The sequence below is a fragment of the Callospermophilus lateralis genome, chromosome 17 (genome assembly GCF_048772815.1).
Source record: "Callospermophilus lateralis isolate mCalLat2 chromosome 17, mCalLat2.hap1, whole genome shotgun sequence".
In the NCBI taxonomy this organism is placed as follows: Eukaryota; Metazoa; Chordata; class Mammalia; order Rodentia; family Sciuridae; genus Callospermophilus; species Callospermophilus lateralis.
The window spans coordinates 5683354-5755442 of record NC_135321.1 but is presented as its reverse complement, the minus strand read 5'-3'; the positions used below and the strand labels follow the sequence as shown (position 1 = coordinate 5755442).

General features: G+C 38.2%; 1 pseudogene; it reads right to left on the bottom strand.

Moving 5' to 3' along the window:
• Positions 1-42655: 42655 nt before the first annotated feature.
• Positions 42656-63119, bottom strand: LOC143382976 (putative PDZ domain-containing protein PDZK1P1 pseudogene; annotated as a pseudogene).
• Between the last annotated feature and the right edge of the window lie 8970 nt (positions 63120-72089).

The window sequence follows — 72089 nt, the reverse complement described above, 5'->3', positions numbered from 1 at the left end:
CAAAATATTTTCCATAATTACAAAATGTGATTTTTTTATATATATTGAGTAGTCATAAATTTTATCACAAGTATGATATTCTATATTTCCTTGCAGGTGCTTATGGATATTCTTTATCATTCTCTAAGAGATAAATCTTAAGAAACACAATCCACGTGGAATATGTAAACGTTTGTCATTTGATTTGAAGATGAACTCTGTGTTTCCTATACAACAGCTCTCAGGTCTTTTCTCCACCTCTGTCCCTAGATATACCCAGCCACTTTCCCATTCTCCGTCGAAACACAGAAATGTAGGCAGAGGGCTCTGGTCCCTAAATCCCAGGGAAGTCAGTTCAGTGGCTGGGAGAGGGTCAGTGGCAGGGGGAGGAGACACACAGCTGAGGCTGCAGGCCTCCTGCTCTGCACCTTAAAGACCCGAAGCAACAATCAGAGCGAGTGTCGCTGGGACTTGGGTGACTGGGTTCTTGTTGCCCCACTCTGTGTTCAGGCAGCTCCAGGAACACATGCACCACTCCCCTGGGGTCCCCGGGTGGGGACAGGGAGCTGATGTCTGCTGGAGCTGCTTTCCACCCAATTCACTCAAGTCAGCTTTCCAAGCTTCCCCTGGAGGTCCCCGGACTCCAGTGCCTTCCAGAACTCCAACCTGGGCACAAGGGAAACTTTCTGTTACTTGGACTGTCTGGGTGGAGAGACAGCTCCTTGGTCTTCCTGCACTGTGGTTCTCCCAGATATCTCCATCATCAGTTCAGATATTTTTGGAGCCCTTGAACATGTTGGGGTTGCTTAAAATTACACATTTGTGAATTATTTTCTCAAGTTGTGGGTCTTCTAATTTCCGCCTCTCCTTAGTCAGAAGTTGTAAAATGAACTCTTCTGTCTTTCCTAGCAAAAATTGAGCTCTTCAGAGTTTCTTTAGACTTTCTTTAGGACACGTTTTATATAAGGAGTTTCTGTCAGAAATTCTGCAGATGAAAGACAAGTGACTATGTATCCGCAGCAGAAACGAAGCCCAACAGGGAGACAGGCCATGTCTGCCTGTGGGTCCACTCCATCCAAATCATTATGTAAGTGGCCAACTTCCTACCGGTCACAGCTCTCAAAGGACATGGGTTTTTCAAAGTAACATTTATTTAGCAAAAGGATCTTGAAGGTCATGGTGTTCAGTACTTTTACTAAATACGCCTTGGACTCCATCACTGCGGACTTTATTAATGGAACAAATTCTAAGAGCATCTTTATATTGTGTAGAGAAACAACAAAAACGGAAGCTCCTGAGTTTCTCTTCCTTGCGTGTACCTTCCGCTGTTGTCTTCATTGCTGTGCTCAGGGCACTGGTCTGAGAGAGACTGTATCTGTGAGAAGTAAAGAAGGTGACCCTGAGCGGTAACCCTGACACGTGTGTGAAGTCTGTCAATCACTTTCCTCTCACCTGCCCTCCCCTTCCTCTCTCCCCCACCTAGTCACACAACACTTCCTTTCTCAGCTTTTCATTAATCTTAATAATGTTGATGTATCAAATGTTTTTATTCAATAAGACCTCATTTTAATTTTTGATACAATGTATATAATTGATTGAATGATTTTACACCAATATCAAAACCTGTGCATGTAACTTATTGGCTGCACGCTTTTGAGGGTCACTGACGTGTCACAGACTGCATGATGATACCAGGGTTTAGAGAAACCACTTGTGCATTGACATCCCTGATCTTCCACTAATGAACAACCTGGAGAACTTTGTAACTAAATCCAATTATGGAAACTCAATAATATAAAGCGTTATGTGTAGTATTGGGTTCAGAAGGGCTAGAGGCTCATTTGGGGGGTGTCTTGTGCCAGGGAGCATGGACAGACAAGAACGAAGACCGGGGTGATGGCAAGGCCACTGCTACCCAGAGCTGACCATGGTGGGCACCTACAGCTTCAGGCCCCCTCATTTCCATAAAGTCAGGGCACAACTCCAATGGCAAATCAAATGCACCCTGTTCTCTTGTCTTCCACCTGTAAATCTGCCCCATACTGCAACCTCAGCCATTCTTTTCTTTTTTTCATGTGTAACTTCTAAGGCGAGTGTGCAGGTGAAATCTAGAGAAGAGGTGCTGTGTTGAGTGGAGTGGCCTTTTCACCCAGAGTTCCTCCTAAGGACATTCGAGCCAGAGCTGAACGTGGCCACTAGATGTAGCAGGTCGTCCTGGGACAGACGCAGACTTGGAGGTGCTCAGCTGCACCCCTATTTGCTGGGACACTGTTCATCCATGGACCCCACCATAATGGTACACAGAGGGTGTATTAAACCCAACCTGTAGCTAACAGTCTCTGCTCCTCCCAGGAATCCTCTGCAGCAGCAACACAGATTAGCTCCTCCCTTTTCATTTAGGAGGAAACAAAGGCACAAAAGTTGAATTACTTACTCAAGGTAAATCAGGGACTCCCCGGCAAAACAGGCTTCAGAGACCTCAGGTTTAAGCCTCGTGCTCCAGTGACTAGTCATGGAAATGATCACGTAAATCAAAGTGTGGGAGAAGAATTGGAGAAAGTGATATATGCAACAAACTATGATGGAAGAAGAAAAGTGATTTAATTGACTTTTTAATACAAATCCAGAGTGATAATGAAAGCAAATCCAGAGGCACAATCCGTGTGATAATTTAGGCATTAAGGCAGAGGTGTCAGGAAAGTTAAATCCTAAGTGTAAAACCAGGCCACACTTCATTGTGCATTATGATCCACAGGCATCCAATGCCCCATGACAGCAGGAAGTAACAATTATTTAAAAGTAAATGAGGCATTAATGTCAAGTATTAGAAACAGTATTCATGGATATTTTAAAAAGCTGCACTCTTTCTCTTATGCAGCAACTGATGAATTTTGGACCCTCACAAGCATTAATTTAACTTCTCACTTGCTAAATGCTGTGTCAGGAAAGATGAGCACCAGTCTTGTGAGCCATCAAAGAAACAGGTCATCCAAAAGGAGATTAATAATTGACTCACCTGAAAAATATCCTGCCAACACCTGGTTGAATTTCATGGCAGCCCGAGTCCCTTGACTACTCTCCTGAATCAGTCCTCCAGAGAGGACCATAAAAGCAGAAGCTGGCCGAGGAAGCTGGCTGGACTGGATGGGAGTCTGACCTTGGAGAATTGGAAGCCTTGGCATCTTGGGGGAAATTAATGATCTATCAATGAAGCAGTTAAAGCAAAACAAACAAACAAAGAAAAAAAAAAAACTAGACTTAGATGTTTCCCCTACTTTCTACACCTCAGTCCCCAAATTAAAAGGCTATATCACAAAAATGCACCCCATGGAGTGTGGAATAGGGAGAAGGCGTGAAGCTAAGAGAGGAAACACAGATCTCCGTCTCTGCTCAAGAATTTTCTTTGAAATGAGGAACTAGAGCAGCAGCCAGCTGATTCTCATACTGGAATGCTTATGAGGATCCTCTGGTATTTTGAGGTTCAAAGGTCTACATAAATTCTATTTCTTTCTTTCTTTCTTTATTTTTCTTTATTTTTATCCTTAACCAAAACCAAATGGTATCTCTATTTTATACAAATTGCACTGAATATCATGCACTTTCTAAACAAAACAAACAGTAGTAACTTCCAGATAGCAGGATTCTTCTGATCAACTCTGAAAACACTGACGTTGTGTAACATGTCTCCTGGAAATAAAGGAAAGTTGAGATGTTTGGTTAAGATCACATTTCCCCTGCAGGGCGAGCACAGGTCTGATGCTGGACCTGTGGGATGCTGTGGGCCCTTCCACAACCACCTCTGTGAGCTAACAAGGGGGTCAAGATGACAGAAGCCCATTGCATTCCTGGCTTCCTGAAGGTCACTTTGTGTAAACTCTGTGCTCATCCTGAAAAGCCAGTGGCTTTGAAGAGCCATCCCCACCCATGTGTATAGAACATAGAGTCGGGAAAGTACCACACCAAGTTCACCCTGAAACATTCCCATCCCACTCAAACCTTCCTTCATGCCAATTGGCAGTACTCACTGCTCCTGCTGCAGCACTGAGCAGTGGCTACCTGCTTTCTATGTTTATAAATTTCATTTTTCTGGAGACTCCATCTAAGTGGAATCCTGTCGTGCGCATCTGTTTGGGCCCCTGTTCCCAGCACAATGCTTCTGAGCTGCGTCATGGACATGCCAGTAATTTGTTACCATTTATTGCATAAAATTCTTTGACTTCACTATGCTATATTTTGTTTATCCATTTTATTGTAGATGTGATATTTTATTTATTCTAGTTTGGAGGTATTTCAAATAAAATTGACATGAACTAAATATTCCTATGAACAAATGTGATATAATCCCTGGAAGAGTTTTTCAAGAATGTATAGCTTGATTTCATGAAAGTCCAGCTTACCATGTTTTTCCTCTTACTCAATTACTTTGCACATATTCTTGAATCAGTTTTAGTAATTTATATATCATAAAATTTCAATAATTTTACTCAAAATTATTTTAATTTTTCTAGAGTCAATAGGAATGTACAATTTCCCTGTTTTACTGTGACAACTTGTTTTTCCTTTTCTTCTATTATTTTTATTATTTATTTGTTTCTTGAAGACTCTATTATGTTTCTTTTTCCATAACTCATTTTTTATATCAGTGACTGTTTGGTTATCAGTTTTCTCTTTCTACACAAATTTTTGCTATTTATTAAGTCTTATCCTGTTGACAAGCTGAACATTATTCATAGATTGAAGAATTCTGTGCTGCATGTAATATACACAGGATATAGTATATGCAACCAAATCAGAATTCAAATTTTAATAGGAAGTCAAACTAAAAGATACCAAAAGTTTAATGAAATATGTACGACATTTACAAAATGATAAGAATACAACCTTAAAAAGTTTTGTAAAAAGTCACAAATCGAGGTAGCATTCGTGGATAGAAAGACTAAACACAGTGGGACACTACACACTGGTGTGCAAATTCATGACCATTTCAGCCATAGCCTTATAAGGATTGTCGTTCAGCTTGAGAAATTCACTTCAAATTCACCTGTAAATATAAATGGCAAAGAATACTCAAAAAGAAAAAAATGATGTGAGATCCAAGCAGTGATGAAAAGTTGGTCTAAGAAAACTAGCAATTAGGGCTTATAAAGCAAAAAGAATCACGATCTATTCAGCTGTGCATTGAAACCACTGTACATAAAGCCAGAGAAAACAGCTGGAAGGAGTCTCATCCTGAGCAAAGGGAGAGCAGCAGGAGGAGAGTCCAGGGTGAGAAGATTCAAGGGCTTCCTAACTATGTTGGTACGACTGGTAATCCGTATTCTCAAAAATTGAAATCCCCCCCCATCCCTTATTTTTCACTGTCATAAATTCTGAGTGGCTTCAAAACTTTAATATAAAAAAGCAAATATATATACACACACATACATCTTAATAAACTATTAGTGAATATATTTAAGTGCAGGAGGAAGAAAAGCCTTTGACTCACAGAACACAAAAATGCACAAGGTGGGCTAGGAGTGGGACCCAGGGTAGAGTGCTCACCTGGTGTGCATGGTCTCTGGAGTCCATCCCAGGACTACATGAATGAATAAAGAATGAATAGATGAGTCAATAAATAAATAGATGCACCAGAGTAGGCAGTAGCTACATCATTGGATGGCCTTTCTTTCCAATTTCCTACTTTTGAATATCTCTACAAAGCCAGAATCAACTGGAGAGAGTTTTGTGCTGCAATATAAAATACATGGATGCTCAAAAATGCATCTATACTGCATCCACTATTAAGCGTTTAATGTTCATGTTTTACAGGCTGCGAAACTTTAAAAATGGTGTATTCATTTTCTCGATGTCTCAAAATGAGTCGTGGTAGTGAGAACTAATGAACGTTTCCTTTCCTTCGGAGCTGTCTATGTACTCATCATTTTCCTGAGTATTTCAGTAGTTCCTCCAATTGATAATGTACGTGATGATGGAAATGACAGGAAATGCCTATGTGTGTGTAGATATTCTAGGTATAAATACTACCAAAAAAAGTCAGAAAACACACTGGTTTGTGAGTAATGATTCAACAATTGATAATAAAAATTTCCAAACAGGATTAGGTGTAGAAGATATTTTTAAAAAGTGTATCAAAGGAGATATCCAACCAAGAATTATCTTAGGCATAGCATACATATGATAGAAAGTTTATTCAAGTAATCTTTTCAGTCACATTCAGACTTAAATGTCTATAAATAATGCTAGAAAAGTATTTAGTAGTTAGCAAAAAGACACAAATTACTTCAATGTTTCTAAAATTTCTTGTAACTGGTAGCAAACACATATCATCTTTTTGAATATTTAGTTTATACCTATTCTCAAAGTTCTCATTATTTTTTCCTTACCCTCTTTGGTAGCAACTGTGTTGGCTAATCTATCATAACTAGAACTACTGCAGAGAACTATATGAGAATGTTTCTAGCTTTGGAAAGTACAACTATGTATAATTATGGCCTTCTCACTGAACAACCTCATGATACCATCCTGTTTATTTTCAAACTGAGAAATGTATGCAATGGAGTTTTTTGATAAATGCAACCATGTCCCTTGGGTATTTGCTTTGGGGAAATTATTAAAACAATTCAAGAATGGGTGAAGGGCTTCAAATTCTATGGAAACTTTGACAGAACAGACACATTTATTTCTATAGACATCATAAGATATGAGCCTAGATGAAGACTAACATTCAAACCAAATTTTACTCCATACTGCATCAAGGTACAGGTACAGTTTCTGTGCCTCTAGTAGGCTTCTAGCAGGCTCCTGAAATATGCATTAATATTACAATACCGATGCCAGTCTTGACATTTTTTTCTTACAGATGCAATTCTGCACTAAAGGAGAAAATTCTTCCAAAGAACCTATTCCTAATTCTAGAGTACAGGGCAAAATAAGGGAAGGACCTTTCTACCTGTTCATTTTGAGTCAATCAATAGGCTGCAAATAGAAACTCTGCTGCACAGAGAAGGAACAGAGACACATCTGCAGTTTTGTAAGATTTTGAGAATGTGGTTCCTGGTTCAGTGAAAACAATGGTAAGTTTTGGTTTGCTTGTTGGCTTATTTTCAATCTGACACTAACTTTGGTTAAAACTACTTTATCTTCAGCACTGAGATGTTTACAATCACTGTACAGTGACATTTTTCCAGAGGGTTCACTGAATTTTGCTGCATTCCGGCTGCAGCAAAATAACCAGGTGGGGTTGGGGGAGTGATGAACAATTTATGTACATTGAGTGGGAGCCGTTTATCATAGGACAGGATGGGTATATATACATTCCACACAGCTTATCTTAATTAACATAAACTAGACACAGCAGTCAACCAATAAGGAATCTCCACACTTAATGGCTCGCTGGCATTACTTCACAAACCACTTCCTCTGGCAAAATGCCAGGTGCCATCCTGACTTGTTTACAGACCCTAACATTTCCCCCTTTTGTTTAATTTAAATAATAATCATAGTGGTTTTTACAGAAACAACAAAAATAACCTGCTACAAGCAGAAGGGGAGGATATAAAATGCCACAATACCAAGCCAATTGATGGTTCCATTCAAGAAGCCCTTGGAAAAATTATACCAGCCATGACACCGTTAAAAAAGATACCGAGTTACAATTTGTTGTAGATTACAGTTTGTTGTTTCAGTCCAGGTAAAGCAGTGTCTCAATAGATTAACTTACAGTCCAGGTAAATCACAGTCCAGGTAAGTTCTGCAGGCAGCTAACTTGATCTGAAGTTTTGTCCGGTTCTCAGCAACACTGGAAATTCTTCCACCCTCATCCTCACCAGCACTGGGACGAAGGTAGGAACTCCGGAAATGCTGGCTAAAGAAAATCCTATAGCATTCCACTAAGAAAACAACCTTCTGAACAATTTAGTACATTATCTCAAGGTCTTTTTTTCATTTGAAATAAGCCTTAATAGTGTTCATTACTCATTAGCTTCCAGGTGTGGGAGAACCATTGTAGTTACTGGCCTTGGAAATGATCAAACTTCAGGGACACTTTCTTCCGCCTGTAGCATCCCGGGCAGCCCCAGATGGCCCCAGGGAGAGTCCGGGGAGTGTTTTGAACTCAAACTGCCATTGAGCACAGGGAGCAAGAGCCTGCGAGACTGTGCCTCCGGGTCAGGTATGGAATTTGGGTTCTCGCAGTGCTGTCCCGCTCCGGGGGGCGGGGGGGACCAGCTTGGAAAGTCCTTGCTGCATCATGACCGGCTCTCGAACGTGGCAGCCGCTGCTGCATTGATTTCTGCACCATCCAGTAACGAAAAGTATTCAGTAATAGCCTTTTGCTGCAACTTTTTTCCTGATATTCCTTCCTCCTCTGAACTTTCTTCTTTCTGACTAGAGTTTCTGGGCTTCCATTAACACATGCCCTAATTGCTCTTGGTTTCACCGGGGTGCCTCTTTCCCTTATCAATTTATTTAATACCCCTTTCATATTTTCATCACAAAGACAATACAATACACTGAGACAAAACAAGACACAAACATACTGCATTAATCCTCTCCATTTTCTCATTCATGACTCGTAAGGAGGCCTTAAATCCAATAAAATGTATTCTAGTGTGAGACTGAAGGAGACTAGAACCACGGAGGAGACAAGGTAAGGATGAGCCAGAGACTGGAGCAAGTTGGCCCTAGACCAAAGAAACCAGCAGCCACCAGAAGGTGCAAGAGACGAGGCCCAGATTCTGTCCTAGAACTCTTACAGGAAAAACGTCTCTGTGGACGCCTGCCCTTTAGACTTCCAGTTTCCATAATTACAAGATAATGAATTTCCATTAGGTTGAACCACATTTGTGGTGCTTTCATACAGCAGTCCAGGAAACGCAAGAGGAAAAGTAATGCGTTTCCCATTCCACCAAACTCAGCAGCTGCAGGTGACCAAGTGTTCAGATACCTTGCAAACACACACTCCCAAACCTGGTTTCAACTGTAAACACAAAGAGTAGGATTCACCAAGACAGAATTCTGCTCCCTCAGCCTGGCAGACAGCAAATATATCAGTCAAGCTGTGTACTTTACCAGTCTCATATCCATGTTCAGATTTGGGACTTGTGATCTGTGATCACTTACACTTATTCCCATAGAACAAAATATTTCCTTCAGACTTGCACAGAATTCTTGGTAGAGTTAGTTGTCAATGTTTTCACAGTTTGTGAAATAATGAATGCACTGGTGGAGAAGCATTCTCCACAAACCATGAGGGAGCACCTGTCCATACTGACTTCAGTCCTTATGTTCAAGGAGTGAAAACCTTATGTTCAAGTTCCTTTGTCATATTGCAGAGGTCTACTGAGCTCAACCATCCTTATTTGTTATTCTATATAAGGCTAGAAGTATGTATTTTTTCCTAAAAGAAGGCATAGAAAGCATTAAACAAAGATCATTGTATAAGAAAAATAATACTTTCTCAGAGCATCTAAGATAATAAAAATGTATGGCAATTTGTAATTCCCCTAAACAATAAAATTATTTGATATATATTTAGAATATAGCTTCTTGTCACTTTTGCCATTTATTTTTTTAATATGTAAATCTTTCATACAATATTCATTGCTGAAGGGAAGATAATATCCATCTAATCTATTTTATATTTTTCTGGAAAAGTATTACAACTTGTCATTTTAATATAATACATTGTTTACTTTTAATTTTTGGATGTTTTCTGACACTATGATATATAGGTATAAATATCTTTACATGTGTTTTTTTTACATTCTGATTTATTTTTCTTAGTAATGTAACTCAAATACCTTTGAACTTTGCCTGGCTTAATAGTATTTGCAAAATTTATAAATAAATAGTGAACTTGACAGGACCCTGTATAATTGATCTTCCTATCACAATTTTATCAGTATTTAATGTAACTCATTGCAGATGTCTGCATTGTTAGGTGCCATTGGATATAAATGCCCTAAGCATACATATTTTTGAATGTTAACAACTAGAAATACATAACATCTGATGCATGATGTTATCATAGTTAATACAATTTTGTCTAATGCTTAGCCGAATAAAATCTGTTCTATAATGAAGTGCGAAGTGTAGTACAATCCACTATGAATATGAGAATATATTCATTTAATATTGAAAAGAAAGTTATATTATTTATTTGTATTTACAAGAAAATTTTAAGGATTTTTTGAGAAACACAAGGATAACACAACATACAATGGATATAGCAAGACTATTGGTCTTGAACTTTCTGTAAAATATATATTCTGATTTCTGCATGGAATAGAGCTATTTTTCCCACAGTAGTAATCAGACAGGAGGGTGCGTTATTTCTTGTCAACCTCTAGCATAGATTGGAAGATTTACAGTGTTCATAATTGCCTGAGATATATGGGTTAAGTTCATTTGATTTTTACAGAAATGTATTTCCAGCGTATTAACTGATCTTTGAAACTTTCTTAAAAATTGTGTCAGTGGAGAACTCATCATTAAAACATCATTATAAAACATGTTAGCACCAAATATAACCACACAAATTAAACCCAATTCTTGAATTACTTTTACTTGTTTTTGGTTATTAAATTTTAGGGAAAACAACTTCTATTTTGGCAACTGATTTAAGTACAAATTGTAATGCTAATTGGATACTAGCAAACAAGCCATGGAAAGATAGTAAGTAGAATGTGTTCCTTCTTTTAACTGTACTTGTATTAAATGATTGGGAAGACTTGTACTGCATTTTATATGCTTTCTTAAAAATTTGTCAGAGCAATAATTATGTAGAATTTTAAATGTGCTCATCTAGTACCACACTGGTTTCAAACACTGGGACACATGCTCAGAGACACAGTGTAAACAGTATGAACACCCTCCCAGCTTCAAGGACTTTCTATCCTAGTAGAAAAAAAATAAATAAATTCAAATACTTGCAACAACATAAAGAAGACGCACTAGCAGTGCAAGGGCTCAAATGATAAAAGTCCTTTGTTCCCATGAACTGGATGAAGCAAGGGTTGATGAACACTTTGCACTTGAGATTGACCTTCCTGGGAATGGTAACATCTGAAGGGTCTGAGAGGATTCTTGAGGCAACTGGAACTACAGACAGGGCAGGGTTTATAAATTAGAAGGGAAGAGTATGGATTTCAGCATAATTTTCAATATGCATGAGAATCAACTGACCTTGCTTCTGGTTGATATTCATGTGGCATTTTCTCAATTTTTTCTTCCCAGAATTCCTACAAAGCAACTAGTTATTTCAGCCCTCCCTCTCCACACCCCCCCCCCCAAGAGAAAATTGGATCTGAAAGAGTTTCAGTAGTTTCCCAGCCTCATAAATGCACAGACTGGGATGTGGTCAATGGTGTTTCCCTCCAGCATCCAGGGGCTCCTGTGTGTTTTGGGAAAAGTCCATTGGGACCCTGCAGGCCCCCAGAAGTGCTTGTGCTCATATCCAGATAATGGAGTTCCCAGGTTTGAAGAGGGAAGTGGAAAGTTGAGGACCTGCTTTAGTGATGATTCTGGCAGTGGTATGTAAGATGGACTGAACTGAGGGAAGTTGGCATCGCTGCCCCAGGACATGGATACCAAGGTGATCTTATAAAAATTGTGGACAGTGGGAAGTTAGGAAAGTTAGATGGTGTTAGGAAATGGTGGCTGGAGTGTCAGGGAAATCTGAGTTAAGTGGGAACCATTTTGTGAGGGAGAATTCAGGGAACATGGGTTTAAATGTTTCATAAAATTTGAACTGACGTCAAAATTTGGTATATATAAGTCTCATTAATACTGTATGGCTCCCACCAGTTCTGTTATTTCTACTGGATGGAAGATAAAAGATACTAACACATACTTTCACAGTTGTGTTGCTCTTTCTGAGACCTAATTTTCTATAAGGCACATAAAATTAATTTATTTGCTAATGATCTGTAATAGTGTGTTTTCCTAAAACCTAATACTCTTCAATATTGTGCTGTGCCTTGCGCTGTTTTTTTTTTTTTTTTATCAAACCAATGTATGTAGAGAAATCAGCAATAAAATTCATAATTACAGGATCTTAACAGATGGGACATGCTCCTGATAGCATCAAAGATAATTTTATAATAAACACTATCATAGGGAATTACATTTGTGATGAGAGATTAATTATCCTGTTAGGCACATGAATTATCTCACAACTTTGATATCATGAGTATGTAATAGATTCTAAGTACTGTAATTGTAACTGTAAACCAAAATTGAGAATAGCTAAAAATATCAGCCCAGAGAGATGCAACATTAACTTCACTGATTTTGCTTCATATTGATTTCCTCCTGGAATCTTCAAGGTAAACTTATTTTATTGAAAGTAGCCTTTTACTGGAAGTAACCAGTGCCAGGAGATTTTCATTGGAAATTACTTAGGCCATTAACAAAATTGTAGATGAGGACTCACCTATGTAAATGTAGATGGTAGTCTCATAACAGACATGCATCGTAGGAGGATCAGGAGAGGACAGATGTCACTCCATGCTCTGCCATTAGTATTTTACTATCTTAACCTTTCACATGCACATTTGTAAGAATGAAATCAAACATTTCTATGGCATAAACATACAAAATTTTAGAAAGGATATTTTTATGCTTTAGATCTCAAATATCCCCTCAAGTCTCATGTGTCCCCAGAGCGGTGATGCTCAGAAATTGGGTTTTGGGGAACTAATTATATCATGAGGGCTTTGCTGTCTTCAGATGATTGATCTGTTGAGGGTTGAATAGATGACTCGGGGGTAGGACATAATCGGAGAACCTAGGTCAACTGGGGGTGTGCAATGGAAGGCTTTCTTCTCCCTAGTTTCTCTCTCTCCCTCCTTACCTGCTGCCTGGCTTCCATTAGTGACCAGCCTCTTCTGCCACACATTCCCACTTGCATGTTCTGCCTCCTCTTAGGCTCAAAGCAATGGAGAAAGCCAACCATGCCTGAAACCTCTGTGACTACAAGTGACGACATCTTCCCACCCCCAGGTTGTTTGTATCAGGTGTTTTAGTCACAGAGATCAAAGACGACTAACAGAGAAAATAAGAATTAACTCAGTGTGAGGAAAAGCACAGTGATTCAAATGTAAATATGTAGGACCTAGTATTGTCACAACAACAGACTGGGATGAAATATCGATTAAATCAAGACCAAATTAATAAGAGTTATTTTAATACTTAGTTTATATTTTAATTGTGATTAGTCTACTCATCAGTCAAAAGGTGGTGAATTTATGAAACAGAAATTCTGTGAATTGAGTTTTCTCAAAGATATGAAAGGATATTTTAAACAAGACATGGCATGGGCAAAGGCATGAACTCAAATAGCACTTTCAGTTAATGGTGAGAATTTAGAGCACTTACAGAGAGGAATATACAGTATTCTAGGAGGTCTTCAGACAGATCATGCATTTCTTGATTCCGAAAATTTGTGCATGGTATCCACTCTTTCAATTATTGGTAAAGTACATCCAAATAAATCATAGCTACAGATAACGAGGGGGCAATATATGACATTGTACATCTCTAATTGTCACAAACAAAAGTGGATCAACACGCAGAAACCGATCAAAAATGGTAAGCACTGCAATGGCAGTGTTGATAGAAGTTCTGTGATGCACAGAGAGAGGAGGTGAATTCCTTCACCTTAGCAGATTTCCATGCAGGCACTTATCTACATACCGGGGATGCTAACATATTTTTCCAGGCATATGGTTATATTCAAAGGCAGAATTGTGTCCCTTTGGTGTCTAGATGTTGACTTCCTGACCTTTAGAATTAACAAAGAGTTCAGGAATTTACTAATTTATGGAACTTTATATTATTATCATTTTTTAAATTCAAAGGTACTTAATCTGAATTGATATGAGACATGCACTTCAAGAGGCCATGGGGGGGTCAAATAGGTAGGGTATCTAAAACCTTCCGTCCAGTCCTGTTTTCACACAGCTTACAGACACTTCCTCGGATCTCCAGATGCAAGGAGAAAACATCTCATTCCAAGAGCAAAATGGGATTCAATCCTTGTTTCAGGGAGAGCCCTCCTCCCTGAGAGACTGCATAAAATCAAGTGCAGCCAGGATCCATGGACAAGTTAATGTGTTCAGCTGTGACTCAGGGCGTCCTCCGGCAGTTATCCCAACCTCAAGTTCGCCACGCAGACAGATCTTGGCAGCTTTCTGGGTCTCTTCCAGCAGCTGGAGAGAACTAAGCCTTCGCTGCCCACAGCAGCAGACCAAATAATGCCTCCTTATTCTGTCTTTATGCCTCTCTGCTCCCCGCCAACTCAGAAGTCCTCTCAGATACACTCTATGCACACATCCCTCATCTCAGATGTCTTGGGGAAACCTAAAGAAAGTGCTGACATGTTAAAGGTTCTCAGATGGCAGATTCCTTTTTGCTTGTTCTAAGGCCCCTAAACTCTCTCCATTGCTTACCAAAGTTATGTGCAATCTTCTTTTTCTGGAAATTAAGGTCATCCACAAAATAGCTACCAATTTTTCTGCATGTCGTATCGAGACCACTCTTTCTCTACAGGAGCATTACTTAGCTGCTGACCGCTGCTTTAATGCATTCCATGTTCCACCCAGTTGTGCTTTTGGACAGGATCTTTCAACTTCTTAAAATGGTCTTTATCCCATTTTAGCACATCAAAATTGTATAACCTTCAAGATTCTCATCAAATATGATCATCTCCATGAAGCCTTTCCAAATAATTTTCTATAAAATGCACCATTTCTGTTGGAGTATCTGAATCTCAAGAGTGCTTTATTTGTGGTCCTCAATTAGCTTTAATTTAATGATAAACTAGATTGCCAGGTTCCCTAAACTCTACTTAACTTTAAACTATGCAAGTACGAGGAGAATTAATCTCAAAGTTTTTATGTCTCTACTTCTGATACTCTAACCCATTGTGTAGATGTATTTATCTGTGTGTATCCTCTGTACATCTAATATATTAAGTGGAAATAATTTTACATGTGCTAACTGAAGAAAATCTTTAAAATAAACACAAGGACAAATATTTCCTCTGGTCTTACTGGCCAGAGGAAACTCCTATTAATATTTTGCTATTCAGTGTTTTCAATTGTTTAATTAATAAAAATGCTATTTTATCATCTGATATTAAAATTAATATCCTCATTATTTATAGTCATTTCTTTTTAGGAATGTACAGGAAGTAAACTGTAATAATAAACTCATTAGTATTGAATAGATTCCAGATGCAAAAATGCAAGGGAAAAAATATCTCTTCCTAAAACACATTGATAACCTTTCCATAATGACTGCACTTGGGATAGGTGTTCTTGCTTTTGTATGAAATTCACTTTTTATTGCAATCAACCTTGCTATTTTTTCATCCTTCTTTTTAAATGTGGATGCTTCTCATCAGTTTACATTTGTGAGTTTTTAGGTCTCCTATAGATAAAGCCAGCTTTAGGCTAGTCTCAAGTTCTCTCTGCACGCAACTTAAGTTCACTGTAGAGCTGAGTGAAGGCGCTGAGAAGCCCCCAGACCCCACCCTGCCTTCTCTAGAACCTCCTCATTCATCCACCTAACCTGTGATTGGTAGTTGTAGATTTTTATTCTTAGATGTTCTGTATGAATATTTTCCTTCAATTTCTATCTTGCTCAGTGTTTTTAATTAGAAGTAGATGTCAATTTTTCTCCAAATCTCCTAAGGTAGTCACTAAAATGAGTGTGTGACTTTTTACTTTTGATTTTTCAATATAATGAATTACTTTCTTTGATTCAAAGACAAGGAAAAAATCCTATGTGATCATGATGTATTATTCATTTCATGAATTGTTAGGTTATATTTGCTTAAACCACATTTACAATGTTTGCATTTATATATATAGGTTGTTATTATTTATTTTAGCAGATTTTTTTTTACTATTTTTATGTGTTTTCCAAAATGTGTGTGTGCATGTGTGTGCAATTTGGATAATGTTGGATTCCCAGAAACTTGGGAAACATTCAGTCTCTCTTTTAGTATATGTGTAGAATTGGTATTGTTTGTTTTTAAATATTAATCAAATATTTAATTGCTAAAACCTGTAAAATATTAAGTACTTGGTAAAATTATCCTATAGCTCATTAGTACTGGAATGTTTTTTACAAGTCTTGCCTAGTTACAAAAAGTCCAGGGTTCAATCCCCCAGCATAACACACACACACACACACACACACACACACACACACACAATTTGCAACTATATTTTAAAAGAAGATGCAGATTTTTTCAGATTTTCACTTTTTTCTTGGTTGAACATTGATCCATTTTGCTTTGAGAAAATTGTGTAGTTTATCCAAAATGTCAAGTTCATTGTTATAAATTATTATTAACCTACTTCTTATCTTTTTAAAATTTAGGATGTATAGCAATATACTTTGATCATTCACTTTATTGTTACTTTATTTATTTTACTTTCTATTCATCTATCTGCTATAAGATTTACCAAACTAATTGATGTTCTCTAAAGACTTCTGGTGCAACTATTTTTACATTTTATTTCCTCTGGTTTTCTTTTCTTTTCTTTCTTTTTTTTTTTTTTTTTTTGTTCTTTCTTCACTGTTCATTTTCTTTAAACAAAAATTTAAACAATGAATTTAAGAAATTTTTGCACGTTCTTACATAGCCATCCATTGCTTTACATTTTTTCCTGTATTCATTTACATTGTGTTCAACATAAGTGATTATTCAACTTTTGATATTTTCTTTGACATATGTGTTTAGATGTATATTGAGTTTCTAAAGATTTGCATGTTTTCCTAGTGCATTTCTCTTATTGATTCACAGTCTAAATCCACTGTGGTTAGAACATGTGGATCACTCGAATGTGCTGTTACTTATCTTGGTCCTGCATGAGATCTGTCTTCACAAACCCCACGCACACTTCAAATGAATGTGTATCTTAGCTGCTGTTTGGCGTTTATGTTTTAATTGAGTCAAGCTGATTGAGTTCTCAAGATTTCTGTGTCCTTTGTAACTCTATCTGTGCTCTCAGATATGCAGACTCGGTGAGTGCAGCCTCAGGAGAGCTAGCCAGTTCTGGCCATTCTTACCTCAAGTGTTCTCAGGCTCTCTCATGAGATTGTGCTCAAAGTTGTTCAGGATTTGTTCCCTTTGATACAGTGAAGTGCCTTTATTTATATCTGGTGATATTTATTATTCTGAAACATGTTTGTTCTACTTTAACATAACCACTAGAGTTTTCTATATCCTTAAAAAAAATCTTCAAATCATTTTATATTTAGAGAAAAATTACAAACAAAATCCCCAACATTTCTATATAAAGTCATTCAGTTATTTAATGTACAGCGACTCATACACAAATAGTTACCAGTACTTCCTATTTACTGGAATTCCTATTCCAGGCAAGGTGCATTTTCACCTCCTCCACCACCATTGCTAGTTCTAAATTTCCCTGTCTGGTAAAAAGCCAGACTTACTGTTTCACCATTTACATATTTTGAGAGGTGGACACAGAATACACACAAAGCAGTTTTGAAATTGCTATGAATTGTATATTTAAAAATTGATAAAAGAATAATTTTTAATCCTCTCCCCACAAAAAACTAAAAGATATGTTGGTACGGTGATGTATATGTTAATTAAATGTATTAACTCATTCTATACCATATACATTAAGCATAGCATTATGTCCCATAAATATACAGATATTGATCAATAAGAAATAAATTAATATTCTTTTAAGAAGGGAGAAAAGTTTGCTTATGTTCATGAAAAACAATAAACTGGCATATTTTGATCTTTTTATAATTTTGGTTCATATTATAGATTTTCCATCAAGTTACTTTTAATGGATTTGTGTCTTGGTGAATTGATCACTACTCTCATTACATTTGACCCCTTTTTCATTGTGTAATGTGATATTTTACCTACCTATACCTTCATATTTAAAGTTCATTTCCTATAGACAGCATATAATTGAGTCTTCCTTTATTCTAACACATTCCAATAACTCCAATTTTTATTCAGAGCATTTAAACCATTACCATTGCACACATTACTAATTCTAAGGATAAATTTTTGGTATAAACCCATGTTATTTAAGTTTATAAGTATTGGTTTATAAGTTAATAGTAAGTCAATCAGCTTTTTATGTGTTCTCAGTCTAATTCATTTGGTGTTTACTCCACTTTTCTCTGTCTTTTGTCTTCTGTAGATTAGTGGATTATTCACTTGAATCCTTTCTATTTTCATTTCTGGCTCTTAGATATAGTTCTTTTCTGTGCAGTTTTACAGGTGGCTCTGCCCTGTGAGCTACCCATCACCTTAGTTCAGAGAAAGGCACCTACAGGGGATGCTGTGAGTTCTGCTCCCAACCTCTGTGTCCTGTGTTCCTATGCATTTGACTCCCACCTATGCTACAAACTCCATGTTCTCTGCCACTATTTTTGTTCAGACTTTAATGTTTCCTTCAAGGTATCAAAATGGTTTGGAAGCATGTATTTATGTGTTCCTGTAGTCTCTTGAGTGCCCTCCTCCCTTGGAGCTGTTGTATTTACACCTGGTATTGCTTCCTTCTGCCAGTAGACATTTCTTTAATGGTTTTTACAGTACATGCGCGCCATTGCTCAAACTTCAGCCTTTGTGTGTCTATGGAGTTTCCACTTCACCCTCATTATGACACGTATTATTTATGAGCAGAGAATTCCATGTTGACATTTTTTTATTCTATTTTAATGATGTTTCTCACATTTTCACATTTTTTGACCAAACAAATCTGCTGTCATCTTTGTTCTTTTTGGCATATTCTACCTATCTTTTTCTTTGGCTGTTTTCATATTATTTTTAACACAGATTTTGAGCAATGTGATTATGCTATGACTTAACTTTAATTTTCCTTTTTTTTTATGCACAGATTTCTTGATCTTATTAAAAGTATTGGTTCATAGTTTCATTGAATTTGCCAAAATGTTAACTATCAATCTTCAAATATCTATCTGAAAACCCAGGGAGGATTCCAATTAAATGTCTATTGGGCCAGTAGTAGTTCGCCACAGGTTCTAAATGCTCTGTTCAATTTTTCTCCATATATTTTATATAAATGACATTTCTTCAATTTCTCTAACTTTTCTTGCAACTTTACATCTCTTATAAATGTATTCAATGTGACTTATTCATTTATTTATTTTTGTTTCATGTTTATGGCACATATTTGGTGTCATGAATGTAGAACCAGCACATACTTTCCTAAATTTCTTTAATAAGCAGTGTGAGTTGTGGAAGCTGTATAAACAAAGGCAACATGATTATTGCCTCAGTAAGAATCTCTACCCCATGTGTGCAGGTTCTTAGATAGACTAAGCAAGTCCCAACACATTCTGTAATAGTAAAATAAATGGATAAATTAATAAAATAGACTTGAATAAACACATTTCCTCGCAAATAAGCATCATAAGTCAAATTAGCACATAAAGCCAGCTCTTCATTCCAATCATTTCTGCACCTGCCAATTCAACCAACTCTGGATCAAAAAATACATTTTAAAAATTACATCCATACTAAACATGTAAAAATTTTTTCTTGCCAGTGTTTGCTAAATGATGCAAGGACATTATTATCATAAAAACCAATTTTATAGCATTTATATTATATTAGGGATTTTAAGTAATCTAGAAATGATTTAAAGTATTTGTGAAAACTGTGTAGGTTATACGCAAATGCTACACCATTTCACCTACGGGGCTTGAGAATCTGCAGAATTTGGTACCATGGAGGGGGTTTCCTAGAACCAGACCCCACTGAGCCTAAGGGACAGATGTGTTGGAATGCATGAAGGGAGTCCTCACCTCCACTACTGTGTGACTGGTTTCTGAACTTCCTCTCGCTGTGTCTGCTTCCTCCACCTTGCTCTTTTGGGAAAGCCTCTGTTGGGCTCTATCTTTAAAATGTCTTGAGGTAGAAATGCATGCAGTTACTGTCCATTGCTGATGGAATCTGTCATGTGATGAGTTGAATAAGCTCCACAGGTCGCTCCACCATGTTCCATAGTTCTAGCATTTTTCCCCTAATAAGCTTGCTTCTTTCTTCTCTGCAGGGCAGAGGCAATTCACCCCATCCTCCATATACCCTCTGCTCTCCCAGGCCACTGCCTCTGTCATGTTTTCAACTGTCAGCTTCCTACTAGAATCCCAGCAGAATTTTTAAGAATGCAATTTAGAAATGAAACTAAGCTTACATGTTCCTTCTGTTCTCACCACATGCACACATTCTTCTTATGACCGCGTACCAAGGCAAAGTTGAGGGCACTGCTGGGAGAACTTCCTCTACTGCGGTGTGGTTTTCCACGCAAATCACTGGCGTGCACCCACTGTTGTGTTGCTCTGCTCCTGCAAACACCAACGGCTGCCACAGCTCAATCCTTAACTCCTTAACGACTATGAAATATTAGGCACAGATTTTCATTTCTTCCAATTAAAGAAGTGTTCTTACAGCAAAAATCAGTCCTGACAGATACCTCGATCAAGTTCTTCTGGTTAGGGAACCCCACAAAAGTTGTTTGTTTGTTTGTTTGTAAGTTGAGTATGTCCCACAGGTGTTTTGTTATTCTGCATGTTTATCTTTTAAAATTGAAACTGAGATTATTTAGTGGTAGCCTCTGATTGATGAGTACCACTGGTTTGTCACATACAAACAAAGGTAGATAGAATGAAAGGAATTGGAGGTATTAAAGCTAACAGCTGTCAGGCATTAAGGCTTCAGATAATGACAAGAAGATGACAAAAGCATTTTGTGAAGGCTCATGGACACATATTCATTTTCTGGTTGACACAAAAGTGCAGTCCAGTGGGATTTCTTGGCTATAGATATTTTTCTTCTGTTTTCGCACATTTCTACTAAAATTAAGCTGATACTTGTGAAATAAATTGCATTTGGAAATTACTCAGGGATACTTTAAGAGTTTTGATAACTGTAAAATATTTGATAACTGTAAAAATTCGTATAAATTACAGTAGCAAAATGTTGACCTCATAGGATATGGTATATAAATTTTATTTTGATTACTCTAGGTAAGTTGGGAAAGAACATCGCCCCTGCTATTTCCCAAATACACGCATAAATCAGAATCAGGATTGGAATGATACTGCTAAACATAAGTGTGCTCTGCAGAAAACTTGACAGGGTTACCTGGTCATTCTCCTAATCCAATCATTTTAAGATGAATATCAATGGCAGATATGTGGAACCAAATGTATGCGATCACCAACCCGCCCAGTGATTTAATGCAACATGTTCACCTGAGATCTTTCACAGAGTTCAGTAATGACTTCCGTGGAAGTTCCAGGGGAAGTTCCAGAGGGAAGTGACTTCCCCTTTGCTATTAAGTGGGTAAGCACCTGTTGTACTCAATCAAAGAACGAGATTTGGAGCAAGCACAGAGAGAGGGCTCTCAGGTTACTCACAAGGACCTCTGCAGAGGTCCCAACCACACAGGCATCAGTCAGTGTCTCTCTGTGGCTACAGCACAGTTGGCAAATGTGTCCAGAGCCTCGAGACATCTCCGAGTTTGACCAGGCTCAAGCAGGTGTAAAATTGCCTCCTCCTCCTCCTCCTCCTGCCTCCTCTTCCTCTTCCAGGGGGCACAGCTGACTGCCTTGCTAGCGCTGTTGAGGATGCACTTGGTTTGGGGAGGGCTGCCCTGACCTCTCCCTTTCTATAGCGTCCTCTTCCTGATGTCTTTAATGAAAAAGACAAATTCTCTGGATCTGGTTCTCAACAATTCACAACCTCATAGCTTTGGGTGTAGTGATTACTCCATGAATATTAAATTAGAACATGATGTGGATGAGTTTTACATACATCAGTTTTGACATATTTAGAAAAAATAAAATGTTGTAAACTTGAGAAATTTTTCGAGTTAAAATGAGAGTGACTCTATAAGATTGTAGGTGAAATACTTTATGAAAACAAGTGTAAGACAGTTTGACAAGTTAAATGCCTTTGGTAGAGGCCTCAGTTAAAAGATAGCAGCATTCACAAGTTAATAAGAGTTAATAAAGGGAAGTACATCAAGCAGATTATCTTTACTATGTGAGTTGTTCAACATTTCATTTTGCCTTGAGGTATATTAAACAGAAAATTTTCAAAATTATAGGGAAAATTACATGTTGAAGGAGAATATTGCTTGGAGAAATATTTAAATATTTGTAGAAATAATGCTTAACTACCAGATTTTAAGGTCTCTAAAAACACACAAGAGTACACTTATGTAGACCTCACACAATCAAGAATGTTTAAAGTATCACACAAGAAGTGTGCAAGACACTGTTTAGAAAATAATTGTATATTTAATTTGTTAATTAAAATGCCACAAGACAAATAAGTCTGAGAAAGAGAGAGAGAGAGAGAAAGGAAGGAAGGAAGGAAGGAAGGAAGGAAGGAAGGAAGGAAACGCTCTGAAGTCACCAGGAAATGCTTTAGTCTGCTTGAAGGTCAAGGGGGTCTGGGGCAGCAGAAGGTCCCTGTGCTGCATCCCTGGAGGTGCAGCAGAGCCCAGCCTTTTGTGCCACTAGGGGTCCTGTTGTCAAGGGCAGTGGTAAGGGGCTTGCACAGGCAGCATCTGGAAGCAGCTTGGTATTGTCCAGACTTGTGAGCAATAAGACCCAAGGTCAGGTCCAGTGGAGAAGAGGCAAAAAACGTGTCAACTCTAACGACCACCTGTGACTCCAAGACACGTAGTGGGAACAGGAGCGGAGAGAAAGACAGATTGGACTCTTTATCCGTCTGACACGTGGAGTTCAAGTGCTGAATATCTCCATGGGTGGGAACCAGCACAGCATTGACTGCAATCTCCATGCCATGTGTTTAGCATTCTAAACCCCCAGTGCACACTGGGCTGCAGCTGAGCCAGGTGAGCTGGGTATGCAAAGATGAACCTCCCCGCTTGGGTTAGTGAACACAAGTGGGAGAAGCAGAAGGTGTAGTTGGGTTCTGTCAGCTGCTGAGCTGCCAAGCACGGCGCCCTGACAGCTTTCAGTTCTAGAATGTGGAGCTTTGGGTGGGACCCAGCTCAAGGGTCCTGTTACCTTTACTCCCTGAAACCCACAGCAACAGCTTTCAAGGGAGGGATGCCCTTGTGGAGGGAAAGGGGTAATGAAGAGGCAGCAGCCCTGGATGTGATCAGGACCCTGGACAGAGCACAGGAGCAGAGAGGGACCTTCAGTGGAAAGCAGCCCAAGGGAGCAGTGTGCTGGGCAGATACAAGTCCTCAGCCACAGGCCTCGTTTTCCAGACATGAGCTGGTGTTCTGGGGAACTCAGAAGAGGATGACATTCATTAATTCAAATGGACACTTAAATCCATACCTCAAGAAAGACGACCGAGAAGAAGAACGCAGGTATACTGGGAGGCATTGAAGACGGGAGCCTCATAAGACAATAGTCCTTGCGCAGAGGGAATCCTATATTTTTATCTTACAGATGATCAACATATGTTCACAAAAGTTCAATGATGCTCCCCGGGGGCTGCAGGCCAGGTCTGTACGGCCCTCCTTCACTATCATTGTTGTTGAAGCACACTCTCTCAGCCAGGTACTTAGAAGGGTTCTCACCATTTCAATCTTGGTTTCCTTAAGCACACGCATACATAATTATAACTGGTATGCAGGTATTATTAACCTGTATGTAATTAGGGTATTTTGATTGGTAGTCGTCATTTGTCCATATTTTGATGCTACTAGTTTAAAAATTCTAATTCAGCATCATACAATAAATGAAATGGATGAATTTAGAAGTTTTACAACTTACTCTTGACAAAGAGAAATGGACTTTTTCAATTATCATGGTTTCAGTCTACAGACGACAAAATTAGAAATAAGTTTTATTTCTTATATAAAGATGTGGTCCTAGACCTATAAAGATATTTATTTTTATCACATCTCCTATAAAAGAATATAACAACATAACAAATAAATGAAGCCAAGGCATATACTTTGTGAATAAGTGCACCTCCACATGGGTGACATGACTTGAGACTCCAAGGACAACTTGAGATAAGAAGGAAAAGCTGCAGAAAACAAGTCAAGGTTGTGAAGCAGCATCTTGAAATACCTGCCGGATATATTGGGATTAAGGAAGCATCCCTTGAAGATGGGAAGCACACAATTAAAAAATGGAAGTGTGTAAGTAATAAAAAATGATCTTCAGCACATACTTAATTAGGTAGGTATCAAACAAAATCTAATGTGGAAACAAACTAAAACCCTCATGAGTTTAAAAAGAGCCGTACATTAGTATGTTTTCTGAAGTAGATTGTCTTGGAATTAAAAGAATTAAAATACACATGTTTTAATTATACATAGTTTAAATACACACACACACATATTCCAAAATAATATTTTAATTGATTTAATAATTAAGGAAAATGTATTGCCTTTACTGTCATAAATTAAACTAAATTCAATACTGGTATGTCCAGGAGTGCACACTCAAAATTTCAACCCCCTTTTAAATGTCTCCCATAGAGAATGTGCCTGGCTGTATCTGAACTTGCTTACAAGTTTCAAGGTATAATATATTATCGACAAAGAAATGTTGCTACTGTCTTTAATTTTCAGGCTTTGTTCTCACTTGGCTACCCTAACAGAATCAAAGATAAAATTTTCTTTAATTAACTATAAATTCGTTTGTTTCTCATGTAGAACTGGGAGTTACATGTCAGTTGTAAAGTTGAGAACCCAGTCTCCTTTGATGTTGATGTCCTGAAACGCTGAGGCCGTTTAAGAACTGCAGATTCTCCCCTGGGCCGCCATCTCTCTATCATCTCTGTCCAGCTTCGGTGGAAAGACCTGTTGCTCAGTGCAGGCACACTCTCCTCAAAGGACCGGACAAGACATTTACACAGTGGCCACTTTGCATATTCTTAAATTCATCATCAGAAGGCCAACTGGGCTTCAAGGCAGACAGCTAGATAGCATCTCTCCTACAATAAGGAGAAGAAATGTTGAAGGCGCAGCTTTCAGGGAACTAGCCGTCTCGCCAAGCTGTGACAAACTTAAGCACATAAATGGTTATGCTGTCTTTTGCAGAACTTGGGTAGATAACAGTAATAGTACTAGAGCTCAAACAAATGTCTGAAACAGAACACACAAGAAATGTAAATTTGAGCAATAACAATTTAAGCTTCCTCCAGACATTATTTATTGCCAAAGTCAAATGGAACATCACCAAAGATAAGCTGAGCCCATATGAGAATAATTTCCACTCTAATTAAAGCTGACTAGACCAACATTTTTCCCTGTGAATGTGCATTATTTACTTTTTCATGCATTAGGATGTGCAGATGTTCATGTCCCTACAGTTTAAAAACTGTCATGTGTTCAATAAAACATGTGTGTTAAGACAAAGTAAGTAGGAGGTCATTAGCCTGTGGTCGTTTCTGTATCCCAAGCTCTTATTTAAGCAAATTGGAATTTGGAAACATTGCTAACTGATGATTAAACAAAAGCAAACAAACAAAACCCTCAACCAATCACCCCCAGCCAACCAGTCCCTTTTGAATATAACTATGAACATTTCCTCTGCCCATATCTAAATAAAGCAAGTGCCTCATCAATCCTTGCCCAAATGAGGCAGATATCTGGCTTTAGCCAATCAGACAATTATATATATATCACATACACATATCTGTGTATGTGTATGTGATGGAGTCATTGAATCCAGGGGCATTCTACCACTGAATGACATTCTGGTCCCTTTTTATTTTTTCTTTTGAGACAGTATCTTGCTAAATTGCTTAGATTATTCTCAAACATGTGATCTTCCGGCCTCAGTCTTCTGCGTGGCTGGGGTCAGAGGCCTGGACCACGGCACTGGACTAGCCAATTTCTCTGCCTCCATCTTTGGCCTATGACAGCCAGCTGCTCTGGATGCTAGAACTGAGCTCTTGGAACCGCCTTCTGTTTTGAGTCCTGCCTGATCCATGAGTTATTTGCTCAAATCAATTTGTCTTGAACTTTTCTTTCAACATTTGAGGTACTTAGATGGCTTTTAACCATTTCTGGCATATTTGAAATGGAGTGATTTAATGAATTGGAATCATGCTAATTATGCTACAGGAAGGAAATCCTCTCAATTCAAATGCTTTAATAAGCATCTCAGTATGAATATGGGTATTTATATAAACATATAAATACATCATTTATTTTATGTCACTCATAAATTGATATTCTCTGTCCATTCCAAGCATAGTTGCCTTGATCAGCAAAGTAATTCCAAATGATGCAATAACCTTTAAGAAGGTGAGAATTTGTCTGTAAATATAGTAAGTTGTGATTACTTTAATCATCACAAAACTTTTGTTAACAACCTTCTCCACCTGTCAGCCTTTGTAAGAATGTTTTTTGGGGGGATTGAAAATTATTTTCTTTTTTTGCCAGCGTTGTGGTGCACAACGCTCAGACTTAAGCTGCTGAGGACTGAGGCAGCATTGCATATTCAAAGAGAGAAGCAGTTTAGTGAGATTCCATCTCAAAATTTAAAAAAAGAAAAGGTCAGAGAATATAGCTTTTGGCTCAGTGATAGAGTACCTCTGAGTTTACTCTACAGGGGAAATAAAAGAAATGAAATATATTATAGATTATAAAATAATGTTTTCTAAAAAGAAATCTATGTATAGTATTTTTCCATTCATATAACAATCAAAACCTTTGAACTAATACTCTAATATTTCTTGTATCATAATGAAAAAATGTATCTGGTGATTACAAATACAAAACATAGATTAGCCTTTACTTCTGTTGAGTTTGGGAATGAGATGAGGTATTAAGTGGTTCAAATGGATTGTAATATCATCCCTAAAATTTGATTATGGTAGGGGATATGCATACTATATCCCTATCATTTGCCATAGGACATCTTTACCTTCTGTCTTCACATTTAGAACACAATTTGGATCAGTTTTGAAAATCTGGGTCATGCTGTTTCTGGACACTGCAGAAACACTTTACACCACTGTACCTGGCACTGAGGTCTTGTGTGAGTGTTTGAGATATCCTCCAAGTCAGAGAAGATGGATTTTTCTGTAAAGAACCAGATGGTACCTTCGATTTGAAGGACAGTCTGACATCCACTCTGGTTTAGACCTCAGAATTTCTAGATATTTTGGTATACATTTAATCAGTCCCCACCCCCCGCTGCAAAATCTTATTTTCTCCTGTTAGCCCAGTTATTAGATTGTATCTTTGTATCTAACACTTTACTCCATTTATTCATTTTTTCCCAAAACTCTTTATTAAACAATCTATTTTTGTCATATTTTTTGTCACCGTAACCAAAATACCAAATAGAACAGTTAGAGGAAGGCAGGTTTCTAGAGGTGGCTCATGGCTTCAGAGGCCTTGGTAGTGGTCAGCTGGCTCCAAGTCAGAAGCACATAGCAGAAGGGCATGGGGGAGACTTGTTTGTAGCCAGAGAGCCGAGGGAGACAGGACCAGAGACCAGGGACAGATACAGTTCAAGGACATCTTCCAGTGACCCACCTCCTCCAGCGACACCCTCCCACCCATGGTTACCACCCAGGCGTTCATTCAGATTATTGATCCATCAGGTGGACTGATCTGTCAATGAGGTTGGCTCTCATTACCTGATCTTTTCACCTCTGAGGATCACTGCATTGCCAACACATGAGCTCTCTGAGGGCAAGAAAGATGCAAACCAAGAAATCACCAGCTGCAGACACAGCAAGGCCCTGGGGCCAGGAGCACAGTGCCACTTCACTGATTCTCCCACTCACCTGTGGGCAGGGGAGATGTCGACGGACAAGTTTACACTGTGCTCCAGACAGCAAGTGCTACTTTAAGTAGGACCCTTGGAAAGATCATCTCTGAATTGTCTATAAGAGATGAAACTTTGGCACAAGTCCCCTGTCATGTTTCTAACTTCATCTGCTGATTGATCCTCCATTCTCATTGCATTCTGCATTCCTTTCCTTGCTGACAACTGTTACAGATATTAAAGAGGGCATTCATTCATATTCTGCATGAATTATAAAGACTTTGTGTTGTTGTAAATTATAGTGATATGGTCACATTAGTTCACTCTTGCTGATTACAGCATAACTAAGCATTTATCTTCTTATTTTATTTTCAGAAAATTGATTGAAGAAAGCATGTCTTAATGACTTATTGAAACTCTTTCTGCATATCTCACTGAGATCTTCATATCATCTGCTTCTTGAAAATTGTTCATCCTTTTGGGGAAAAGTAAGTATTCTCTTTGTACTGGGAGCTGTCAGTGCAAGAATAGATACTTCAACTGTAAGCTTGAGCATAAGAGAACCAAGTCACAGCTATGAATGAAAAATGTGATATTTCCTATTACTTTTACAACATATTAATTGAGCACATGATACTTAAAAGTTGCTCTCAGCTTGTGAAAATAAAGCATTAAATGCAATACACATATGATTTATCTTTTGGTGAAGTGAAAAATCTACATTATGCAAAACATTTACTTAATTGATATTTGATACTACAACCAAAGATATGATAACAATGCTGAATTTCAGAAGGGTGTTGAATAACGTATTACAATTCTTTTAGGTTAAAATTACTATATGAAGTGGCACTTTAAATTTTGGGGGGGTACAGTTGAAGTAGCTAGCCACTCAAGATAATACATCTCAGTAGAGATTTAAGTACAAATCATAATTAAGATAGAGGTGTGGAAAAACAGTCACAAAATTACCTACCTTAAAATAAGTGCCAGATACAGTGGGTATGAAATGGTCAGTTTCCAGAACCCGCCTGGCCCCAGATTTTCAAAACTGGTCCGAGTTATATTCTAAATGTGAGGACAGAAGGCAAAAGATTTCCTATGGGGAATATTAGGATTTCAAATAGTGAAAAAGTGAAGCAAAATGTGGCAATCAGTAATGAAACAAAATATTAGGGATGGCATTACAACCCTTATTGGACCACTTAACACCTCATCTCAACAGAAGTAAAAGCTAATCTAAATTTGGTGTTTATCATCAGGAGGCATAATTTTATACCACGAGTGTATGTATCCATAAGAAATGTTAGCATGTTGGCTTACAGATTTTAGATTGATATATGAACAGAACAATAAATACTATGCAGAAATTTTTGTATCTCTTCTGTTTTGAAACATTATATTTTGTTATTTTTTATTATATTGATATATGCAATCTAGCACATTCCTCTCAAAGAGCTGTTTGTTATTCTAATGAATGAACTGGGCAAGAAAGATGCAAACCCAAAAAATACACCAAACTGCAAATGGCTCTGTGTGCAGAGCCTCCATCTTCACTAAGTACATTCGTTTATTACCAATGTGGCATAAACATTCCCGTGTGTGAGCATGAGGTATCCTCCACATCGGCACTGACACATTTCTGAAAAGAACTAGATAGTGGCTTAGGTTTGAAGGAGAGTCTGACATCCACTCCCTGGTATCAGCCTTAGAATTTTTGGGTATTATGTTAGGCACTTAATCAGCCTTCCCAGAGAGTATCAACTTGATTTTGAAACTGCTTTGGAAAATTAGAAATCCCATAAGCAAGGTCAGAACTCTCCTAGCTTTACATACTGGCTAACACTAGATATTGACAATATTTCTGAATTTTTGTTACTCCAGTATTCAAGGTTTCTCTGCTGGTTCTGCCTATACCTAGCCTTTTTTAGATTTCCTGTATGACATAAAGGACTTTGATTTTTGAGTGAATGAAACTGAAATATTCTCATATTCAAATATAGTACATTACTTGAATATGCACTTTACTTACAGAAGAGACAAAACATGTATAAGGTCAATAGTTTTTCAGGTATAGTTTAGAATTTTACAGCCTGTATATCTGTATTTATATCTATCTATCTATCTATCTACACATATATATTATTATTAAAAATATTGGATTTATACAGGTAATTTTTTAATTATGATTTTCAATTTCTCTTTATTTGCCTATAGAATATGAGAAAAATCTAGTGATAATAATGCAGAATTAGAGATGAAGTCCACATATGGCACAAATTATAAATCCTTGTGGTGTGTGTGTGTGTGTGTGTGTGTGTGTGTGTGTATCACTTTTGACTACTGGAAATACAATTATCAAAAGCTCTATAAAATTTTAAAAAAGGTAACCATAGAACAAGACTCCCAAAACAATTCCATTTCTCATTTATTTTTTGTATTTTTTCTGTTGCACAAAAAGAAAATAATTACCTGAAAACACTTAGACCATTTTAATCGATTTTCTGGTTGAGTCAAAATCAAAAGTGAATACATAGATCTATGCTGAGCAAAGATCAAAATTAGTCCAAAAAAATCCAGCAATCATTCTTCTCATTACGTCCTCAAATGAAATGAAAACCCCTCTCCTTATAAGTTCATGCACACCGAAGTTTATGAAAGATTTATTTATAATTGTCAAAGCATGTAAGAAATGAGGATGTCTTTTGTAGGTGAATGGATAAATAAACCATGTATCACAAATAATGGAGTATTATTTAACACTAAAAGAACTGAGCTATCAAATCATGAGAGTATATAGAGGAAACTTAAATGTACATGACTGTGTGAAAGAAGATACTCTGAAAAAGCTACCTTCTGTTTAATTCTAACAGATTTACACTTTGGAAAGGCAAAGCCATGAAGATGGCAGAATTTCCTGGCTTCTTTCTCAAGGTCTAGTGTGTGTGTGTGGCGGGGGAGAATCCAACAGACTGAGCAAGGGAATTTTTGGACACTGGAACCACTCTTCATCATGCTAAATTGGTGGGACACATCACTATACTTTTGTCAAAACACATAAAACGCTCACATCAAGAGTGAACCCCACCTGAAAAGATGGACCTGGGTTGACAATGTGTCATGTGGGTAAGTGAATTCTACCAAATTCACAGCTGCCTCCTGAGATGTTGACAGGGGAGAGGCTGCCTGTGTCCAAGGCTTAAATGACAACTGTGTAGTTTCTGCTCAGTTTGGCTGGGCGTCTAAAATTGCCCAATCAAGGTCAGTTTTAAAAATTGAATTCACAATTATAAAAGTTTACTCAGAGGGACCAACAAGCCTGGCTCCTGAGGTTTGATTTTCATTTTCATGCAACAATAAAAGCAGAGAGATATGAATATAGTGAATTATCTTTTGTGTAAACATCTGTGTCGTCTGTGATTAAATACAACTTATTTCCTCTTCTCCCAACTTAATGCCACTCCCATATTTCCTGTCTTGGACTGCCGCACACCAGCAGTCCAGTGCTGACCTGGAATGGCAAAGGCAGGTATCCTTTATTTGCCTGTGATCATAGGGAACACGTCAAAGGCCCTTATTGAAAGGAAACTTCTTTCTCTTCCAAGTTTTTTGCAAGTTCCTATTCATAAATAAGTGCTGAATTTAGTAAAATCTTTTGGGGCTTCTATCGAAAGAAATCTAGATTGACTCCTTTATTCTAATGATATGGTGATGGACTAATATCTGGATGTTGAAAAAGCTTGCATTCCTGGATGACCTCACCCTCTCAGCATCATGAGGCATCTTCTCTAGGCATATAAAGTTGGACTGGATTTGATGACACTTGTTAAGGAATTTCCCATGATGGACATTGGTCTCTATGTTATTTTTCTTACAAGGCATTTCCAGGCTTCGAAAGACAAGTTGTACTTTATTCCTTCCTGCTCTATCTTCTGAAGCAGTTGGGTGCTCCGCCCAGGTCCTCCTTGTCTCTCACAGGCCTGAGGCCCTCCTTTGCCCAGCACTGAAAGTGCAGGTGGCTGGCTGCTCTCAGCTGAGTGAGTCCCTCGCCAGCAACTTTCTTAGCTTGAAAAAGCTGCCTTTCCCAAGGCGTTCCGTGACTACAATGAAACAGGCATTTGAAAGGTACAGGAGTTATGCCTGCTGGGGACAACCCATGCAGGCGGAGGGACACACTTTGAACATCTGAAAGGCGTAATCATGTAAAGACTACTCTTAAATCCAGCAGTCCACTTGTTATGATATTGCAAGTCTAGCATCCCCTCTGAGCTGAAGGGCAGTGAATCTGATGATTAGGTGCAGAGGTCAATTACAGCAGCAGAAAGGTCCAGAAATAGTTCAGTTCTTAACAAAGGATCTTCCTAGAATCTATAAAATGTCATCACCTTCAGTAATCCCCTATTGTTTGACTTTGAAGCAATCTACCTCTATGATCAAACCCAAATTTTGTACTAGGAATAGCTTTAAGGGAAAAACCTTGAAAATGGATATTCGAATGTAGATTTCTGGAATTTATTAACCAATTTGATTAGATTAAATGTATTTAAAAACCTGTTTCAACTGATGAAAGGTATACTAGGTACACATCTTACAATGGCAGAACACTTACTTAAATTCCGCACCTATACATACACCTATACATATACATACATGGGATGACTAAGAAGAACATCTTTGGGCAACAAAGTATCTGCTGTCGGAGAACACCCTAATAAAATAAAGAGTGTACCCTAGCCCCCTACTTAGTTCTTTGTGTAGTGGAGAAGATGATGGAAAGAGACCATCCAAGCACTTGTGGTCACTGAGTCAGGGTCCAGGTCAAGAACCAGCAGCTTCTTTTCTTACCCCAAGAACTGTCTCCTCCAGCTCCAAGTTGAAGATTAGGGAACCAGAGATGCAAACTGTCGGTGGGTCAAATTCCACCCAACTTTTACCCACAGTCTCAGGGCCTGTCATGTTGAAGCCAGGACATGGGCTGGGAAGGAGTGAGATCCTCACACAGAGAGGGGGACAACAGGCGGATTGCCTTGGAGTTGGGGATCGGGCAGCTGCCAATGCTGTCAAGCCCCCTTTCTCCCAGAGGAGCCCTCTCTGTCTCTGGCTGAAGAGGTCATCACCTCCTGCCTGAAGGAGCTGCAGCTGCCCCACACAGCGGCTGTCTTCCAGGTGTAACCAGTCTTCCCCAGGGAAGTCCTCAGGGTGCCCTCTTGCTCCCAGACCTGCAACTGATTCACCTCCCAGCACAAGCTAGAAGGACAGCAAGGGAAGCGTGTCCCTGTTCTGTTGATAGGACTGAGAGCAACGTTGGTGGAAGTGGCTGCCACAGCCGTCAGATCAGGGTTACAGGAATGCAGAGTTGCATTGAGTGGAACGTGTTCAAAAACAAGCTCGTCACATAGGGATTCTGGGCCAAGGCTTTAGGTGAAGGTTCTGAGAAGGGCTTCAATACACTGTTTGTTCAGTTGACTGAAACTTGAAACTAAAACTGGTGCATTCTAAATTAAGTTAAAATTCATCTTGGGGATGTCATGGAGGAAGGAGGATGAAGACCCAGGGAGATTGGAATGAGGGAGGTTCCTCAGGGAAGACTCACTTACCAGGACCTGTGTGTGTCCTTCAGGGTCCCTCTAGGAGGACAGAGAGAGAAACCCACTCTTGGAAAGGAGCCAAGAATCCCTGGAGGACTCTAGGAGGACTCTTATCTGTCGACAGGAAAAGGCAGTGGGAACTGCTGCCATCAAAGCAGGTCCTTTGAACTCTGTCGAAATGATGGTACCCAGGGCTGCGCGGCAGGTGGTACCACTTTCCCACTCCTGGCCAGATTGGTCTGGTAAGTCCAGTGGAACCCGTTCTGCAGCCACGGAAGCTGCTCCCTGGTTGGCTGGAGCTCCCAGGTCCTTCAGTTAGATGTGATCTCTGGGTACTGTCCTGGGTGGAGCAACCTGGTAATTACTCACCTGTTCTGCAGAACTTCACATTTCACATCCATGGCTTCCCATCCAGCCAAATGATAACTGAGGTGGTCTGTGCAGGTTTCTGCATCACTTTTCAAATGCCAGCTTCTGTGGAGCCCTGAACTCTGTCTCTTCCCAGGGAAGAGAACATGCTCTCTGTCCTTGGGACCACTGTCCCCAAAACAAGACCCAGAACAACAGCCCAAGCACAGGCCAGGTGAACTGCGATGCACCTCCCTTGAATCCCTTCTCTCAGGGGGTCACCACTGTGAGCTGAGATCACTGGGTGTCCTACAGGGGCTCATGCAGTTTGCACAACAGCTGGTCATCCGCAGTGGGAGGCTCTGCCTAATTGGACCATGGTCAGAACTGGTCCTTCCTCTCCCTGTCCTCCCCTCTACTAAGAATTATTTAGTGCTTTCTTTACTAAGGTCACATTGTATCAAACTATCTCAACCCACCTTTCTTTAATTCTTTGGATTCTTGTTAAATATCTTAGTCTCTTAACTCCAACATCTACACCAGTTTCTGTCAACTGCTTTTAGTTTGTTTACTAGATAGAAATCATTTTTTTGTTTTATTTAGTGTTTTTATTTCTTTAATCAGATACATGTATCAGTGCTTGGTACAAATTAGAGTACCTGTATGTCCTTACCTTTCTTAGAGGAGTGTGGATTCATTTCTCAATAGGTTTGCAGATTATCAGATAAACTGCAGCAGTTACTACAGCAGTTCTTATCTCAGTTCCTCTGGATGTAACACATCTTTAATGGTGTACACATGTATCTTTAAATACTCTGTATTTTGTAATAGCTTTGTTTCCTTTTTAATTTTTTATATTTTATGCATGATAAATAATAACATTTAATGCCTTATTTAATTGTTGATAGGCACTATTTTATAAATCTTATCACAGTAAAAGTTAATTTAAATCTGTATTTACTATACTCATCTGAGTAATGATATTTTAAATGTACAAAATTAAAAACTTCCTTGGATAGGGAATTATTATTTCTAAATATTGATGTGACAAGCAGCACACTCTGTTTCTAAATATTCTATCAGTTTTAATCATTACTGCTGAGTTGAGGACATATAGAAAATAGAGAGAACCTGGGAAGGTGGACATATTTATTTCCAACCTGAACTTTGGTTCTATTTTTCATTGTCTTTTCTTTGAACTTTAATTCCTAAGTTTAATTACATTGGTTAGATTAAAACAGGTAGGGAAACTTCCTTCTGGCTCTGTATTATATCAGTATATTTTTTTCTCCAAACTTGAGAGGAGGCATGCAAAAATAAGCCCATGTTTTCTGTAAGTCCTAAATCAGACTTTCCCTGAATAGCTTGCTTCATGCTTTGTGTACTCTTGTCTTCAGAGGCTTGAGGAGTAGACATAGCCCCAGGCCCTTTTATAAATATCACCCATGTGGAAATCAGGAGAATTAAGAAGCTACAGAACAGCACTACCTTGAAGAGAGAGATGTTACTTCTTTACAATGAAAGTATTTCCTTTCTCTGTTGGCAAAACCACTGTATCTTATAACTCTGCCTCCAGCCTGCATCAAGACTGAATGGGGTGGGGGCAATCTTGAGTTCGCTCTGGCTGTTTGAATGTGTGCAGCTCTGGAAGTTCAATAACAGTCTTCAGAAAAAGCATTTAGTACGTGGTTGGAGTCCTGAATTATGAGTGCAAACTTCAGCTGTGTCTCCTTTGTTCCCTCATGTCTTCTTAGACTTAGACGAAGTTTTTAGACTCAAGAATTTGCATAGACTAAATGAAGTTTATGGATCTATGCTGTGCAATAAGCAAAACAAGATTTATTATTACCAAACGTAAACAAAGCCTGTACTTATTGATTTGCATTAGAACTTCTGTGTTGTATCCATGGTAAGATTCCACCGTAGCTGAATTGATTCCTCACACAGTAGGTGATCACTGCATGCTTATTGTAGGGTTTGAGAAAATTGCATTGTTGCTACTAGAAAACAGATTCAAATTTCAATTACTAAAGAGAGTAAATATTCTATATAAACTGATAGCTTCCTATAATTTTCATTGAGCTGAAGTAAATTAAAATAATACAGAGAAGGAGATTGAATTGGTAGTTTAAATGGATACCCAGAGGAAATAGTATTATTCTTTCAAAGTCTGTCTTGGGAAACTTAAATAGAAATAAATTCTGAATAATATAAGTAAAGGTTTATAACTTTTTATGTCCAAGTTTTATACTAATAGATGCAAACTCATAGTCAAAGAACCCACTTTATCTCAACCTGAAATCTGAAATCATGAAACGTACTGTCCCAGATTGGCTTAAGTTTTCCATTTTGCTTTGAAATCCAACTTCTAGAATATCACTTTTAACTAGCTTATCTTTAGGTCGTGCACCTCTAAGAACCAATAGTGGGACAATGGAAGATCTCTCCTCCTCCCTGTAACCACATTCCTAAGACTTTGTTTCTTTTTTCTTTTTTTTTTTTTTTTTTGAGTCATCTGAATACATGTAACACATAAAACTTCTGCTAATTTTCTGACTAACTCTGCTTCTAGTAGAGGATAAAGACTTTATCTTTGTAGCTCTCCTTTTGTGAGATTTATTTTAGGTCAATTCTCTCCTGTCTACATCCTGAACTGATTCCACTTTGCCCAGAGTAGATTGTGGCAGAGCTGGCTGGGCACACATGCTGTGAAGCCTTCCTTCCCAGCCTCCCTCCTGCCTTCCGCAATTACTCAATATTGGGCCATCAGCAAACAGTTTAAACTGAGCCCCAAGCTGTTCGTCAGTGAAGTAGTACTTACATTATAAAGATGCCAAACAATAAGATAAGAATATAACTCAATTACATTCATATGCTGGACACAGTGATCACTCAAATACCATTAGCATTTACAATCATTATGACAGGAGCATGATTCTTTATAGGGATTGTGCAAAGGAAGTGAATTTTCTAATGTTAAATTATTACCTATGAGATCTCTGGACATTTTTTAAAATTGTGGGAGCCCTACATTATAAACCATTTCCATTTTATATCACTACTTAGAGGACTCAAACGCATACTTATGAAGATTTGACATAGGCATCATGTAAAAAAGAAGAAAATGATAGCTATTGTGTCTTCTTTAGTATTGAATTACCCCAAAGGCACTTTCTGAGTTGTCATAAGATAAAGATTTTAAATATGTTAAGTGCTATTTATTTTTTTTACCTCTCATAGTGCACAAATTGTATAAGAGCACATATTCACTAATGACTAAAGTTTCTTTACATCAACATGTAAGTCTGCTTCATTCTTCAAATGTTTTGTATACATATGTATAACACACACACACACACACACACACTATAACATATTTATGTTTTAGAGGCACTATAACATTAAACTGAAATGAGAAGTATTAGGAAATATCTGCTATCCACTATTTGCAAACAAAGCACCATATGTAATTAGTTCACACAAACATTGACTAATCTTTGAAAACTGATTATGCCAAACAAAACTGAATTTTATGTTTAGCTTGAACTTCTCCCCTGAGCTCCAGCCTAACGTATCTGGTTTCACATTCACCATCTTCACTTAGCTGCTTGTTGGGGCAGAGAACCATGACCTCCCTCGTCTCACCACTACCTCTGACTCTAGTGCACACTATCAGTCTTGACATCATGTCGCACTCCTGTCACTTTTTCATACACTGCAGCCCCTTCAGACCATGCCTGAAAATCCTCTCATTTTCACTAAAAGCAAAAGCCTAGCTTCATGCAATGGTCCCTAAGTTCCCATAGGATCTGTGCACTCCTCCAAACATCTCTAACTCTTCCTTTTCTACCCACATACTGCAGACATCCCATGCATCCTGATCTATGTAATGAGTCTTTCTTGGTTATATGATTAAAATTTCAACCCCTATGTGAAATTCTCTATTGCCTTCTGTATTTTATTTCCCTGACATCACTTAGCAACATCTGATTTAATTTACAAATGATTCGCGTATTGTCTATCTCTCCATTAGCATGTAAATATTTTTAAAAAACAGGAAAATTTTATTTGATGGGGAAAAAAACTGCAGCTCAAGGATTATGGGATAAATGAAGAAATACCAATCATTTGCAGAAACAGGACACAGAAACATCAACTGGAAGAGAGTATCTTCTTTTGAATCCAGAAAGAAAAGGTCATTGGAGAGGTTAGCACTTTTGAGTCAGAGAGACAGAGAAGTATTTTGTACAAGAGTAAAAGTTCTTCTCTCTCTATTTCTCTGTCCATAGTTTTAGCATGGCCAGTTCTACATCAGTGTGTTAGTCAGCTTTTCATAGCTGTGAACAAAAGAATATCTAACAAGAACAACTTAGAAGAGGACAAGTTTGTCTTGAGTTCAAAAGGGTTGAGAGGGTTCAATTTATGGCTGGCCACTTTCATTGCTCTGCACCTGTGGGGAGGCATCGCGTCATGGTGGAACAGCACTGCAGAGCATAGCTGTCAGCTCATGGCAGCAGGAAACAGAGACAGAGGAACCAAGGACAAGCATGACCCCAAGGGCATGCCTGCAGTGACTTCCTTCCTCCAGCCATGCCCTACTTCCCACAGTTACCTCCCTATTATTCATTCAGATTATTAATCCATCATATGGATTAATCTACTGAATTAGTTACAGGACTCATTATCTGATCATTTCACCTGTGGACATTGCTATATTTTTCTCATGAGATTTTGAGAGACAAAATATCCAAACATAACAAGCAGTGTCACATACATAGGTAAGATCAGTTTGGGAGGAGAGCTAGCATTTATTTTAATGGAAGAATTTTTAAATTATTAACTGTACATTGCCAGTATACAAATCAACTATGAATATTTTGGCATACTTATTCACATAATGCTTCTTAAGGTTATCATATTGGTAGAGAATCAGTGAATCACATCAAACAGTTCCAGGAACTTTAACTGATGCATATTTAATCTCCAACTCTTCTCTCCCTCTCTCTCTCCCTCCCCTCCCTCCCCCTTTCTGTCTCTCTCTCTTTTTGTATGCTTGTGCAGTGCTGGGGATCCAACCCAGGGCCTCCTGCTTACTAGGCAACTACTCTACCACTAAGTCCAATCCTCTGTTTTTATCTTGAACAGATAACTGGAAAATTACCTCCTTCCTTCTTTTCTCCCCCTTCTCTCCCTCTATTCTTTCCTATCCCCCTACTTTCCTCCCTCACTCCATTTCTTCTTTCCTTTTCTCTTTCTCCTGACTCTGGTCTAATAGTACTCTTTAAAAAACTACTGATCTTCCTGCAAATTGAGTAGAAAGGATAGAACAATGCAGCCTTGATGTTCACCACCCACTCTCTTCCAAGGGTTTCGCTGAAGGTGAGATACTCTGGCCTAAGGACTAGGTTTGGATTCTCTCTCCACGACTAATCCAAGCCTAACTTAGATTGAATAAAGAAATAAGTGTGGTATTTATTCACCATGACTCAAGCAACAATCTAATCTTATGTGGAAGGATGATCTGCATGAAGCTCGACACTCATGTGACAGGAGCAGGCAGCACCATCATGTCCAGCACTCAGAGAAGGGCTTCCCAAAGAAGTCCCTGAGAACAGAGGAGAACCCATGACTGATTGGCTAACTTATTTTCACTACTTCAATGTTTGCACCAAAATATAAATATTTTAGGGTTTGCTATGGTAAAGAGAACGTAAAGCAATTGCTAATCTAGTAAGTGACTTTGGAGTACGTGCTGTGCTTATGTTTTATTTCATACCACACTTGTTCAGGACTTTACTTTAAATCCTAAGTTAGACCCTAGAGACAAAAAGAATATGAATTTATGTCTAAATCTTTGTAATTCTATCCTTAAATAACATGTTAATAGTCAATACAACTATACTGTCTAAGGTTTATGTGAGGTAACCAGAAAAACAAATAACTAAAGAGTAATCAAAGAAAGGTATAGATAGATGTTTTGCTCAGTGTTACAGCACTTGCCTAGCATGCCTACGGTCCTAGGTTCCATCCCCAGCATGACAGATGAATAAGTAAATACACATAAATACATAAATAGATAAAAATAACAATTATTATGGGCTGGCGGAAGTTCTGCCTATCATGTGCGGACCCCTGGGTTTCATCCCTTGCACTATATATAAAAAAAAAAAAAAAACATTAGTATGGTAAAATAGCACCTTTTCCTTTAAGGACAACAGCACCACATATAATCCACTTATAAATAAATTTCTTTTTTCATAAATATGAAACTCTTCAGGTCTCCGCTGACTTGTTAGAAGTAAAAGAATTTTGTTTTCCTACTGAAGAGAAATAATAATGAATTTCAGAATAACATATCATAAAACTAAGGTAATAAAATTACTACATATAGCACTAATAAAGTAAAGCAATATAAACTGTGAATGGTTGGTTTACTTTCCCAAAAGAAATTATTATATCCACATGGACTTACATAAAATTTAAAACATTTTCCTTGCAGAACTGAATATATATATATATATATATATATATATATATATATATATATATGTGTGTGTGTGTGTGTGTATGTGTGTGTGTATGAATTTTGGGGATATAATTATAAAATCAACTCTGAAAGCATTTTATCTGGTGTCTCACCTGCCATACCACAAGCTTTATCAGTGAGCCAAAAATAAATAACCTAACCCTTCTATAATAGCTGTCACTAGAAAGCTAAACAAAGTCACCATTCATCTTGCTCACAGTCATTTTACCCTTTAGCAGATGTGCTCTTTGAACAAATTTATTGGCCTTATGAATAAAGATTAGCACTCCTCTGTTCTACTCTGTTGGGAAGAACATTATTCTACTGTAAATGGACATAAAATTCAACTAAATGAATGCTTTAAAAGTAAAAAAAATAAAAAAATTCTTTGAACTAAGCTTTCTGAATACACTGCAGTACTGGTTTTCTCACATATATTTAATGAATATTTTAAATAGATTGAACCCACATCTGGAAATATATATATAAAATAGGGTTAACACACTGTATCCTCTAAGTATATAAAATTATTATGTGTCAATAAAAAAATTAAAAAGCTATGTGAATTTTCTGTTTAATTTTGTTATGTGATTGGTAATTTAATGCAATTACATCCATAGTTACAATATTGCATATCAATATTGTTTGTTTTCATCTTTAAATTTCATTTATCGTAGTTTCTGAATATTGATATGTATTTAAATGTGTATGACTCATGATGGTTTATGTACAGTTCCCCTTCATCTAATTCATAGAATGAATTTATATGTTGAACTATAATTGTTTTCAGATTGCTAAGTATGTTCTGTGCTCTTATGCATGTTATATGTAATGTAACATAGTTATGTCTAATTTTGCTATAAGTGTTCATGAAGATTCACTGAGACATATATATGTGTACATCATGAAATATACAATAACAAAAAATTAGATGAACATATTTTTATGTTTTTATATGTGACAATGGAACTCATTTTATGAAAGCATGCCACTAACATCAAAAGTATGACCTGGGTATTTTATTGTACATAGTTACCCACCAAGTGCCACTCAGAAAGCTAAATTAAACCTAGTTCTTGACCACCAGATGTGTTTAATCTCCAAGAATGAGAGTTTGATTGAAATTGAAGACTCATTAAATATCCCTGCATCTAAATTAATTTTGCAAGTCACTTAAAAGTTCACATTTTAACCTGTCTTTCTTCAGCTACTCTTATGGATTGCTTGTAACTCAGAAAACCAGTAGACCTGTAATCTCTGTTGTTTAACCCCCTCTTTTATGTAGACGTTCAATGGTGCAATAAAGAAGTGAATTCATGTGAGGATATGTGTAACATTTTAAATTAAATATGACTATAAACAATTAAATATATTTAGTACATGATCACTCAACTATGCTATGGGCAACCATCCGTGAAATTCACACACAAAGTGTTAAAGCATAAGTTTAGTATTAAATTTATAAAATACAAACTCTTAAGTGTCTTACTATGAACATGCTGTGAATAAACTTTCAGACTCATCTTTTAGTTTAAAAGCTAGAAACAACTGAGAGAAAAAAAAAGGAAAATAATCATTAGGTTTCTGTGGCTGTAAGGATTAGAGAATGTAACAAAAATAGAGGGCATTTGGTCTTGCAAAACCTACTTTATTCATTGATGATGGGCCGGTATGATTTGGTGGGTGCTTTGAGCTGCAAAGGACGTGTAGCATATTATAATCTGATGCTCATGTGCAGAAAAGTGAGCTGAACTGAGCAGATCCACAGCTACTGTCCTGCATGGGATTTAGAAGATGGCAAATTGGAATCCTCTGGCAGTTCTCTTCTCAGTGCCAACAAGTCTGGACTGGAGGTGCATAGCCGGACACCACAGCAATATTTCTAAGGCTTTCTGCTGCACTTGTACTCCAACAAAGGAAATGCTAGGGGAAGTTTTCCTTGGCTTCCTGGAACAGGTCTATCAGTTGGCCAAAAAAAAAAAAAAAAAAGAAGAGACCTTTTTTATTTTTTTCACTTTGGCAACACGTTATTCAATCAAACATTTTTCCCCCCCTTGGCAGTTTCAAGCATACTCAAAAGGCATATTAATGACATTTATTCCGGCAACACAGCATTGCTATAAATTTTAATAGGATCGCTCAGATATTTTAATTAGCAACTCTCACATATATAGATTTATGAATTATTTTTGGTGTTCACAGTAACTATAAAAGCAAGAGAATCATTAGAGAAATGAAGTTAAGTTGAAGCTTAGAGATCACAAAAACAATCTGGCTCCTGCCTTAGATCTTCCTAAGTTGACCATAAAAAAGCCATCTGCAATAGCAGCCCCTAAGACAAAGGACAAGAGCATAGGTCATCTCTAACAGAGGAGTAAATGGATGGCGGCTTTGAGAAAGCAGTTTCTGGATTCTTAGCAGCAATTCTATCAGATAATGTGACTGTTTCTTGTTATCACATCTCTGTATCTTCAGAATTGGAAGAAAAATTGGAGGCAGTATTGTGGGCTCCATCTTTTGCCATGTGTGAGTCTTGCTTTGACTCTGCCATTATTTCTTATTTGGAATCAGGGCAGACATCCAGTTGGTTGGACATCGAGGAAACAATAGGAATGTTCTTAGCTTAGAAGTAAACATAGTCCTTATTTCCACAGACAAAGAGTGTGACATTATTCCCCCTGCTCTGGATTCTGTCCACTACCTTCTCATAGGTTTTATCCAACACATTTACCACATTCACTTTGATGATGATGTCCTCATTCTCCAGCCCAGAGACATCAGCCGCGCCACCCTTGTGTACCTCTTTGATGAATGAGCCAGGTGGACCCCAAAATTACATTTAAGAGAAAACCCCAGCCATTTTAATCTTTAATCGGCCTGCGGAGTGTATGTAGGCTTATGATTGCTACTTCCTCTATGGTGTCTGGACTTGAGACCTACAGAGGACCAGGGATAGGGATTGGACCCGCTTTGACAGAACCGTGAGGCATTTCTTAACTTTGATAGTAGAGAAATGGAGAAAATGAGCCAGTGCTATATGTTACCTTTCTCTGTCTACCACCAACAGTGAAGTCTGGTCTCCACCCTTTCTAATCATTTCCACCACACTCATGTTTGAGGGTTTCACCATTAACAGCAACTACAAGATCATTGTTCTTCAAGCCAATTGTGTTAGTGGGACTTCCAGAATCTATGTCCTTGCAGCCTGTTTCTGTTCTGGGCCTGACTTCAGATAGAATCCACAGCCAGCGCTTCTCTTCCTCACCACAACTCAGGCCCAGTGGGGCAGGAGTTTTCAGCTGGTGTTTCCTTTTGGAATTGCACCTTCTGTTCACTTCGACACTTGTCAGCTTCTTTGTCCACAAGCAGGAATGGGACATGGCTTCCTGATGTCACCTTTTCCACCACTTCCTGGTGGCTGGCATTCTCCACATTCTTTCCATTTCTTTCTCAGGTGATCATCAACCAGGCCACCAGTTTTTATAGACACACCCTGAAGTGTGTTACCAGTTATGGGCACTTCCTTTGCACCTCGGACACTTTTTAGAGAGACGCCAGAGCTGTTCCCCTCCTTCACAAGGCAGCAGAGCCGTGGCTGGATCCAAGTCTCCACTCTTCCATTCACCACAAGGACTAGTTTCTCATCATTTGAGCCCAGTTTCTTCTGGATTTGACCCAACTCTTTCAAGTCTACCCATTTTTTAAGGCTTTCTCATAGGAATCTTCATCCAGAACTAGTAAAGTCACTGAATTCCTACTCTTCCTAACCTGATCCACCGCCAGCAACAAAGATACTGTTGATTTTAGGGACTCTGTCTCCATCCAGAAGACCAGCCTTCTCTGATGGTCTATGGTACTCAATCACCAGGACCATGTGGGCATTAGTATCTACCTCAATTTGCAAGAAGAATCCATAGCTTTGCCCTTCTGGTTTGTATGGCTGGGATTGAAAGTGGAGGTGGTTTCTGTGGTGAAAAATACAAATGGATAAATCCCTTGGAAAGAATATTTAACTGCAGTAAAAATCTTGTTCTCCATTTCTTGTGCATCTGCTCTTCCAATTCTGTTTTTCCATGTTCCAATGTGGCAATGTTTGGAGATAAGCAGGCCATTATCCAGGACTTACTATTTCCCCAAGGGTGACTTTCACCTGAGGTTTGGACCCACTTGTTCAATTAGGTACTGGACATAGATGCTTCATTTCATTGGCTCCAGGAAAACTCCTCTTTGTCCTCTGACCTCTCAATCAGACATTTCTTAGTGTAGAACTGAAGGTTGTTACACTCTTGCCTTTCTAATTTCTGACACTTAAAGAACCATCACTGAGTTTATTTTCAATGGAGAAGATTATTGAAAGTGTGGAAGCAAATGAAGGTCTTTTCCAAGGTCTTCATGCATCATTTCAATTACCTGTAATTTTTTATCTGTTACTTATTGTATCTGAGGCTAATTTGCATTACTCTACATTTGTCAACATTAAATTTCATTTGCCACATGTCGGCCTACTTAAGTAGCAAATTCAAAGTGTATTAGAATATACTAGATGCAATTTGAATATCACTATTTAATAACTTTTTTTCACCTAATCTCAAAATTGAAACACCCTCCAAATTAAGATGAGGTTAAATGTCTAATTTTGTTAATTGTAGTAAAATAAAGTGTAGGAGTGAAAAGAATATGCTGTGTAGAAGAATGCATTGAATGGGACATTTTCCCCCAGTTTTGATGGTGCTAGGGATTGAACCCTGAAGAAGAATATTTTAATTTTTAGATTTTTTTTAAGTAAACAACACTAGTTTTTAAAATTTGAATTTGGCATCATCATTTGAAGGTCTAAGAATCAAGTAAAAATTGTTAATACTTATCAATTGCATTAAAGAAACTGTTAGAATAATAATAAATTGGCAAAAGCAGTAAATTATTACCTTTGAAGTTTACTTCAATTATAATTAAGAAAGAAAATAATTGCTATTAAAGAAAATTATAGCAGGGTCATTGAGCAAAAGTGGTAACAAAGCAATCTGAAAACAGAAATCTTTGAGTATATACAGTTAAAGTTGTAAAGAAATTAATATATGTGAAATGAGATATTGTCAGTTTTGAGAAGAAGGATGTGGGAAAATGTGTTACCAGCATATTTTACTGTGTGAATGTTTTCAATGGCAATTTAAGGCTACTTTGCAATTTAAAGTATTTATACAGGATATATTACTGCATTGATACAGGAGAAGCTTGTATTGACAGACTGTTCTTGGAATGAGCTCAAGATAATACATTTAAAAGATTAAGAGAATCCATAAAAATATGTCATCAACTTAGAAGAATTCATAAATAACCATAAATAGAATAAAGTATATGAACTCAATAGGTATATATTCTGGAGCCTTATTATATATTTCAAATACTATTAAATTTTGATCAGAGGTGAATACAACACATTTTACCAACACATACATCCTCAAAAGATTTGAAAGTAGTGATTCAAAACAGTGTTTTTGTTCTTCTGTTCAGAGCAGCATTTTTTATAATACACAAAAGAAGCAAACCAACCATTTACTGACATGTGAGTGGGTCTGCTATAATATATGTATACATGTGAAATTAGTCATGAGAATTTTATCAATTTATTATTCATATTATTATTCAGCTTTTAAAAAGAAAGGGAATTCTGACACATGCCACAACATAATAAAAGTTAAAATATCTTGCTAAATGAAAAACTGCTTACAAAAGGGCAAATGGTATATACTCCATTTCCTGAGCAGTGAAATTCACACATTAGAAAAGTAGAGTGGCAGGTGCCAGGATTGGGGAGGATGCATAGAGAATAATCTGGTGAGCACAGTTTCAGTGTTGCACAATGAGAAACACTGTATAGACAAATGATGTGATGGTTGCATAGTAATTTGACTCTATGCCACTGAACTACTCATTTCAAAATGATTACAATATTAATTTTATTATGTGTATTTTACATTTAACATAGCAACTTTGTCAATATTTATACATTTGTATCATTAACTTCATGATAGCTTAATGTTTAAAAAGTGTATCATAAAATAGGAAAAGAAGGAAAATTGCATTTTATGATATGATATGAATTCACATTTTATAATTGCTGTGCAATTCTTAAAAGCACAGAGGAGAACACCAGATATAAATTAAAATGATTAAAGGCTAATTTAATTCAATTGATTGTGAATATAAAGAAAAATCCTGACACCAACATTTAATTTGAGAAAGACTGAATAATTGGGTTGGCCTAGAATGACATTTCTACTCTCATTGTCTTTTCATGAATGTTGGTGAAAAGAACTTAAATGTGTTGATAAATTTGCCAAAAATATCATAGCAGCATGTGCATTTTGAAATTTTTAACTACATATTTTAACTTCTAAATATTTGGTTTTGCAATTTTAGAATGTAATTATTTTTAAAAAGTGCATTATTTTGAATGTTCTTAATTTGTAATCCTCTATACTTTAGCTTGGATAATTATATTTTAGCTTTATGTTTTTCTAATACACGTATTAAGATATCACAACATTTGGAATAGCTTGAATTCCTAACTTTAATACTTCATAACTATATTACTCATGGCAACAAAGTGATGAAAATAATATCTACAAATGTCATTGAAGATGCCACAAACACGCAAAATCCAGGGTCATGACCCCATATTTTTAACTAAAACTTTTGTAGCCATTGATCCACACTTGATTAATTTCTGCGCGTTGTTTGTTTTAGGGATTTTATATCATGCTTTCAATGTGAATGTGCATTTTCTTCAACACTTGTTTTGAAGAAACAATTCTTCCCCCAGTGTCCTGGAAACTTGTCAAAAATCAATTGGTCATGGATGCAAAAATTCATTTCTGAACTCTCAAATCTATCCTATTGACCTATAGGTATTATGGTGCTAGGTCACAGCTTTTTGATCAATTTATCTTTGCAATAAGTTTTAAAATCAGGAAGTATGATTTCTCTAACTTTTCTATTCACTAATATTTTTGCTCTCATGCCCACTTCAAATTGCTGTGAATGAAATCATCAGGTTTACCATTTCTAAGAAAAGGATATTAGATATTTGATAGGGATTTTTCTGAATATATAAATAACTTTGGAGAGTATTGCCTCTTAATGTTACTAATTCTTCTAATCCAAGAAAGAAAGCAAGTTACCTTTATTTTTTATGTTTAGGTTTCTTTTAATTATCTTTAGAAATGTAGTTTTCAGTGCAAAAGCCTTTCACCTCCTTGGTTAAATTTATTCTTAGGTGTTTTATTTTATTCTTTCCAGTTCTATTATAAACAGAAGGTTTTATTACATTTTACAAATTATTCGCTGCTGGTTTATAAAAAAACATATTATTTTATGTTGACCTTACATCTTGCAACCTTGATGCATGTGTTAATTAGTTCTAGTGAATTTCTTATATCTTAAAGAATTATTTGGAGATATATGGATATATATATATATCCATCTCTCTCTCTCTTTAGAGAGAGAGAGAGAGAGAGAGATTCTCAATTTCTCAATTATTCTCAATTCTGTCCTACTGACCCATAGGTCTTATTGTGCTAGGTTAAGAGAGAGAGAGAGAGAGAGAGAGAGAGAGAGAGAGAGAGAGAGAGAGAGATTTTTTTCTCTTGGATCTTCTAATATCCCACAGGATACAAGCTGTAAAAATAGACACCCTTGTCTTCTCACTGATCTTAAAGGCAGCTCTTTCATTCTTTCATCTTTGAGTATGATGTTAGCTGTGAATTCTTCATAACTATCCTTTGTCAAATTGAGGAAATTCCCTTTTATCCTTGTACTTTTATCATAAAAAGATGTTGGCTTTTGTAGGAGGTTTTTTTCTGTGTTAAGTGAGGTAATTTTGCCTTGGAAGTTTCTTCCCTGATCACTCTATTAACATGGCTTCGAACATTGATTTTGGTGTGTTGAACCACTCTTGCATTCCTGCTATAAATCCCTTTTAGTTCTGTTATATAATCCGTATGCTGTTAAGGTTTGGATCTGCAGTGTCCCCCAAAGACTCACGTGTTGGAGGCTTGGTCCTCAGTGCAGCAATGTTCAGGGGTTGAGCTTTGGGGAAGTGATAAGATCCTGAGGGTTCTGATCTCATCAGTGCATTAATGACATTATTGGGAGGTGGAGGAGACTGAGGAGGTGAGACGTCTTTGGAGACATTGGGTCACTGGAGTTGAGGCCTGCAGTGGTATATCTTGTCTCTGGTCCTATGCTGTCTCTCTGTTGGCTGGCTGGCTGCCTTGAAGTGGGCAGCTTTCCTGTCCACTCACTTCTGCCATGATGCTCAGCTCCACCTCAGGCTGAAAGTGATTGTGCTGGCTGACCATGGACTGAACCCATGAGCTAAATCAATCTTTTCTCAGGTATTCATCACAGCAACCTAATACATATGTTGGTGGATTCAGTGTGGCCAGTTGCTGAAAATTTTTGCATATATATTTATAAAAGCTATTCTTCTTTAGTTTTCTTTTTTATTTTTGTCTGGCTTTGGCAACAGGATCATTCTGGCTTCATAGAATGAGTTACCAAGTATTCTCTTCTCTTCTTCCTTTTGGAAGACTTTCAAAAGGATCAGTAAATATTTAAATGTTTGAATATGTTCATCAATAAAGCCATGTGGCCCTAGACTTTTATTATTCTTTATTACCCATGTAAGGATACAATACTACTGCCCAGCTCATGAGTGGACCTGCATAATAAGAGGGGACTTACTCTTGCTGGGAAAGGTTCTAAGCTGTGAACGTAGTTACCAAGATCATTTATCAAGAGACACTACCTCAGGTTAGAATATACCTGGAATCATGTCTAATAGAGAACCATTAGATTGTGACATCAAAGTAGAGAGATTTAAAAATGAGGATCAATGAAGACTAGGAAAGAGGCAAATGGAAAGACATATGGAAGTTAACAGAGAATGTAAAGGTCTCATCCATGCTTACAATACCTCATTTTATAAAAGAGGCATCCATGTCACAGGTTGTCCAGGTGTTTCCATTAATTTATGTCATCCAGAGCTGGCCCTAGTCTCCCAAAGCTATGCAAAAGGCCCATGCACAAAATGTCCCAACAGCTGCAAAGGAGGACATTCATGAAAGCAGCAGTGCATGCTCCATCAGATTAGCCCTCTAATGCTGATGCTGCATACCTGGAGGATTATCAATAACATCAAGATGGGAAATGGCACCATCTCTTTAGAATACCATCCTGCCACTAAATGGCCGGTTGACTACATCACGTTTCCACTATGGAGGGAAAATTGATTATAAAAATTAACAATTATACTCTGAACAGAATTTGTACTGTATCCACTATTTTTAGCAGCACAATAATCAGAGAGCTCAAAGAAATCAGTATACTGATATTTGGATCCTATGACTATGTCTTCCAACAAAGAAGTCTATTTCAAGGTGAGTAAGTTTCAATGACTATAATAATTATCATATCACTTGGATGCATCAAATATGATACATTAATAAATGACTATTGAGGGGCTGCGGCTATCGCTCAGTGTTAGAGTGCTTGCCTAGCATGCATAAGGCACTGGGTTCCATCCTCAACATCACATAAAAATAAAGAAATAAAATAAAGGCATTCTGTCCATCTACAACTACAAAAAAATTTTTTTTAAAAGAAATGACTATTGACTGTGCCAGCTGGATTATGCCACAGTGTTCTAATATGCTGGGCTCCAGCATGTTATAAGGAACCAGAAAATGAAGATGGGAAGAGTAACAATGCCTCTTACCACCAATCCATCTCTTCGCCCTAGACTTTGCTAAATTGTGGCTCTTGGCAGTTGGGTGTGAGGGTGTCTGAAAAACTTCTCAAAAAGTGTTTTGATGTAGCTCAAGTTATGATTCCCACGTAGAAACACTGAGTCTTCATGCTGGCAGACCAGGAGGCAAAGGGAAGCATTACCACAGTGGTTTAGAAAACCAGAATGAACTTCTGTGGTACTAAGGGGAGGTCTGTAACTCGGGATACCCTGCAGCATACTCTGGGGTCCCTTGCCTAGTGATAATCACAGAATTTGTTGACCAACAGTTAGATTAGCAAATCTTAACCCTCTTCTGGGGAAAGATGTGGGTCACCTAGCAGGAAAACAATCCAGGCAGCAGAAGGTCAACCATGGGCGAGGAGCAACAAGAGATGGTTATCCTTTTCCGACACTGGCCTGGTCCCAATGACCCCACAGTCTCTCCTCTGCTCTCCTCTTCTCCCCTCCTCTCTCTCCCTCTCTCTCTCTCCTCTTATTCAGTCTCCACTTGTTCCTTCTGTTAGTGAGTCTAGCACTGGTACGAAGAGCTAGGGAGAGAGGGCACTTACTGTGATTTCTAAGTGGATTGAGCAGCGCAGGGTGGGAGGGTGGGAGGGATGCAGGGGAGCTTATGGGTGCCAACATTTCTTTCTTTACCTGACTGATTCGAGTCCAGCTGTGCTTCACAGACCCCGCCCTTCTGTGGGCTTCGCTCTTGAAGCCTTCCTTGTGGCTTTGATCTATTAAGATTTTGCTGGCGTGCAGGACTCTGCTTTCTGGGCATTTATGGCATGGAAGGTCAGACTGGTTCCCATAGCTGGAGGAATCCCCTAAAGGGGCAGGGGATCTATCAGTAAATACTCAGGCCATCCATTGTCCAGAGAAGTTTTGTGATGAATTATCCACAGCTCCTCAGAGCTCTAAGGTGGAGTGAGCCCCACTGTCCTCCGGGTGCCTGCTGTGGGCCACGCGCTGTGAGGGGCCGACTGCTTCCTCTCTTTCTCCTCTGCGCTCTCTCCCTGTCTCTGACCTGAATCGCCTCCCAGAGAAACATCTCACAGCCAAGTCCTTGTCCCTTGGCTTCTTTCACTGGCGCAGTCCGGCTGCAGCAAAATAACCAGGGGGGTGACGAACAACTTGTGTAGATTGATACAGCAGGAGAGGGAGCCGTTTACTGTAGGACAACAGAGGTACTTATACATTCCACACAGCTTATCTTAATTAGCATAAACTAGATACAGCAGTCAACCAATAAGGAATCTCCACACTTAATGGCTCGCTGGTGTTACTTCACAAACCACTCCCTCTGGCATTTTGCCAGGCACCATCCAGACTTGTTTACAGACTCCAACATTTCACATTCACCCAAACTAAGTCAGAGTGTGCCCACACACTTCTCTCTCCAAGAAATTGCCCCATCTTCTCTTTTACCAGCCGGTTTTCCACAGTTTCGATGATGCACCTTCAAAGCATATTTCCAAGTAGCAGCACCTTGGAATCCTCAGATAGAGCACTCTCCAATTTTTCACTTCAAAAAATGTAACATAATTAAAAACCTTTTTCTTTCTTTTTTGGCTTTTTAAAATATTTGCTTTCAGGTTTTCGTATATTTAAAACCTCTCACATAATTTATCAAAGTGTTTGGCAATAGCTGTTGAATAAATGACCCAATGTGAGTAAATGAATAAATATTTCATACATCCCTAATATGCTCCGATTCATGTAGTATTTATAAGAATATACAATGGTTATTTTTTAAAATCTTAGTCATGGCTATATAGTAACCATAGCTAAGAATCTGAGGGTGAAGTTCCATGGCTTCATTAAATGCTAATGTCTAAACAAATATAAATGTGCTAATTGCATCTAAAATCCTGTTTATTGGATATAGGTAGTGTTCCTGATATTTTAGGTGAGATATAGGGCTGAAATATAAATATAATATGTGATTTTTGTATAATTATTGCCTTGTATCAATTACTTAATGAAAAATGCATTCACCAAAAATGTCCATATTTTAATCACATATTAATGATGTTCAACTTAGAATTCATTAGAATTATTTAATAACATAAAATGATCAATTCACATTCAAATACCCTTAGTTGTCTAAAAATGTCTTTTCCTAACTTTTTCTTCAAATAGGATTGAGGATGGTCACACAACTGTAGTCAATTCTTATATTGATTATCACCTGTTTTTTCCAAATCATGTCATCCTAGCAAATCTGCAAAAGCTACTGATTAATTGGAGAAATTTGGGTATTTTGACATTGAATTCTCTCACAATTTTAAATGACTACTTTCTTAGAAAATCCTCTCTACTTTGTTTTCCACACTTTTATATCATCTACCTCTTTGGAACCCAATAGCTATATTAGATTAGATTCAGGATGAATTAATTTAGGCCAGAAACCCAATTTGTTGTTATTGAGTATTTTTCATTCTAATAATTTTATTTCTAATAAGAAAGTATAATAATCTACTGTAATTTTGGTGAAGTTAAGATAATGAGTGAATTTCAGCTCACATCACTCTGGTTTTCCTTATTTTAAAATTTCTGGTGAGTGGCTGGAGTTGTGGCTCAGTAGTAAAACGCTTGTCTAGCATGTGCGAGGCCCTGGGTTTGATTCTCAGCACCACATAAAAATAAAATAAAGGTATTGTGTCCAACTACAACTAAAATAAAATATTTTTAAAAATTCTGGTGAAAATTATATCTAATATTTCCAGAGTATTATCAATCTTTTAATTTTCCCAAATATGATTATTTAAAATGGTGCTATTAAAAATAATGCAATCATCATTTTATGAAATAAGGATGATTTTAATGCCAAAAATGTAAAATGCATAATTTCAGAATAAAGGATAATTCTCCCAAAGACAGTTTTAACTTTTATTCACAGGTGGGCACACATATTGATATGGAAAAATGCATGCACGCATCTACATGAACACACACACCCATGTTCACACATACGCTGCATCCAGTTATTTTTTTCTTTGATTTTTCTGAGGTCAGTGATGACTTTATCTTTGCCTGGTATCTGAAGATGGACTTTAGTTGAGAACCACTGGCCCCCATCAAAGGGGACACACAGAAGAATGATATTCACTAGATTATATTGTTTTATTGTGTGTATGTACAAATATGTAACAACAAATCCCACCACTGTGTACAACTATAATGCACTAGACAAGCATGGGGGGAAGGACAGAAGATTAAACTCTGTACCAAATGTGTGAATGCAAAGGTATTCCTAGCTAATTCATTGATGATCAGTAGGTAAAGTTATAGTCCATAAGTACTGGGAATGTGGTGAGTTGTAAGGGTTCTATGTTTGGGATTGGGGTGCCTGATAGCTTCATGACTGTGGCATGCTTGGTGGCTAAGGAAGTTTCTGTGCAAATGCACAGAATGCCTAGCTGCTAGGAAATGCCTGGCTGCTGTAGCAATGCCCTACATGAGGAAGCTCTGTATTAGAGCTGTGCCTCAACCTTGATCTCAGGCACACAGCTCCTGGAAATAAAGAAACTCATTTGTTAAGACAACCACAATGTTTCACCAAGCTCCACTGCACCTGAACTTGTTCACATAATAGTAACTTTAAAAAATGGACTTTTTTGAGAGCTACACAGAGCTCCTTACGTTGCACATTGCAATTATAGTATGTAACTGAGGAATAAACTGCATAATGTTGCTAAATCTGTAACCTGCCTAATGACAAAATGGAAAATAATGGACTGCTGATGCCAATGACCTAAGGTAACATATTGTATAAATAAAGTTGGCAGCTTGGACAAAGGACATTCGCCCATTCTGCCCTTCTGCCCTTGCAATCCTGTCTCTGTGTCTCCTTTTGTTTTCCTTACAGTGAGTTTTCAATGTTCTTATTCCTGTGAAATGATTTAGTTGGAAATATTCTCTATAGAAATCTTTCCCTGAATAAGGATGCAGCTATCTGAATACAATATATAAAAACAGACATGGTAAATGCTTGATTATTTTACTTATTTATGAGATTTCAAATAATCAGTTGATGTTTTAATAACTTTTAAAATAAGTGAACAAGTTCATAATACACGACGGGACTATTACTACCAGAGCATCATAATCTGTGGTAAACACATGTCTGACCTTAGTGAATCCAGGTTCCTCCATTCCTTTGTGTTTGAAGTCACCATCAAAGGAATACAGCAGTCACTTTGGATGGATGTGACCTATCAATCTGTGTTGCATTCCCTAGTCTTCTGCTGTATAAGATGTTCCAAGATCTTTTTTAAATTGTAGTAGGAGACCTTGAAGCAGCTATTTCTCTAAGGAGCAGTAGTTCCTTTAATGGGGAGCAATACTGAGAGACCATAGTGGGAGTGCAGGGAGGCCATTGCTAGTTGTGCCATTAGCTTTTAAATATGCTCAGTGAAGAGGACAGAGCCATGAATATTTTATGAGTTCACAATTCCAATCTGAAATGTTTAACTCTTTATGATGATAGGGTTTGTATAATTTCCTTGATTTCCTATGAGTATCTTTTTCCATTTACATAGCAAATCTTGGTGCTGTTATTATTAAAATAACTAATTCTTTGTTTTCTGTTATTATATGTAATAATATTTTCAAAGTATAAATCTATTGAATGCATTTGAGAATTTAAGAAATCCTTTCAAATGTTTCCCTTTTGGGGAGGGAGTTTATTGCTATTTTATTGAATTATAAGAGTTTCTACAAGGAACTTTTGGGAATTCCAGTGGCTATATAAAAAATGCTAGGAATTAATAATCATCTAGGAAATTTGAATCAAAACCACAGATTTTACCTCACACCTGTTACAGTGGCTACTATGAAAAAAAAAAAGATAATGAGTTGACAAGATTATGGAGAAATTGTAATCCACATAAACTCTTGAGGATAATGAAGAGTGGTGTGGCTATTATGGATATTAATATGTATGTTCATTGGGAATCTTAAAATAAAATTGCCATATGATCAGCATTCACATTACTTACTGGGGGTTTCAATTCCAGAATTCTGAAGACATACCTGTATCCTCATGTTCATTGCAGCATCATTTAAGATAGCAAAGACTTGTAAATACCCTACATAGCCATCATCACAGGAGTGGATAAAGAGGGTGGGACATATAAGTACAATGGAATATTACTTATCCTTTAAAATGATAAGCCTCTATTAGCAACATTTTTAGACCAAGAAGACAATATTCTAGGAGACTTATGTCAATCACAGAAGGGCAAATGCTGCAGGATTCCTCTCACATATGTGGAATTTCAAATGTATTGAAGTAGACAACAAAATGGTTATTAGGGCCTGGGAAGTTGTTGTTTAATAGTCATAAACTTACCGTGCTACTGGATGAACAAGTTCCAGATCCATTCTATTTATCATAGTTTCTATTGTTCACAGTAAGTTATTGTGCAATCAAAGAATTAAGAGGGTATAGCTCATATTAAGTGTTCTCACCAAAACATACAAACAACAACAAAAAACCCCCAAAAGGTCCCAAGTAAACTTTTGGAGGTGAATATGGTGATGATAACATGAATATACACATATATTTGAATATGCATTAGTTAAGTGCAGTTATTTATATATCACTTATACTTCAGGTGTTAGTTAACCAATGTAATTAAAAATACATTGAAAGAACAGAAACTGGAAGAAAAATGTAAACAAGCTATTTAGAGTATGAAGTGATTGGTGCACCAATATTATGCATAAGATGTATAACAATACATGCAAGATACATATATATGCTTGTTACCTCTGCTATTTTATTGGGGAAGCTATTTGTTGAGGTATATTTCAAATTGCACAGTGAGAGCTATGGATACTACTAAAGTGCACCCGTGATGCCAATGCCCCTTGAATGCAGAAACTTGCCATTTGGGGTGTAAATGGTGCAATAATGTCACAGACTTCTGGGAGTAGAGAAATCAATCAATATGTTGGTTCCATAGCAGAGGCACCCTGGGATTCCTCTCACAAGTGGTGCAATCTCCCATTTTCTCTCTTGTTCCTCTACAACTCTATTCAAACTTTTCAATAGAAAGCCTGGCCAAATGCCACAGAAGGAGGAAGAGAAAAAGTAAGAAAAAAAAAGTAGAAGTCAAATGTTAGAAAATAAAAGTAACAATGAATGTGAACTCTCTGACCTTAAATAAAAGGGAAAAAATGTACAAAGTGTGGTGCTGAACAAAGCCTTGCTAGAATAAAGGAAGCTTGGCTCACTGCCTGTGCGGTCGCTTAACAGATCAGATTTAACTGCCAGTACTTTCTTTGTACATTCTGCATTTCACTGCAATCCTAGGTCCATAATCAGCTTTCCCAAGCATCTGACGGCGTTCAAATCAACTAGATACAACCAGGAATATTCTGGTAGTCTAAATCACACATTGTACTGGAACATTTGGGGAAGAAAACGATCATATTTTCCAAAGAAATCATAAGGGATTACAACTTTCAAAATATTACAATATAATAAGAAGAAAGCTCTTTATTCTCTAAAATTAAATTATTCTTTTTTTAGCCTTCTTCATTTAATATTATGTTCTTTATTTTGAAATTTGAAGTATCTTCCAAATTTAGTGAAATATGCAAAAATACTTAATTTCAGAAAAATCTCATATCAGCATTATATTAAAATGTGTATTCTTATTATGACAATTATTTATTTGGAAAAAATAGAATGTGAGTTCCATTTATGTTAAGGGAATATGGAATTGGATTTTTTTTTTTTTTTTTTGAGATGAGTTCATACCAGGAAAAGCACAGATCTCAAGTGTGAAATTCAGTTCTTTTTCCTTATTTCTCTACCAGGCCTCTCCCTTGATAAGGAAGCTGTGTTTGACAGCCTTTGCTCATCTGGGTAGGATCCCACAGTCATTCCATGACCAGAACACATTGTTGTGATTGGTTCCACCATATGTTAATTTTGCCTGTTTATGAACTTGACGTAGGTGGGAATTTAGTTAGTATTACATGAAATTCATCCCCATTCCTATGTCAGGATAATCTTCTAAGGAATTATCAATAACACCACAAACTTCTGGTCTTTATAGAAAGAGTGTTTTGAATCTGGATTTTCATACATTCCATTGAACAGTTTGGTAAGCACTGACACATGAAAATACCCCAGAAACAGTCACCAAAGTCAAGCTATAAGCATATCCAGCACCCTCATGCTATCCCATGGTGTGACTTATCCCTGCCATCCCTAGGAAGCCACTCATCTACTTCCAGCAGAGTTATGGGCCAATGTGTTTCTATTATTTTACATAGAGGAATCATCTGGACATCTGTAAGTTTTACACGTTGTCTTCTATCAGTATAATCGCATTAAGATTAACCCTTGATGTTTGACTTATTCACAATTTTTTTTTACTTTTTATTATTGAGTATTCCAATATGTTCATGCAGTACACACACACACACACACACACACATACACACACACACATTCATTCACCTACTAATGCACATTTGAGTTCTTTCAGTTTTTTGATAATTGCAAATAAAACTCTCTGGACATCTATATACACATTTTTGCATGGACAAATGCAATAAATTTTCTTGACTAAACATGGAGGAGTAGAAGGGCTAAGGTGTTTGTATATACACAATTAATTAATGATAAACTTTCCGTCTCTTTTCCAAGTAGCTTTAATTTACACATTTCTAATGAATAATGTGATAATACTATCCAATAGGCTTTTTAACATTTGTACAATGCCTTGTCTAAGAGTTCTACTTAAATACTTTGCCATCTGTAACTAGATTGACTTCATTTTTTTTTAAATTATGAGAGTTGTTTTCATAGTTTGGATACACATATTTGTCAGAAGTGTGCTTCTTTTTTCAGTGAACCACCTTTTTATTTATCAGAAGTGTCCTTTGCAAAGAAAAATGATTTAATTTTTATTAATTCCTTTTTTTTAACATGTTACCTACCTTTAATTGCCTATATAAGGAATCTTTGACAGTCCCATGCACTTTCTGTCACCAATATTCTATTTTCATAAAGCGTCTATTTGGATTTCATGAAATGTGAAACTTTCTATTGTTTTGTTTATTTTCTGATTATTGAGTATCCTTAGTTTTTCAGGTATTCTGACTGACTGTTATTTTGGTGGGTTTTCATCACTGTGACCCAGACAGACAATAACCATTTAAAAGGAGGAAAGAGCCATTGGGCCCTGCAGCGGCAGGGGTTTTAGACCATGGTCTGATGACTGCGTTGGTTTAGGTCTCACTGCAGCAGAACATGGCAGCAGGAGGCTGTGGCAGAGGCAAGCCGCTGGCTCATGGCACCAGGAAGCCCACAAAAGGAAAAAGGGACAGAGCTCACGCCAGAGTCCGTCAGCCTCCAGTGTCCACCTGTGTACATTTTCCACCACCTCCCACTAGTCCTGTTTATTATGATGAGGTCAGAGCCCTTCAAGGTCCAATCAATTTCCAAGACCCCCATCCCCCAACAATGCTGCGTTAGAGACCAAACCTTCAAGGCATGAACAGACAGGAGGCGCTCCAGAACAGAACGTCATTGTTTTCTGAATCTCTGACAACATCTTGGATTGTTGGTGTGATTGCATAAACCTGCTTTTCTTTATTTTTTTCTTTTTCTCTCTCTTTTTTTTAAACACTTTCTTCAGGCAGTAAGCTGTGACAATGATAGGATAAACCTTGTTGGTCTCCTGTAACATGTCTTTGCTAATTGACACTCCCCTCTTAGAAGAACCATTCACCTCCCTTTTTAGTTCCCCTCCCGGGATCATAGAGTAACTAGTGCCAACCTGAACACAAATGTGACAAATCCACCATCAGATAGAATAGGAACTGAAAACTGTCCCCTCTGCCTGTCCATCTGTTGCAGGGGGCAGTATGAAGCTCTATAAATAGCTTTCCTTAGGTGCTTACTCTATCTTGAACTCATACTACACAAAGAGAACTGCCTTGTATCCTTAGAGTAGAATTACTTTTGCATTTATTTCTTTTTTTTTTTCTACTATGTATCCTTTTAGGATTTTTGTTTGTACCTTGTTGAAAAAAAAAATCTGGAAATAGCTGTTATGACTCAGGAAAATCCTGTGGTTTCTCAGGATGTAAGTTGCAAAGTCCATCATATTTGGGGTCTTCCTTATTTGTTTCCTCTCTTTTATTTCCACTTCCGGGGCCCAAACAAATATCAGCAACTGGACAGAGAAAGATGTGAGGCTTTCAGAATACCTTGGCTTAGCCATAGTTTCTGCATTATGTCTCTATTAAAGACCTAGACACGTAGCCCTGTCAGAGCCTGTAGATGATTGAACCCGAAGGATGGTTTCAAGTTAATTGAAAAGTGTAGCACCTGGGTTGACAGAGCAGCAGTTTATTATGCACAAACTCAACTGTTGAATGAATTGAGAATTTTCAGAAAACGGTTCATTCGCTTCCATTCAAAACAAATGAGTAAAAGCCAATACCAAAAACTTCTTTACTAATTTAGGCAGAAATCTCTGGTTAGGATTATTAAAATGCCTTGTCTTCTGAACACAGAAGAAACACACACACACACACACACACACACACACACACACACACAGGACTTTATTCCTTTAATAGTAGACACAATTTTGAATTGGGACTCAAAAGTCTCAAGCTCTAAAAGAGTAAGCAGTACTTCCGTTAGTTGTCATTTGGACATTACACATAACACAAAATTTAGACAAATGCACATTTATGATCACAAAGCTTCTTTAGCATTCAGCCATAGCCCTGACAGGTTGTCTGTTCCTGATTGTCTCCAGGGCTGCAATCAAATCATCCTCCAGGCCCAGGGTCTCTAGTGAAGGCACTGCTGAAAGTGGATCCAGATTGCATGTGTGGGTTTGGGTGGAGTTCCCTCCTGAAGGGCCGCTGGGCAGAGGGCCATATTTCCCCTCTGACTATGGAGCAAGGCATTGCAGTTTCTTGAGATGTGGAGCTCCTGCACATGGTAGCTCTCCTCCTGCCCAGGAGGGGAGGCGTGTGCTAGCAAGAAGGAAGCCTAAGTCCCTGCAGCTGGTTCCCAGGAGCTGATGCCATCAGCTCTGCCTCACTCCATGGTGAAAAGAATCTGCACAGTTCAAGTTCATTTACAGAAGTAGGACTCTGACCCACACCATGCACATACTTCCCCAGAAAATCAACCTCCCTTCTCACCACACACACACACACACACACACACGCAAAATCAAGATAGGTATTTGAGGTGACACATGTGTTAGCCATTTCACAATGCATACGAGGGTCAAAACATCATGCCATATATATATATATATATATATATATATATATATATATATATACACACACACACATATATATTTATAAAATAGTTATATACTATGATTCAGTTTTCTATAATCATAATTATACACATATAAATATACACACACACACACACACACACAATTGTAAAAGTACAGGAAGCCAATCTATAGTCCAACCTCTAAGAAGCAAGACAGGTGTCTCCACTGACAGCCTTGGAAACTGAAGAGTCATTTCTGTATTGATCAGCCCCACATGGCCGGGACTAGATTACTAGCTGACAGATTCTCTCATGTTTAAACTTGTGACCGACCAGGGACAGCTGATTCCACACCCCCAGCCAATCTCGCAGGCGGCAGCACTTCTTGTCACCAGGCTACAGGCCCCCATGCCAGTGCACCTCACCAGGGAAGCGGGGGCCTCCCCTTTCCATGTGGAGCGCTCAGTGCCTGCCTGCTTCTGAGCCTCTGCCAAAACAGAGGGGATGCTGCCTGACGCCCTGCCGCAGCAAGCTCAGAGTGAACCGCCGCTGCTTTTCTGTGTGGTTTATGTTACACCCCATGCAAGGGGAGCAGAAGTCGCACAGCTGGGGACAGGAGGATATAGGGCTCTGGGGACCATCTTAGCTATCCAAGCACTACAGGGCCGAGGCCGGTTTTCTAACCACTCACTCCGACACAGTTTTTCTTTGCTTCCAGGCATTCTAGTCTGAGGTGATCATTCAATTCTATATCTAGAGTTTAAAAATGTGATGCAGGTTATTTCATGTGTTATGCTCCTTGAGGCCAGCGAATTCCTGAAGCAGGAAAGGGTTGGAACAGTGCTACCACTCTCTAAGCTTCAATTCCCATGTGTGTTTTACTCTGAGTCCCCAAACCCATCAAATGTGTGCTTTCACCGTATGTCTCCTAAAAGTGAATACTGTTTTCTGTTCATCTCTTGTTCAACTAAAGATGGCTTCCAAAGTTAAAGGGTCTGGTCCTTTAGGTTCTCCTCAAAGTTTTCATTCATATCAAACTTAGACTCTGACTTAGAAATTACATCAATGAAATTTAGACATATTGTTAAGTTCCAATAAGTGCAAGATAATTAGCTATGAAAGAAGTAGCCCTCAAAATAGAAAACTGAATCAGAGTTTGAATCACCAACCATCTGGGGTCACCCTTACCTGCTTGGGTAGCATCCCTATCCACTGAGAGGCTCCTTATCTATCTTTATATCCTCACAGCAATTACTTATGCCTTCCTAGCAAATGGCCACACACGATGCTTCTACTACAAGGGCATGGTAATCTTGACCAGGGAACAAGTGCTCTAGAAGGAAAGGACACGCTGCCATTCAGCAAATGCACTCTGCAGGGGCCTCGGAAGAATCCAGTGCTGAGAAGAGAGGACTCTGTGGAGGACAGGCAGCACTTAAGCCCCGTAGGCAGAATGCTTTCAGGAAGAATGTGTGAGAGACTAGGTTAACTAAGAGAGGCGGTCACCACGTCCAGGAGACCATCTGAGAAGTGTGCATGTGGGCCTCGGAAGAAGCGATCGCAGCAGTGGTGGGGTCTCCAGGGAACTAGCCAGGCTGTGTCCACAGGAGCCTGTCCTCCCAAACACAGTGGAGACCCGGCAGCAGGGCAGCGGTCTGTGTGCTCCGCCTTTCCCTGGGCATCCTGGAGGACACCCGGCCCACTCAGAGTCCTCTGAGCCCTGCTTCTCCCTTGAAGTCTGCAGTGGCCTCACCACATGGCCAAGGTGGAACAAAGAGGAGCCAAGGAAACAAAGGCTCAAGAACCCGGTGCCCACGAGCCCAGCGTCCTTATAGCTTTCCTTGTTCATCGGTGCAGACTAGGGACCAGAAAGCCGGCCAGCTGGTCCCTGTTACTGCTGGTCGGCGGGAGCCCTTTCGCTAAGTGGCCTTTCTTCTTCCTAAGAAAGGTGAAACTGTCGGTGGAATCTAACTACTTAAGTTTGGTGGGTCTAACTTCAGCATGCACTGAAGAGGGCATATTAGAATAAATAATACCAGGAAAGAGATACTGCATAAAACATATCTTTCCAAAAGTATCTCTACTTAATATTATTATGTACATAAGTGTCCCACTATATCATTTTTAATTAGCTAAATTAATCTCATTTTATGGAAGGAACACAATTTAACCATATTGTTGGCTGTAAGTTGATATTAATTTACTGTAATAGTGTGCTTTATAATAAAAATCTTGGATTAATATTTTATACACACACTGTTTCTTTTTGAAAAAGTAGGTTTATTGGTTGAAAGTTATGTCAGATTTTGAGAAGAAGTTGTGTACTAGCAGTTCATTACTCTAGAATGTTTATGTCAATTTATACTCCATATATATTCCTATTTAGTTACTTGCTGATTAGTAACAGATACTATTATTTTGTCATTTTTACTTTTTGATTTTTTTATATTTTGTTAATTTTCATGTGTATCTATCATTTCTTGGTTATTAATTAGGCTGGACTTTTTTTTTTTTTTTTTTTGGTGTTGTGGTTTTGAACATTTCTTTATAAATGATGACGTCTTCTCCACATATTCACATTTTCCTGTTGGAGATCTTTTGACTTTTCTAATTAGCCCTTTAAGAAATCTTTTTAAAATTGTTCAAGAATATTTTAAACTTTTGCTTGCCTCTAAGCTTTCTTTTATTGCCTCTAATATTTCTACATTTTTAATATTCCAATTTGAATAGTTTTCAGCAACATCAGTTTTTGCATGTAAAAGGTTCATGCGGAGATCGGTCAGACTCACCTGTTGTGTGTGTCACTAGCTCTTCTTCCAGGTAGGAGGAGGAGCTCACAACTTCCATCCTGCCTTCCATTTGCAAATTACAGCAGATTTATTCCATCTATTAGCTCGTCCACTGATTTTTCTATTTGTTATGAACTCGATATGGAAAGGAAGGCATTATTTATTTTACTGGATCTCAGAATCCAAACATGTATGTCCATATTTTCTCAGATTTTGATAAATTTTCTAACTATTCAAACAACTCTCAAATGTAAAATCCTGGAGGGGTGCACTTCTGCTGGCATGGTTTCATCTCAGTGACAGAAATCAATTAGGAGATCTTGGAAAAGGATTACTCGGAAAAGGTGACACACGCATAAGGTGAAATCTAGGGACACTCTATTCTCTTGGTAATTCAGTTTTGCAAAACAAAAGCTGACATATAAGAGGTGAGGTAAGAAGTTAGCAAAATGAGCCAATAGCAGATTCACTTAGTTTGTATACTCCTGTCTGTAGACTCTCCCAGTTACGTTTTCTGCTAATTTTCTTTTACAATGAGAACATACATTTGTTTTCTCATGTAACATACCAATGCCATTCTTAATGTAGAAGTATAAAAAATTGTTTTGCAAACTTTTTCTCAGATAGGTATAATTTATGAAAAGTACAAAAATGACATACTATGACTCACATGAATCAATATTAACTCCATCTCTATAGTTTATAACAAAAATAATAAATAAAAGAACTTTAATTTACTATCAGTTTTTATTTGCAAATGTGAAAAACGAATAGAATTGTCCACAATAGTATCATAAATTGTAGCCTTGAGGATTTTTGTGTTTATGTATTGGATTGAGAACACATCTAGCAAGAGCTGAGATAGAACAGCCAACAGCATGTCGGGTTTGGATGGGTCCTTGGTGTGCATGAACCTCAGCATGTCCCTGGTTTACAGTGACCTTGTTCTCTATCCACAGGTCTCCCTTGGCTTGGCTTCTTCCCAGCTGTGCCTGTGCTCACCTCCAGCTGGTGGGAGCAGCTCAGGCTTCCCCAATGTCCTCATGTTCCTTGGTCCAGGGACTCTTCCAGGTTATGTTCTCAGAGCATTAGGAGAACTGCAAGAGGGAAAGCAAAGGGGCACATGTTGAAGTTCGCTCTCATCTTCATGTTCTGTGTCTTCCTGGTACTTTGGTCAGAGAACATCATAGCTGAGTTTTGTTTTTGTCACCTACTCTAAGGGTATGTGGCAAGAAAGTAAAGAATTGGGAACAATAATATAATCTACCAATGTAGAATCTGGTCAGAGCCCCTGAATTCAAACTCCAGCTCCATGGCTTACTGCATTGCTTAGATGCCGAGACATCTCTGTCCCAGGAAATCATATAATGAGAATGCTAATGTTTACTTCAGACTGCTTTTGTGGAGATTTTATGAGATTTCTTATGTAGATAGCTGGAATGGAACACACTTAATTGGTCATTTTAATATTAAATCAAAATTGTCTTTGACATTTAGGGATAACATGAAAGCTGAAATTTAAAATTACCTGCTGATGTAATTATATATTTATGTAGTGATTGTTTCACTTGTCTTTTTTGCCAAATATTATAAGTCCCATAGGCAAGTCAGTGTTGATCTCAGTAAGAAAGAGAGCCCTTCACACAGTGTGAAAACACTACATTCAATGTGAACAAACATGATTATAAAAATTGAGAAACAAGCAAAACCCAATCAAGAATGTCTATGTCAAATCTTCATCAGTGACATATGTTTATAAAATAATATACAAGATGAAGAAAAACAATAAATGGGGATACAGGAATTTTTAGTGTACTTCAAGTCTTCATGGAAATCAGTTACCTTTTTGTAACAAAAGTAAAAAACAAAATGTTTGAGAGGAAAAAACTGACTATTGGAATAAAAGTATTTAAATCGTGTAATTTAGGGAAAAAATCAAAATAAAGCAAATACATGAAAGGCTATCTGTAATGAATAACAAATGATGATAATTTGTAAGCATCCTTCCAGGCAGTTCACTATGCCCATATATCAAGAGCACAAGTTAACATAAGTAACTGAATACAGCCTATGTTTGCTTAATGACCTTCTATTCAAAATTTTTATTTTCTTCAATTTTAAAAATTATATTGGTGATTTACAATCATACATTGTAGTGGCATTCCTTGTTACACATCCGTCCGTGCATACAACATGATGTGGTTGATTTCACTTCCAGTACCTCCCTCTACCCCTTCTTCTGCCTTACTTCCTTCTATTTTTCTCGGAATCTCCCCCATTTCCTCCTGTTTTTTTTCCTCTCCAGCCTCCACATGTGAGACCCTAGATTTTCTGCATCTGGTTTACTTCACTTAACATAACGCATTCCAGTTCCATCCTTTTTCCTGCTCAAAAGGAGTGATGGAGAACCATGTGTTCCCAGTGCCCTCTGCACATGGCACAACTATGCTCTGCAGTATGTCCCTAACTCTCCTCCTTCATCAGGCCCAGAGCACTCCTGCCACAGACCTTCCTGAGCTGCAGTAGCCGCACACCATGCCCAACCTCTCTGTGGACTTGTACATACATGTTGCTCTTCACACTTTACTGCTGGATCCTTAAATGTAGCTTAATGTGACAATGACCAAAAGTGAGCTGTGGCCACAGAGTCATTTTTTTTTTCCTCACGAGTGTAAAACTGAACTCTCAGGAGATGAAGCATGTTCATCAACTTGCATTTACACTTTGCTCTTGATATGTCCTTAACCTATGTAATTATGGTTCATTACTTGATGATTCACATTATAGAAATTCTTTGAGGCAAGCAAAACATGATGCCTTCTGCTGTGTTTTATTATTCCAAATCACCTAGTGACGAGTATGCTCCAAAATGAATGCTTAACCATTTTTAATTGTGTGACTTTCATTGAGATCCACCTAAATTTAAGAAATTGTGCTTACAGTATTCCACCATACAAACAAAATATATCCTGTTATACAATTATTTTATCCCTCTGTACATTTTCTTCTGATCATGTATATTGTACCTGCTTTGCTAAGTATTTTCATTGACATTGCATTGATGGAGAAAGAATGTTCTCTCTTACCTGTCTTCAGCACCCTCTGAGAACGTGGCCATGCCTTCTGCACTAAGGTCCCAGCTCCATGGTGCTGGAAAGGGTCCTCCATTCACATTATTGTCATACGTTTTTTGTGGATACTCTTTTTGGAATCAATAAAAGTTTTCTTATATGTATTATGTTGACTAACTAGTTAGCTTTATAAAATAACTTTATTTAATGTTCTACTTCTGAACTTTTCTACCTCGCCAAGATAAATTGTATCTAGTTGTATTATTCATGTGATGTTTTATTTGACTGTAAGCATTAATATTTTATTTACAACTTTGTATCAATATTTATATACAAAATATTATCTTTGTGCCATCCTTGGCCAGCATAGCACTGCTTTATAAATACTCTCAGATGGTATCATTTCCCTGGGTGCCATGGAGCTGTGTAAACAGCATGGGGGTCAGCTATTTGACTTCAAGTGCAAGAATTCACCCATAAACTCATCTGGGTATATACAGTTTTGGGGTACAAGCTGATTGAGAAAGTTCTACTCATTTCATAAATCTTGATTTATTTATATTGTTTGTATATCCCCAATCAATTTTTTTCTCACATCATATCTTTTACCTTGCATATTTATTAGAGAGCTAATATGTGACTCTCCTATTTTGGCTAAAAAATGTATTCATTTTGCTTTTATAAATCAATAATTTCTGAGCACAAATCAGATGATAGTAATTGCTGAATATTAAAGATTCAATCCAAGAAAAAAACAAGGTCTCTGCCTTATTGCAATTTATTCTCTACAAAAATCAGGAAAGGTGGAAACAAGTGAATACATAAAAAATGAAGGCCCAGAGGGTGATGGATAATAAATGTAGGGTGCTCCGTGAGAAGAGTGGTCAGCACATATTCTGCAGTGTCATTGTAGTCCAGCCAGTCACTAAGAGCAGGTGAAGAGCAGGACAAGGGACATATGGGCAACGTCCCCTATGAGGAAAGAAGACTCGTGTCATTAGTAAGTAGGAAAAAACTATTCCATTTGTAAACAAATAATTCTGGGTGGCTTGAGAGTCCCCAACACAGGGCCTCTGTCATTTGACCACCCTCTCCAATTGAACCTCTAAGCTTTCTTCAAATTTCCATAGTCATACATTTTAGAGAAATTATCATCCATTATTGCTCTTCTGCCCAGAGTTTGTAATTCAACAACTCAACCCACACCACCCTCCTTCCCTGAGCCGTAGATACCCCCACCGCAGCACGGGGGACCTTGTTGGTTATGTGTGGGAAACCATTCAGTATCTCTTTCTGCCCAACATTTTTTTTTTACATTTCTTGCAAGTAAACAGCATGTCTCCTTACGTACAGTGTTGCCCCTGGTATCCCCTCCTGGGCAGAGTGAATCACTGTTCTGGTGACAAGTCCATGGCTTAACCTCATGCCACCAATGCCACACTGCTGTTCTGAAACTCTTGTCTCCAGAACCCTGATCATCTTGCTCATGCCTGCAATACCAGCACCCTCAGTGGCAAGAATGCTTAAAGACCATTCATTGAAGCTTTGTGTAAAATACAAATCTTAAGATCTCATACTTTTTTTCCTGCTTATAAATAACATATATGTGTTGGGGATTTTAAAGGTAGGGTCTCTGGAAACCTGGTCATAAATATTTTTTGAACCACTTCCCGTCTCTTTCTAGACTGAATTTTTCCATGGGGTCATCTCCATTTTTTTTTTCATTCTTTTTCATGTATTACTGTATTTGACATAAATATAAAAGTTTATGTATGTGTATGTGCATTTAATGAAACACAGTACTAAAGAGAAAAGTAAGCTACCATTTCACTTTAGCAGCATAAACTAAGACCCATTCAGAACACAATGAGCCATGTTCCTTTATATTGTTCTTGGAACTTAAGGCAAATGTTACACCTCCTGATAAGCAATAATTCATTAATAAAGCCAAAACAATTTTGCCATCATAGGTGGCTAAATTAATGAGTTGCACAGATAGTTATTAAGCGTGAACCCATTTTTCCACTTCTAATGAAATAGAAGGAGCAATTGAAATCTAAAGCACTCTCACTGAGTAAATGCACTGCTTTATAAACTTCCAACATAAATTATGAAATAAAAAAAAGAAAAAAGGGAGGCAGGTGGGGGACCCCTCAGTTACTCGTGCATACCAACACCACTCGCGCTGCTCCCTCTGCTCAGTGGAGCTGGTGATTGCTTTCTTGCCAGCCTGGAAGGAGCAAGACAGTCTCAGAAGCCTCTGGGGAGCAGACGTTCAGACTGACAGCAGACGGAGGCCGCCAACTCCTGTCACCATGGATGTCGTCAGTGCCAGAAAATGTAACCAAGAGTTATTTCTGACTAATTCCTTTCCTAGAGAGACTCTTTTATTAATTATCTTTTCTCTGTCTTGCAATGAAGTACAAGTGTTTAAAGATGGCCTTGAGAAGTGTTTGCAGTTAATTAAGTAGACTTTACTCCTGAGTGGCTTTTTCTTTTTTCCTACCTGCTCAAGGCAAGATGTCGTTATAAAAGAGCCACAAGTGAGCAACCACGTCTCAAATTCGAAATCAATGGTGTCTGTCATCCCCATTTGTGTATGAAAAAGGACAGATTTTAGGAAAGCAGAGTTAACAATAAGTCAATACCTTTGTATTTTGAGGAATTTTTAAATATCGGTACCTAAAGTAAGTTAGTATTTATGAAACAGACAGAAATTAACTTTTAAAAGTAGAATGATATTTACCATAAAACCTGTAAAAGCCATCTTATTTGCTAACTTTTTTTTTTTTAATCTAGGTAGAGTCTATTAACATCTACGCCCATGAGAGGACACACTTACTGTGTTTTTTTCTTCCACGTTTGATTCTATGGGAAAATACTATGATACGGAGCAAAGCATGTTTTGCATAGCACACATTTGGTAGCTTGATGCTCAACTCTCCATCGTGTGGCTACTTTCTATCCAAATGAAACTGAAATCAGATGGCTCAATATTATTCAGTCCTTCTCACTCACCGGAAGTTTCTTTCACATTTTCCAAGACTTGCTCACTTTTTCTGTACATTTTACTGTGTGTATAGACACAGAAACCATGAATTTGATGGAGACAAGAGCAAGGTTGTCAGTCAAGGCGAGAAGCACCCTCCTGGGTGACTCAGTGCCGCGCACTTGGGCGCAGAGCTCCTTTACATACCCGCCATGCAGAAGCAGGGGCTTTGCTGTGACATCTGGAAGATTGCCCTCCGGGGTTCATGTGGATTAATTTACTCCAGAGCTGGAGTGTGCTACAAGGACAGGCTTTGGCTAGGGAGTGGGTGGGAAGGAGACAGCAGAGAGCCAACACAGACAGTCTGATTGATGGATTTGGAGACTGGTTGCTGATCATTATTTCCTCACTGCTGGGTGACAGCATGGATGGGAGATAAGGGGAGGTGTGGGCTGCAGGAATGGGCTAGAGAAGATGAGGAAATTCTGAAGCATGGGACTCATTTTGTGGCATATTTTTTCTATACTTACAAGACAACCAAGTATGTCCGCTAGAAATTTGCATTGCACATCTGCCTGGGCTTGTGGGGTTCGTTTGTTTCGATTTTGGAGTTTCTCCTTCTGAAAAAAACCTCAGCTTCCCCCTGCTGAGGCAGGAGGAGATGAGCCTTTAGGGTGACGTGGTCTCCATGTGCTCCTCACCGCTGTGAAGCTACTAGAATTTTTGTCTGTCCTCTGAAACGTCCTGTTTGGATGTTGGGTAACGTGCCAACACCAAAAGTAGGCAGGGCACACAGTAGCTCCCTGCCAGCTCCCCACGGCAGCCTGCTCAGCTCGTTCCAAGCCTCTGTCATCCAATCCACAGGCGCTGATAGCTCATTGTAATATCTGAAACCTCATTTAGACCAACACAGTACTTGGGATTATAGACACACTATCCCGATTTACCTGATGGAAGAAATTCATAGCTTACCATGAGCCTCTAGGTCATTCAGGGGTCAAGTGATCTGTCCAGGATCTCAAAGGTAGGAAGCAAATATTCCATCAGGTATTAATTCAGATTTGGTAAAATTAGTGGCTCAAGACAGCTTTATGTTTTGCGCTTTCCCATCATGAGACATCCCGGAGGCAGCCATGGCTGGCACTGTGGTGCAGTGGGTGTGGAGCCTGGGGCTGTGTGCTGAGGGCTTGGGGAAGGCAGCCTCCCCTGGTGAGGGAGGCACTGGGCTGTGCCTTCCACCCAGTTGGCAGCAAGGTCTCAGTCAGCCTTTCTCTTTGAGTCTGGTTTCCCAATGGCCCTGAGTGGCAGTGACTTACTCTTGCACACCCCTTACCACCACCCTCAAGGGCGGGGAAAACGACTTTAGGGCTGTTCTTGCTGCTGTCCTTTGTTTCAGTATTTAAGCTGCTGCTTTTCTGGTCCTAGTAATAGGGGAGATCAGTAAGGAAAAGGAGGACATAGGGGACATGACAGCCTCTGAAACTGAATCCTGGCTTTTTGTCATCTCGGAGACTTTGCTTCTTTCCAATGTGAAGCTGAAGAGTAGGCAAATCCACTCGAATTTAAAGTTTGGAAGATATTTCTTATTGAATTGATGCCACGTTTAACTTTGTACTTTCTCACCACCATTTAGCTTTGCACAATTCCCAAATTTATCTCTAAGCTGATTTGCGCTTCTCGGTCATTTGATAAACCTGCTGCAAATCACCCTTCCTCTGCATATCAAGATCTTAATATCAATTAAGTTTGAAAAATGAAATAAATTAAAATGAACTCAAAACACTAAAGTCATTTCAAGTCACCTCCACAACCCCAAAGCTGTCTAAGCTGTAATCAAATAACCCCTTGTCTTCTCTCTTGTGTTCAGAAGCCTGAAGGGAAGAGTCTCCTTTTGTTCTTCACTTAGGCACATGAGATTCCTCACGATGAGGAATCCAGCCCTTCTCTCACATCCTCATGGTGGCATTCCATCACACACTCAGAAATTCCTGGTTCACTTGAAGTCTTTACCTCTAGCATTCATGGGTCTACATCAGATCTCATCTCCTCCTGGACACCTGCATTCAGGTGCTTCATGGATTCACAGGGCCCATCTCTGAAGTCCTGTGCTTCCTTAGTTCTCACACATATATTTTTTCAAATGAGTATTTGAGGTCCCTCCTCATCCACCATCACCTTAATCCAATCCAAGTGCATCTGAGCAGTCATGGTAACTGGGGCTGTGGTAGCTCTGGAAAGGCTCAGGATAGCTGTGTTCCTGGCAAGCCAACCGTAATCTCTGCATCTCGGGTGCTGCTGACTTGTAGAGCCTCTAACATGCAAACATGCACACGATCAGATGTATGCACACATGTGCATGCACACACGTGACCAGGGTGCTCAAGAATTAGTGAAGCCTTCTGTGATATTGGCTGCCTTCAGGGCACTCAGTGCTATCCAAATTTTGTCTCCTGACCAAGCCCCATGTTCCCTGAGCTGAACGGAGGACAGTCACTCTGCCCCACAGGGGAGCCCACTCTCCCAAGGCCCACTGTGGCTGTTCCCCTGGCAGCCAGACCAAGCTGATGAAGAGAGAAGCCCTGTGCTTTGAGAGGCCTTTCTAGTTCTTTGGGGGAGCTCTGGTCTGACCCATGTGCTCCTTCTTTCCTAGACAGAAAGGATGTCTCAGGAGACAAATGGTAACCTGTGCTTTATTCTTTGATTCTTTTGTTCATACAGCTGGAAATTACCTAAATAGAAGATAGGAAGTAAGGCTTTTCAATACACCCACAGGGTGAGCCCTTGTATGATGATTAATGACGTTTTCACCTATTGCATAATAAGGTACCATACATAGGCTCCACAAAATGCCTTGCTCCATAGGGCTATGACTTTAATGCTAGCATATTTGACAATACTTGACATTTTGTTTCAGGAAATGTTGACTCTTTGTTGGCTTTTCATTGTTTCATTAAGTGTCCAAGTATAA